We start from the raw sequence: 71,175 nt of genomic DNA on the forward strand, positions 1-71,175 counted from the left end.
CAATGGAAAGAAAACCTTTCTCTCTGTCTCTCTCTCTCTCACTGTCTATAACCCTACCTGTCTAATAAATAACAATAAAAAAATACTAGCTGCTATTAACAAATAAACCCCACCTGTCAGTGACTTCTCAGAGTACAAGTTCCTTACTCACACAGTGGTTCTGTGTGGGCATCCCTGTTCTCCAGGGGGCTGGCCTCTGGTTGGCTGATGTAAAGACCTGGGCACCTTTCACTTTGTACTGCCATCCGCAAGGCCTGGAGTCCTGTGTGCCAGCAGATGGAAGAGGAAGCAAAGAACCACCTTCATTTCTTTAACTCTGGATAGAAGTAACATATGACTTTCACCCACATTTCCTTAGCACAGGGACGTGGGAGGCAAGGCAAGCAGTGGCTGGCAGCCACCTCTAGCTACTTCTAGCTTCCTCTAGCTGCACTACAGAAGTGGGCACATGGATTTTTGGGCTACTGGCTGTCTCTGGTTCAGCAGTGTCTCCAAGTTCATAGGTGGCACAGTGAAGGCTCATATGTGAATGTACTGGCCCAGGGTCAAAAATAACAAGTGGTAGAACTGGGCCCAACTCTTTTTTTTTTTATTTTTATTTATCTATTTTTTTTGACAGGCAGAGTGGACAGTGAGAGAGAGAGACAGAGAGAAAGGTCTTCCTTTGCTGTTGGTTCACCCTCCAATGGCCACCGCGGCCGGCGCGCTGCGGCCAGCGCACCGCACTGATCCAATGGCAGGAGCCAGGTACTTATCCTGGTCTCCCATTGGGTGCAGGGCCCAAGGACTTGGGCCATCCTCCACTGCACTCCCTGGCCACAGCAGAGAGCTGGCCTGGAAGAGGGGCAACCGGGACAGAATCTGGCGCCCCGACCAGGACTAGAACCTGGTATGCCAGCACCGCAAGGTGGAAGATTAGCCTAGTGAGCTGCGGCGCCGGCCCAACTCTTTTCTGATGGATCCTAACTCTGCCTTGCCCTCCATCTTTCTGTCTCTACTACTTATGCTGTAAACTGTGCTGTCACATCTAATGTTTTAACTGTGCCAGAATCCCCTCATTGAGGAGACTACTGATGCCAAGCCGCAGCAGAAGCACTGGGTACATGGGCCCTAAGACACAGCCCCAGTCCTATGGGGGCCCATCAATTTCCAAGAACAGTGTATGTCAAGATCACAATCTACAGTACAATTTTGCTAGGGTTGCTGGAACAAAGTAGCATAGATGCGTGGCTTAAACAGCAATCACAATTCTGGAGGCTGGAGCTCTGAGCTCAGAAGTGCCAACAGGGCTGGTGCTCTGGTGTAATGGGTAAGGCCACCGTCTGCAGTGCTGGCATCCCATATGGGCACAGGTTCAAGTCTCAGCTGCCCCACTTCCATTCCAGCTCTCTGTTATGACCTGGGAAAGCAGCAGAAGATGGCCCAAGTCATTGGGCCCTTGCACCCATGTGGGAGACCCAGAGGAAGCTCCTGGCTTCAGATCAGCACAGCTCATCCATTGTGGCCATCTAAGGAGTGAACCTGTGAATGGAATGAAGATCTCTCTCTCTCTCTCTCTCTCTCCCTCCCTCCCTCTGCCTCCCTGTAGCTCTGCCTTTCAAATAAGCGAATAAATCTTAAAAAAAAAAAAAAAAGCTCCCAGAAGATCAGTTTTTTCTGAGGCATGTGAGAGAGAACCTGTTCCATGCCTTTCTCCTACCTCCTGATGGTTCACTCGCAGTCTTTGGCATTCCTTAACTTGCAGAAGCCCTCACCCAGTCACTGTCCCAGCTTTAATACTGAAGGATCCTGGATTAGTTTCCTGCTCCGACAGTGTGCCTGAGACTGGAAGCCAAGCATTCAGCTGTACTCCTACTGGCACTGTGGCCCATGAAGAGTGTTCACTGGTTGGTAAGTTATGTACCGGAGTCAGCTGTGTTGATGGGACCACCCAGGAAGGGCAATCAGAGCCAACCATTTAATAACAAATGTTGTAAATCCTTTTGCTGGAAGTCATTTTTCAGTACACATCAAAGAACTCACAGAAGAGGAAGCATGTGAATGTGGGAAGAGCAATCTACCATAATTCAGAGACACAGAGGAAAAACTTTATGAATAGAATAGAAGTGGGGAAACGTCTCACCACATGCAAATTTCAACAAACACTAGCTAAACTTCAGAGGCTGTACTCACGGGATGTTGGGAGACCCTGTCTAGAAGTCACCCCTCGGCAGGTGTTAGCAGAGACTGGGGGTGTGTTCTTCAAAATGTATTCTTGGACACAGTCTGCAATTATGGCCACCCCTTACTGAGGGTGGCATCATGTAACCAAGGTGTGCTTTCACAAATGAATTTTGTTAACAGATATTCAATCTACAAAACTCATTTGATCATTTAGTAAAAGCAAACCGTTTAAAATGGTATCATATGTCTTAAGGGCTAACACTCAAGTAGAAGGCAGAGTCTCAGAATACGATTTCCACTTTTTAATTTCCACAGGAAAGGCATTAATCATGTCCTGAGCTGGGTGTTTTCATATGGATTATTTTAATCCTCACAAAAGTCCTGTGAGATAGATGATATCAAACTCTGACAAATGTGGAAAGTGAACTTAGAAACAGGCAAGGTAGTGGACCTCCGAAGCTTCTGCTGCTATACTCTACTTGGGTGCTTAGAATTATGTCTTACAATTTCCCTAAATTTTGTTTTGAAAATAAAATATGGGGGAGGGGGCCAGTGCTGTGATGCAGTAGATTAATCCTCTGCCTGCAGTGCCGGCATCCCACATGGGCGCCAGTTCTAGTCCTGGCTGTTCCTCTTCTGATCCAGCTCTCTGCTATGGTCTGGGATAGCAGTAGAAGATGGCCCAAGTGCTTGGGCCCCTGCATCTGCATGGGAGACCGGGAAGAAGCTCCTGGCTCCTGGCTTCGGATTGGTGCAGTTCTAGCCATTGCGGCCATTTGGGGAGTGAACCAATGGAAGGAAGATCTTTCTCTCTTTCTCACTGTCTGTAACTCTACTTCTCAAATAAATAAAATAAATCTTTAAAAAAAGAAAGAAAATATGGAGACTGGCATGGGAGCCGGCGCAATGGCGTAGCAGGTAAAGTCACCACCTGAAGTGCCGGCATCCCTTATGGGCCCTGGTTCAAGTCCCGGCTGTTCCACTTCTGATCCAGCTCTCTGCCGTGGCCTGGGAAAGCAGTAAAATGTGTCCCAAGTCCTTGGGCCTCTACAACCATGTGGGTGATATGGAAGAAACTCCTGGCTCCTGGCTTCAGACTGACACAGCTCTGGCCATTGCAGCAATTTGAGGAGTGAGCCAGTGGATGGAAGACCTCTCTCTCTCTCTCTGCCTCTGCCTCTAACCGCCTTTCAAATAGATAAATCTTAAAAAAATAAAATAAAATAAAATATGTGCCACTGTCTTCAGTCCCTGCCACCCACATAGAAGACCTGGACTTCATTCCTAACTTGAGCCTGGACCTCTTGTAGGCATCTGGGAAGTGAACAGGCAGATAGGGGCTTTTGTGTGCCATTGCCCAGAAGGGAGAAATGCTGGTGACAGCAGTGTTCTACTTCATGACTTGCTTTCTCAATGTAAATTATGAAATTGGTACTGCGGGTTTCACCCTGCTTTGTTTAGTTCTCTTAGCACATTTAGCTCTCGTAGCTCTCACTACACCACAACGGAAGTGATTTCTTGACCGGCAAAGGATGGTATTCGGCGAGGAGGGCCCTCAGAACCACCTTGGGTCCTCACTGAAAAGCACCCACCCTGTCCCCAGTAACCATGTTCTTCTTTCTCTCCCTGATAGTTCTTCTTGGTCTTATTGTTGGCCACATTCTGGAATGATCCTTACCCACAACCCTGACACCCTTGCCCTCCATCTGACCCCATAATTCCTGTGCTTGGACCCAATGATTTTCTTTTAAAACTAGAGGAAAAACACTCACATGTACATTGAAAGGGCACCACCTCTGTGACATAGCTTGAACTTGATGTGATCAATAGTCTCAGTTTCTGTGAGATGTAAATGTTGCTCTGTGCTTCAGAAGAGGTTTCTGTTAGGGACACATAGTAACTGTCATAGGAATAGGTAAAAATGTCCTTATTATGAAATATGAGGAGGTCCAAAGAATTTGAAAAAGGATGAGATGATGATTTTATCTCTTAAGAGAAAACCATAGTATTATGTATAACATCAAAAATTAAAGTCCTTGTGAGAGCATTTCAGGCATGGAAAGCCAAGACTCTGTGGCAAAAAATACCCTACACGAAGGATCTCTGTGAGACCCCAATGGAAAGAAGGGGCCATCAAAGGATGTAATTTTCTCTGAATTTTGCTTATGGCCATGTCCAAATACTGATGGAGTCTATGGTCACAAAAGACTTCCATAGCCTTGGCAGCCCATATCAAGAGAGCCTCAGGTGATGACCGATATCATAAATTAGAGTGTTAATTGTTAAGGCCATAGCAGAGAGCTGGATCGGAAGTGGAGCCGGGACTCCAACAGGTGCCCATATGGGATGCCGGCACTGCAGGCAGCAGCCTTACCCACCACGCCACAGCACCAGCCCCAACATATATTTTCAATATTTGTACACATTCAAAAAGAACTCTATAAAATGCCTTATGCTCTTTTGATGCTGTGTATCCCTCAAGTAGTTCTCAACTCTCCCGTTAAACCACTTAAATAAACAAAAACTTAGAAACCACGGGGTGCCAAATACTGCTCTCCAAGTATCTGTCCCAGCCATCCCACCTTCCTTTTTGTATCAGTCCTCAATTCAGAATCCCCAAGGACTCATTCATTTTTGCACATGTTTATTCATTCAGTCAGGATAATTAACTGACCACTAGCAAATGCCAGGTTCTCTTTTCTGTTTTGCAGGCTATGTCCAGAGAATATATCAGTGGCAAAACAAAAATTACCTCCACCTTCTGATCGGGGTGAAGTAAAAATAAACGATGGAAAAGGCAAATTTGTAAATAAAAGTGCAAGTGCACTATATTCAGCTAGTAGCATATCACTCTAGGAGAGCTTCTGGAAAATACTGATCATTGGCAACAATACAGACAAAGGGGTGGTGAACCCGGGACCAGGCTTGTGCATGGTGGCACAGGTCAGTTGGGAAGAAGTCATGGGTGGTGAAGACCTCACCCTATGGAAGCCACCTCCTCCATGCTGGCTGCCGGCAATGCTCTGTGAGAGCTCATATCTGAGGCTTAGAGGTGAAGGGTACTCCTGGGAGGGTGACATTTTAAATGCCGATTCAGTTATACCTTATTGGCAGTCATACGGATAGTTCTTGGAAGCAGATATTAAGAGAATGATAGAGAAGAAATATCGAGATGCCCTTGCTAACAGTGGGAGGGAAAAGTTACTTTAGAGGTGACGGGAACCAAAAGAGGCTTTCCCTCACATATTTCAGCATTTGCTGGAAACAGTGGATATTAACTACATTTTAAGGGTTTATTTATTTGAAAGACAGAGCATCTGCACAGGGAGATAGAGATGGGGTCGGAGAAAGGGGAGAGAGAGAGAGAGAGAGAGAGATTTTCCATCTCCTGATTCAAAATCCAAATGCCAGCAAAAGCCCAAACTGAAGCCGGAAGATGGGAACTCCATCCCGGTCATCACTTGAGTGGTAAGGGCCCAAGTATTTAGGCCATCATTTTAGCAACTGCCCAGGCTGATTGGCCAGAAGCCGGATCAGAAGTTGGGTCTGAACCTACCACTGCGATATAGGATGTTGGCACAGCAGACAGAGCCTTAACCTACTGCCCCACAATGCTGGCCCCATTGCACAAGTGCTGTACATTTTCAGCCCAGGACATATAGATGTATTATGCAATGCTGATAATAATATGTAAACGGTGCCACTTAGTATCAGTGGTTATTACTATTGGTTCAAAAAAAGAGTTGTACTTTTAGCCTCTTGTCCTTTGAAATTTTGAAGAACTCTTACAGGATTATGAAATGGAATCTTACTAGTATTTGGGGAAAAGCCTTTTTTACTGAAATGTCTCGTGGGCTGTAACTCTAGGCACACCTATCTATGAAAGGATGTCTAGTCAGATTGTCATTTACAAAGAGAATAGCTGTTCTTTGACTGTCAGAGAATCATTATTAGTAAAAGAAAATCTAGGAGGGTAGACAAGCCAGGATGCCCAGCTCAGGAGCAGGTTGTGTTGGAGCCCTTAAAACCTACAGTCTCTGATCTAGTCCAGAGATGACTGGCAATTAACAAAGCTGAGGGGCAGGGAGCTCTCTACATTTAATTCATATGGATCTCAAGTTGTGTTGGATGTCCATCTATGACCACACCATTTGACCCAAAGGGCAGGCCACTGACTTAGAGATCCATGCCTCACCTAGTTGCCAGCAGTAACTATGTATTAAATACAAACTTAGCTGAGGATGCATATCAAAGAAAGGAGGTGACACCTCTTGGGCTCCCCTTCTCTTCCTGGGGGGGAAGTGACCTGTTCCTGCATAACTGAAAGGAGACTGCCAGACAGGGAGGCTGCTGTAGCCCTCTAAAGAGCTCAGATAATAGTGCTGCATCGCAGGCAACACACAAAGGCTCTCACAGTTCAAGAAAGTAGTGGGAAGATAGGCGACAGTTCAGAGGACAGCTGTCACAGCACTGTCGACAGTGACAAGTCAGAATAACAAGCATAAGCTCTGAGGGTAAAGGAAAGTCCAATCCACTGGCAGATGGGGATGACAGCGGACAGAAGATCTCCGCGGCTTTTGTCCTGCTCAGTGAGAGCACTGGGAGGCTTTTGAGAGTGGGAAAGGGAGGGTGGGTTGCTGAGGATGTGACGAGTGACACATGAGGAGGACACAGCCAGGAGCTGAAGCTGGTGCAGGTCTGATAACAGATGTCTCAGAGGTCGTGGGTGCAGTTCCTTGGGAAACCTGCTTGACCCCTTGATCTAATCATGGGGAGTGGCTACCAGGACGTTCTGCACAACCGAGTAGCTACAAAACATTATTTGAGTGAGGTCTGAAAAAAGCAAAATATTGTTTTAAGAGATCCTAGTGTTTCATTAATCAAGATGAAGCCTGCTCAATCTAGAACCCGGGTTCACTTTCCCTAGTTTTCCATACTCCTTTGTATTCTGTTACAATAAACACAGCCATCTGGTCATGCTGACAGGGGAGGGTCACAGGACTTTGCAACTTCAACTGGCTTTCTCCAGATCACCAGCAAGCATTACTGATCTGTCGAATTGCACAAACATTCTGGTTAGTCACTAGCTCCATAATGAAGTAGTGTTCATCAGAATATGGAAAAGAAACAATGTATTCAGTACAATTACATTTTGATGCATATCAAACTTTCTATTAAAATGTTTGTAAAGATTGAGGTTCACTAGCTTCAGAAAAATAAGTGCCATAAACCTTTCCCTGGGGCTAGCACTGTGGTGTAGTGGGTAAAGCTACCACCTGCACTTACGGGCGCTGGTTCGAGTCCTGGATGCTCCATTTCCGATTCAGCTTTCTGCTATGGTCTGAGAAACAGTGGAGGATGCCTAAATGCTTGGGCCCCTGCACCCATATAAGAGACCAGAAGAAGCTCCTGGCTCCTGGCTTTGGATCAGCCATTGCAGCCATCTGGGGAGTGAACCAGTGGATGGAAGACCTCTCTCTCTCTCTCTCTCTCTCTCTCTCTCTCTCTCTCCTTCTCTGAAATTCTACCTTTCAAATAAATAAAATAAATATTTTTTAAAAAAAACTTTACCTGATTCCTTGAGGTTTTATTCATATATATTTATCTTATTCTCATTTTAGTTTGCTAAGTGTTGAATAGGAATGAATAGTTTCAATGTTTTGAGTCAGCACCTCTGACTGAACACAGCAAATGCTGACTGAAAAGAAACTCACTGTTCAATGCCTTTAAAAATAAATACGCAGAAAAGAGTGTTAGGTTTATGTCTGGGTTAGCGTAAGGCACACACACTGTGTAGGTCAGACGGACTTGAGGATGTATGTGATCCTCTGAGTGTAGATGTGTGGCTGCTGGCAAAAACCCCTGGCAGTGTTTCAGACGTTCAAGGTCGTGGCATTGGTGGAGCCCAAGTCAAGGGCTGCAAGCCGGGAAGGGGGTCTAGTTCACATTTGGGTTGCAGAAGGAACAGACAAAAAATTTCACTGAAGTGGACGTATGGTGTGAAGGAAGCGTGCAGTTGGGCAACAGAGTGGCAGGGCTGGGCAGAGGGATCCGAAGCCTGTGGGTGGGGGAGGGACAGTGGCAGGGCCTCCTCGTGCTGTCCCCCTCCCCACCTTTCACAAGCCCTTTGTGACTCTCCCACACTCTGTGATGCAGGCCTGGGACTCAGGTGGAGCCTGCACACTCTCAGAACTCAGTTGCCACAGGCGGCCATGCGGTTCCCGCAATGGAGAAGGTTCTCTGGCTTCTGAAGAGCCACGCTGAGCCCTGGCTAAGCTTCTGCTCTGTGTACTTGGATACTGTCCCCAGCTGCATCTTTCTGATTGTGGTGGGGCTGCTGCTTCTCTACCTTTGCCACCTGCGGTTACCAACCAAGGTAGGGAACCATGGGGGAACCCCCAGGAGAGATGGCTTGTCATTGCTCCCTGCTTCTAGTCCCACGTGTCTACAGGACTGTGGTTGGGTCAGAGATGGCGCAGAAGGGAAGTGAGGAGAGGACGGGACCTCACTCTTGCAGGGGAAGAGACTGGGCAGGGACAGGGGTCTAGGGAGGACTGCGCTTTCCACCTGAAGCTCTCAGAGAGCCAGGTGGAGGCTGCCCAGGACACAATCCCAGACACGGTGACGCTGCAGTCCTGCCTTGGCTTCACCTGAGAGCTGGGTTCTCTGGAGGAGCAGAGGCTCTGTCTCCGTCCCATTCCCATGTCAGGGGTCCCTCCATCAAGGCTTCTTCCTGTCGGGCTGAGCCTGGCAGAGCCTCCGAGCAGGGGCTGGAGCCTGAGCTCTGTCCCCAAGACACAGCGACCTCTGAGGAGCACAGGGGGGACTGCTGGCCACGGATCCTGTGCCCTCCTTGACCAGGGGTCGTCAGACTGTGAGGACACCCGAGGTGGACCCCAGAGACACCATCCTTCTTTCAGTTTTACAAAGAAAGAGTAGTTGAAAAATCTTTGATTACCTTGAACAATGGAAAAAACAAAGGAATAAATATTCATTTGGTAAAGTAGAGCGTGTAGGATTGCTAAATAATGTTGGATCAGCCCTAGAGGGAGAAGTGAGAGAAGCGAGTCCCAGCCTCTCACTGTTTCCTTTGTTCTCAGGATCGGGGCGGAGCCACGAGGAGGAGGAAAGGTGGAACGTTTAGAGGTATGGTTCTCCCCATTCAACCTGAGCTCTCTGAGGTTGACCCTTCCTGGCCTGTCCATGAAGGCCAGGTCCATGATCTCTGATCCTGATCTCTGAGGATGTCACATCAGACACTAAACACTGTGCCTCAGCAAACAAGACATCTCAGTGGCACAAGGGAAGGCATTGAGAACTGAGACTGCTCTCAGAGTCCCTACCCTGTGCATGCATGGGTACGAGGCGGAGATGGACCGGGCAATGAGTGCGACCCAGTGCACTTTGATATGACAAGTTGAGGAAGAACTACTGGTTGCTTGCAGTCAGAACTTCCACCTATTCTTACATCCTGAGTGGTCACATTCCACTTTGAGGTCACCAGTGACATCTGCATCTGCACTTTGTGTAGCACTTTCAAGATTTCTTTACTCACTTATTTGAAAGGTGGAGTGGCAGAGACAGGAGGACAGAGAGAGAAAGAGGTCTTCCATCTGGTGTTTCATTCCCCTAATCGTTGCAAGAGACGAGGCTGTCCAAGGCTGAGACTAGGATCCAGGAACTTCCTCCAGGTCTCCCACGTGAGCAGGAGGGAATCAAGTACTTGAGCCATTATCTGCTGCCTCCTGGGAACATTAGCAGGAAGGTGGTTTGGCAGAATAGTAGCCAATATTTGAACTGTCATTCTGATAATGAGATGTGGCCATTCTAAGCAACAGCTTAAACCACTGCACAGGGCCCACCCAGTATGTTTTTTTTTTTTAAGAAGTTTATTTATTTGAGAGGTAGAGTTACAAAAAGTGAGAGAGAGAGAGACAGAGAGAAAGGTCTTCCCTTCGTTGGTTCACTCCCCAGATGGCCGTAATGGTCAGAGCTGCGCCTAACTAAAGCCAGGAGCCAGGAGCTTCTTCCTGGTCTCCCATGTGGGCACAGGGGCCCAAGCATTTGGGCCATCTTCTGCTCTCCCAGGCCACAGCAGAGAGCCGGATTGGAAGAGGGAAAGCCTGGACTAGAACCGGCATCCACATGGAATGTCGGCGCCACAGGCAGAGGATTAACCCTCTGTGCCATGGAGCTGGCCCCGTGGCTGGTGGTTTTCACCATCACAAAGGATAAAATAGGTGGAAAGACTTTTGTTAATGGGTCCACATACACATGTGACTTTTGTCAGTATTATTTTTGACCACTTGATCTTGCTGCCTACTTTGGGAATTTCAGAGATTTGTGACTCACAGGGCTCCCATAAAGGAACATCTATAGGAACTCTGTGCACATGCATACTACATATAACCCACTCTCCTGGCTTCCCAGGTTGGAGACCTCACAGGAGAGAAGCAGAGGAGAGAAGGAAGAGAGAGAAGGAGAGAAGGAAGCTGTCTTACATTCTGAAAAGGTGATGAGCCTTTCCCTTTCCTGGTTCCTTTCATAGCTTGCTCAATGCATTCCAGGCTATCAGTGCAAAGCCTTCCCTAGTTGTATGGAGGGGTATGTGACTAAGGTTTGGGGAGAGGTTATCAAGTGTATTCCGAAGTCAAGGATGTGGGACAGTGTGCAGGGCTAGCAGGATCTGGATCTCCTCAACCCCCAGCAGGCCCTCCTTCCTCTTTGTGGTCCGGGCTACAGCTTTGTGTCTCCTGTCTCCTGCAGCTCCCTGGGCCACCACCATGGCAGCACACCTTTCCGTCACATGTTGTGTCCAGACCTCTCCTGTGAGGTGTGTAACAGAACAACAGCCGAGATCCAGCAGCTGCTGCTCCAGGGGTCCCTGCAAGATGCTGCTTCCTTGGAGTGTTTTTCACCCTCCTCTGATTCTATGATCGAGTCCTCAGTGAGTCTCTCCTCTAACCTCTCTGCAATTGCTCTGGGAGACCCAGTACTATCACTTGTGCCTGAGTCCTCGCCACCTCCTTGTTCAGCTGTCTCATCTAACGAGGCCACCTCCTTTGAAGACTTAATTTCCCCCTCAAAGCTGGGTGATTTCCTGCCCCCAGAGCCTACTCTACACCCAGATTTCTCATTCCCAGAGGGGTATTTCCCTCTGCAACCACTTGGCATTCCCTCATCTCCACCACCTCATAGCTCGGGAACAGTGACTCAGGGGGATAGCCTTAGTGGACCGTCCACTCACGTGCCAAAAAACAAAGATACTCACTCTCCTAACCTGGCAGCATTGGAAATCTGGCATCAGGCTCATACCAAGGACTTGTCCACCCCAAACTTGGCACAAGGGGATGCCAAGCAAAGTATTCTTGCCCTCCATTCACCCAAGGAATCCACTGGGGTTGACTCTGCAGCCAACATTTTAGGTACTGGTAATTTATTATTTATCAGCCCAGATGCCCTGGCACTCCTAGAGAGACAAGTCAAAAAGAGGGGTGATTCCCTGATACACAGCAAACAGAAAAACAAAACAGGATCTTTTCCAAAACAAGCGAGGCCAGACTTTCTGCTTCAATCCTCAGGGAAAATGTTACAGTCTATTCCTGATAAAAATGACTCAGCAATCCCTCTTCCTTTCTGGAGCAGAAAAGATAAACCACAGGAGCTGCATATGCACCGGCAGCCTCCATATCCTAAGACTTTTGAGGACCATCTACAGGAAAAACGTATCCAGCTCTCCTGGGACCACCCAGCCTTGCAACATAACTTCCTGTGCCCTGCTGGCCTTGTCTCAGATGGTTGTTCATCAACCTTCATCATCTTCAGTAGTGTGTATGATACCTCCACAGCCCAGGGGTCCTCAGCACTTCCTGCTCCCCAGGCCCAGGAGTCCACAGCACTTCCTACTATCCAAGCTCAGGAGTCCACAGCACTTCCTACTATCCAAGCTCAGGAGTCCACAGCACTTCCTACCATCCAAGCTCAGGAGTCCACAGCACTTCCTGCTCCCCAAGCTCAGGAGTCCACAGCACTTCCTGCTCCCCAAGCTCAGGAGTCCACAGCACTTCCTGTGCCCCAAGCTCAGGAATCCTCAGCACTTCCTGTTCCCCAAGCTCAGGAATCCACAGCACTTCCTACTATCCAAGCTCAGGAACCCCCAGCACTTCCTGCTCCCCAAGCTCAGGAGTCCACAGCACTTCCTACCATCCAAGCTCAGGAGTCCACAGCACTTCCTACTATCCAAGCTCAGGAGTCCACAGCACTTCCTACCATCCAAGCTCAGGAGTCCACAGCACTTCCTACTATCCAAGCTCAGGAGTCCACAGCACTTCCTGTGCCCCAAGCTCAGGAATCCTCAGCACTTCCTACCATCCAAGCTCAGGAATCCTCAGCACTTCCTGTGCCCCAAGCTCAGGAACCCCCAGCACTTCCTGTTCCCCAAGCTCAGGAATCCTCAGCACTTCCTGTTCCCCAAGCTCAGGAACCCCAAGCACTTCCTGTTCCCCAAGCTCAGGAGTCCACAGCACTTCCTACTATCCAAGCTCAGGAGTCCACAGTACTTCCTGCTCCCCAAGCTCAGGAGTCCACAGTACTTCCTGCTCCCCAAGCTCAGGAGTCCACAGCACTTCCTACCATCCAAGCTCAGGAGTCCACAGCACTTCCTACCATCCAAGCTCAGGAGTCCACAGCACTTCCTACTATCCAAGCTCAGGAGTCTACAGCACTTCCTACTATCCAAGCTCAGGAGTCCACAGCACTTCCTACCATCCAAGCTCAGGAGTCCACAGCACTTCCTACTATCCAAGCTCAGGAGTCCACAGCACTTCCTACTATCCAAGCTCAGGAGTCCACAGCACTTCCTACTATCCAAGCTCAGGAGTCCACAGCACTTCCTACTATCCAAGCTCAGGAGTCCACAGCACTTCCTGTGCCCCAAGCTCAGGAACCCCCAGCACTTCCTGTTCCCCAAGCCCAGGAATCCTCAGCACTTCCTGTTCCCCAAGCCCAGGAATCCTCAGCACTTCCTGTGCCCCAAGCTCTGGAACCCCCAGCACTTCCTGCTCCCCAAGCCCAGAAATTTCTAGTATTTCCTGCTCCTCAAGCTCAGAGATATCTAGTATTTCCTGCTCCCCAAGCCCAGGAATCCCCAGCATTTCCCAAACCCCAACCTCTGTTGGAGCCTGAGATCCAAACTCAACTGCTGTCTCAAGCTGTGCCCCAACCTCAATCCCAACTTCTCAGGGAGGACCAACCTCAGTCCTTTCTCCCAATCCTGCTGCCTTTGCCTCCACCTCAGAAAAATACCTGTGGAGTGCATTTCCTTGGACTGCAGAATGAGGCAGAGTCTCTCACACCATCTGAAATTCAATACCTGGAACATCACTTGTTGAAGAAAAAGCATGAAAATTTGTGGGGTATACCCTCCGTGGTCCTTATGTCTCAAGGAGCTTTTTGTCCTCCGGCTCCAAACCTGGCCTTGGCGAGCCAGCGCTTCAAGGCCCATGTTCCGATCTCCATCCTTCCTGGAGATTTTCGCCTGAGCAGTGAGGTTCAGGAGAAGCTAGAACACCACCTTCAAAACAGGATCATGCAAAACCAGTGTGGCTTGCCCCGCAGGGTCTGTGAGTCTCTGTCACGCGTTAACATTCGGAGTGACATTTCGAGGACACCCAAGTCAAAGAGCCATCGGGGACCCTCAGGGGCCTATTTGTTTAAGGATCACAGCATCAGATACGCAAAGGATTTGAGACTGAGCCAACCTGGAAGCTTCAGTAAGAAGACCTTGGAAATGCTTCCTCTGGGAAATGATGTAAGGAAGTCCCAGGGACATTTTCGGGACAGCGGTTCACGCAGTCATCTGATGAGCGACTCAGAGAGGTGCTCAGGAGAGGGTCTATGGTATGATTCTGAGGAAGACCCAGCAGGTCACCTCATGTGTCTGTCGGGGGATAATTCAAGGGCCTCAGGAATAAGCCGAAATCAGAAAAAACTTACCAATGCCCTGGAAGCCCATTTTAACAAGAAAGTTGTGGAAATCCATGAGAGTCACATTCCTAGGACCGTATATAACTCATTGTATTCTACTAGGCAGCCATGGCCTCTTCCTGAGAAATCCTGTAGTCAAGTGGATAGCAAAGATTTGGCCCCAGTGGCGAGTGTAGACAGCAACATCAACACCTCCTGTGAGCTTTCTTTCCTTGGTTCCAGCCAGCAGAAGATGCTGGAAGACCATATACAAAATTATCTTGAGAGGATAATGTGGGGCCTTCCTGAAAAAGTCCTTGAAACCATAGAATTCTTCAAAATGAAAGAGGAGCCATCCCAGAGCGTTTGCCCACCCAACCTTCCCTCCTCAACCAGCTTTATTCCCATGGCTAATTCCCAAGTGGGTGTCTCCAGACCCGTTAGAGGAAGCTCCATGTTTTTGCATGGAGACAAAGTGAGAAGAAAAACATCTGTCCCTAGTCGAGATCATCATTTTCGTGTCACCTCGCCTGTGTGCAAGCCCTATAGAAGAGGCTCTCTAGCTTTGCATGGAGACAAGGTGAGAACAAGAATCTCTTTCCCCTGTCTGGAACGGCAACCTCCTGCCAGCTCACCTGTGTGCAGGCCCAGTGGAGGAGGCGCCAGAGTTTTTCATGGAGACAATGTGAGAGCAAGAATCTCTTTCCCCTGTTTAGAACAGCAGTCCCCTGCCAGCTCACCTGTGTGCAGGCCCTGTGGAGGAAGCCCCATAGCTTTGCACGGAGACAATGTGAGAGCAAGAATCTCTTTCCCCTGTTTAGAACAGCAGTCCCCTGCCAGCTCACCTGTGTGCAGGCCCTGTGGAGGAAGCCCCATAGCTTTGCACGGAGAAAATGTGAGAGCAAGAATCTCTTTCCCCTGTCTGGAGCAGCAGTCCCCTTCCAGCTCACCTGTGTGCAAGCCCTGTGGAGGAAGCCCCATAGCTTTGCACGGAGACAATGTGAGAGCAAGAATCTCTTTCCCCTGTCTGGAGCAGCAGTCCCCTTCCAGCTCACCTGTGTGCAGGCCCTGTGGAGGAAGCCCCATAGCTTTGCACGGAGACAATGTGAGAGCAAGAATCTCTTTCCCCTGTCTGGAGCAGCAGTCCCCTGCCAGCTCACCTGTGTGCAGGCCCTGTGGAGGAAGCCCCATAGCTTTGCACAGAGACAATGTGAGAGCAAGAATCTCTTTCCCCTGTCTGGAGCAGCAGTCCCCTGCCAGCTCACCTGTGTGCAAGCCCTGTGGAGGAAGCCCCATAGCTTTGCACGGAGACAATGTGAGAGCAAGAATCTCTTTCCCCTGTCTGGAGCAGCAGTCCCCTGCCAGCTCACCTGTGTGCAGGCCCTGTGGAGGAAGCCCCATAGCTTTGCATGAAGACAAGGTGAGAACAAGAATCTCTGTTCCTAGTCTGGATCAGCATTTCCCTTCCACCTCACCTGTCCCTCAGGGGACACTGAGGCAAACCCCCTGTGATAGCCCCCATGGGCGAATAGATAACATTCAGAGATTCAAGGATTGTAGACAGCCTTGTGTGGATAACATCACAGACAAAGCAAGACAGAAACAGGCTGCACTAGGCAATAGATGCAGCCCAGTGGTGTTCACAAGGGAAGATAGAGCTGGATCAAAACCAAGCTGTAAGCAATGGAACTCTAGAAAAAGAATAAAAAGGCTTCAGGGCAAAAAGATGAATTTGGAACATTTTCCCATGCGTAAGAAATCCAGGGGAATACTCATATCAAGGGAGCTCTGTGTTCTCCCATCTCCATGTAGTTACATCTTGGCCAGCAACAAGTCAGAAATCTCCCCAATGACAGGTGTGACTTCGGGTAAGGTAGGAGCTACCCTGCCCACTGAACATTCCCCACCAATATCAGAATCCCTAGATCCTAAACTCTCTCTGCTCTGTGACTTAGAGAGCAGGGAGCATCGCCAGGCTTGCAGCCATCCCACTGACCCGTCCGTTGCATCAGAGGACCTGAAATCTAAGCCTGTCCTGACTCACGCCCGGGGCATCTGCACTTGGCACACAGCACCTTCCCAGGTGTTGCATGTTCATGTTGACGATGCAGCGATCCACAGGGAGCAGATGCAGGAGCCCTGTGTCCCTGTGTGTGCCTTATGGAAGGACCAGGATAAGAATCTCACACCAGGTTCAAAGACAGTAAGCCTTCCAGAACCCCAAACAGAAGAGCTTGGTGGAGGAGATGCAGGACCAGGGTCATCCCAACCCAGAAGGAGGATCCACGGCGCTCCAGATGGTACCTTAAAGGCAAATCTTGGGAGTAAATCTTCCCCAACCCTGTCGGTGGAGGGGCAACCTCCTACTGAAAGCCATTTCAGAAAACAAATAAAGCACTTTCTACAATGGATTTGGCCTAGCAGAAAGCGTGAAGAGCCAGAGAGTTTTCTGGGAAAGGGCAGTACCCTATCATCTGTGCAGAGGATGGGCCTAGCTAAAAATCTAGCTGCCTTCACTTGGAATTCTGAGCCTCAGCAAGTCAAGACGGCCAGTGGGAATGTCCCAGGGGAGAAGCTGGGGCTTGATCCCAGAACAGGTAAGACCAACCACCAAGAGCCCCTTTCCACCCAGGTGAAGTTTGGCAAAACTCAGCACCAGGCAAAATTGCAGACTAGGGTAGTGCCTGTCCAGGGCCATCAGTCCAACCAGAGGACAACATCTTGTAAAGGGACAAGTATCAAGTCCTGCAGCCAAGAAGCTGCGTTTGCTGGCCAGAGTTATCCTGCAAGGAATGCACACAGGAAACACAGAGAGTCCCAGAAATCTGTGCCAGTTAAGGACCAGCCATGGTATCAGAGGCCTCCCTTGGCTGTGTCCCAGAGGAAGCCTGTGCCACGCCCAAGCCCCACCTAGAGGTGTCAAGTTGGCCAGGTGCCTTGGGTTGCCCCTGCCACTGCAAAAGTTGTTGAGAGATTTGTCTCTACCTTTTAAACAGAAAAATTCATCTCCAGTGTTTTCAAGGAGGAAATCTGCCTCCCTAAAATCTTTAATACCTTGTTGAAAATATTGATTCTTCCTAATAAATATTCTCAAGTGAGAGTGATATCTTTTCTGTGTACTTCTGTTGGGGGTGTGGACTTCCGGGATCACAGGGTTTCTGCTTAGGGAAAGGAAGAAGCCAGCTAAGCCCTTACTGTTCACCTCTGGGAGTGTCTGAAAGGTGACCAAGTACCAAGGATGTGTTTTAAAAAAGCCTCTTTCCTCACTGATGAAATTGGAGATGACCTTTTTTCTCAACTTCAAGCTCTTTAATACACATTATATGGCTGCCTGCATCTCTGTCCTCACGGGCTGTTTTTATCCTTTAGCACAATAAACAAGACAGGTTTTCCATATCCAAAGAGAGCCAATGGCAGATGTATTTTTCCAGAACACAGTGGTTCAGTAATATTTGAGAGACTTGTCACCAGAGGTCACGCCAGTGAGTGAACCTCCAGTTGGGAGTATCGGGGGGGGTGGGGTATTGCTGCACTGAACACAGGGCTACTTGTGTATGGGTTCTAGGATCAGAGGAGATGATCCTTACGCTTCTGTAATACAGGGCATGATAATGTGTTTGGGAAGCATACTTTGACCTTATCATTGAGGTTAGGAAAATTGTATTTGGGATGTGATTCCCTACCCTTGGCTTCTTTCTTCGTGCTGCTAGGATGAATGGGATTTGTCTCATCATAAAAGGGTCATCGGCTATCAGTGTTAGGAATGTGGATCAGGTGGACACCTACCTCCCAAGACGAAGCTGAGTGTGAGGAAGAGATGAGTAGAACAAGGGGGCAAATAATCCAAAAACAAGGAAGGTAAAGGACAAACCTGCTGGAGGAACTAAAGATTATGCTCCTCCACCTCCGCCTCCTGATCTTTCCTACCCCGCTCTCCCATTTTCAATTTGACTCAGACACCATTTCCTTGATGCTGAGCTGGGCACTGCAGAGCTTACCAAGGCCAAAACAGTAGAATTGTGCATGAGGCTGTTATTTAGCCACTAAAATTATCTGCAGGGCTGTTGTCAGGCACGGCTTTTTAAAGGAAGGTAATCTGGTTTCATCCTTCCACTGATGCTAGATGGCAAGATTTCACCCTTAATACATCCAGTTCATCTGTTAGGGCACAGCTGACACCTTGGATCTTCATGGGCTTGCTGGAGCCTTGGCAGATCTACCCCAGAACACCTGCAGCTCAGGATCCAGAGGTGAGTTCAGGACTGCATGCCAGGGTTACAGACCTTTGGGAGTTCACAATGGGCCTTCACAGAGGTCATTTCTGGCCAAAACTGTGGGCATAATCACTGTGAAAATAGAGACCACGAGTGACAGTAACTATGCTCGTACTATTGGGACTAAAAATGGGGTGAGTCTCCTTATCTAGCAGTTGAGATTCTGGAACAATGTTTTTCCCAGGAAAACACACACACTCTGTCACAAGAAACACAGAAAATGTCCACTCCAACCCCCTCACTCTATCATACTTCTGCCATCCTGTCCACAGTTGCACCTTTGATCTTGCAGTGCAGAAATAACGCAGTTTCTAGAGAGGTTGTGGGGTGATCAAATGGTGGGGAATGAGTGGAGGACCCCTGGGTCCAAGTGGAAAGTGCAGTCAGTAACCCGGCCTCCCAGTTCCTCCCTTGTCCCATCCTAAGGTACTGTACTTCTACTGCAGGTGGGTTACTGCCGTGACCTAGAACTTCCCACCTCTGCCATGTGAACAGCACAGCACAGCCTCCCACACTTTGACCTCGCCCCCATCCTTCCAGCATGTGCACTCACTGTGTTAATTTCTTTACCCTGGGTCAGTAGTTTTCCCACTTAGTTGTCTGTTCACCAAGCTCTGGTCTTCATTTTCTCCACTTCCAGGAAGACATCATCGTATCTCAGGTAACCAATATTTAAGAAGTTTCATTTGAAATGAGCCAACCCCCTTTCTTTCTCCTGTCCGGCCAAACATCTTATCTCTGTCTTTTAAAGAAGAGCCTTCCTATAAGTCAGAAATCACTACTGGATGAAATCTCACAGTCAAGGGTACTGGTACCGCAGTAAATTCCTGGTGAGCTCCACGACTATGTGAAAATAACTCACACATTCCACAAACGACTAACTACCCTACGCTTTCCCACAGTGAACAAAATACATTACATTCCTTAGTCTATTGTCTTTCCCATGCTGCTCCAATACGTTTTAAACTTTCTGCACTTCTCAGTCTGAGTCCATCTCCATTCCCTCCGCAGATGTGTTTGAGTCATTGTGAACAGAGGAACTGGGAACCACGAGATGGGAACTTCTCATCAGAGCCTTCAAAACACTGTAGCCCTCCCTTCTTTCTTCCTGTTAAGTGTAGGGTTCCTTCCGGGCCCCAACCTCAGAGTAACTGCCTTCCTTGAAATGTCTCTGTTAGGAGACAAGCAAGCACTAGTCCTGATGGACTGAGCCACCCTGTCTCGTCATCCTCCTAGCTCCTTCTGTCCTCTAGGAACCACTCACCACCTCAGCCTCTACATCAGAGCTTCTTAGGGAGTTACGGCTTAAACTGGGGAGTGGGGATCCTTTCCAGAGTCAAGGCTGTCCACACACACATCCCATCCCTTCAGACACCCTGATCCTGACTCCTCATGGTCCGACTCCCTCAAGGTCTCCAGAGGGGATGTGGCAGCTTCCCAGGCGCTGCACATCCATGGGGAGGGAAGGTAGAGCTCACTCAGAAGCAGCGGCAGGGGCTCCAGACCATAATCACATCCTCTAGGAGTGCCAGCCTAAGAACTCCCTCCCACCCCCAGCTGAGGGGAGAGCAAATCCTCTGGACCCACAGCACGAGAGTGTGGATGCAAAGACTCAGGATCCGGGACATCCAGAGCCATCCAGAGGAGCCACCTGGCATAGAACAGGAAGTCAAAAGGGACTTCTGCAACCCTGCCACTCTTACTAACCATGCCCTCCTGAAAGTTACTTCAGAAAACAGATGAAGCGATTTTTAAAAGAATTTTATGTTATTTTTTAGAGAGAGAGGGAGATAGGGAGAGAGAGAGAGAGAGAGAGAGAGAGAGGTCTTCCATCCACTGGTTCACAAAGGGCCACAATGACTGGGAGTGAGCCAGTCTGAAGCCAGGAGCCAGGAACTCCTTCCAGGTCTCCCACGTGGGTGCAGGGGCCTAAGGGTTCGGACTGTCTTCTACTGCTTTCCCAGGTGCATTAGCAGGGAGCTGGATCAGAAGTGGAGCAGCTGGGACTCAAACCAATGCCCATATGGGATGCCAGTGCTGAAGGTGGTGGCTTTACCCACTATATCACAATGGTGGCCCCCTGAGGCAATTTTTTCAGTGCATCAGTTCCAAGGGAAATAGTAGGAATTTCCTGTGAAAGAGCTCTCTTTGTGAGCTGTGGGCCTCCTCAAGCCCATGAGCTCATGGGAGCCCCTGGGAAAATTCTAGAGGAGACTCTCCGGTAGGCAGGAACGTGAGGCCTTGCAGTGAAGTCAGAAGGAGGAACTGCAAACCCAGGCAGAACCCCATAGGAGACAACCTTCCCACGGTGGGGTGCCCTCTGACCTGCAGCGAAGGGGAGAGTCATGACCCTACTCTTGCATGCAGAAAGACGTTTATCCTGGCTCCAGGCATCCTACAAGAGTTAGACGCACATCAGACAGGATCAGGCATCCCCAGAACATGTGACTTTGGAGGACCAAGAGTTATTCCACAGTCACCACCCTCACTGCCCAGCCTGCAGGAGCTGGGGACCTCTTCAAGGCTCACGGGCATGCAAGGATGGACGCCAAGAGCCTCCTGCTGCCGATGCTCTTGGCTTAGAGCTTTCCCTCTTCTGTGCAAAGAGAAGACAGTCAGCCATGGAAGGACCACGGGTCCTTCTCTGGGGCTCAGCACTCGGCAAAGCTCTTGTGTGATCACAGCAGGCACAGTGCGGATCCCATTCCATTCCACCAGCTCCTGCTATGTGAACTCAAGAACTCAAGTCAGTCACTTCCATGTTTTGTTTCTATGTACAAATCTGGAAAGTGAGAATGGCTACATGGTGTGGTGCCCCAATCTGTGGTGAGTATCTCCTAATACGCCCAGTGGATGCCTGAAGCTATGGGTTGTACTGAGCCATATGTGTATGTATTCCGTTTTCTCCTCTCCATGCTCACCTATGAGAAGCGTTAGCTAATTAGGCACAAAGATGAACAACAACAACCAATAATAACATAAAACAATTATTAACAATACACTGTAATCAAAGTTACTTAAAATTTACATATTTGGTTCTGGAACTTTCCACATAATATTTTCAGACTGCAGTTGCAACAATGAGAAGTAAAATCAGGGATGAGAGAGGACAATTGTACTTGCTGGGTTGCTGCAAGGCTCACACCGGAAAACAGAATTATGAGAGGCAGGATAGAGCACACAGACCCTTTGCTCAAAATGCCTGCGTTCTTTCTTTGCCACTTGATGGCTGTGTGGCTCCTGGCACGTTATTCTCAGCGTGCCTCAGTGTTCTGGTCTCTAAAATGGGAATCATAATAGTCCCTGTATCACAGGTGCTATGAGTTAATATGTGAAAACCACTGAAAGAGGTGCCTGACATGTTGTTGTTGTTACATGTACAATACCTGCCCTGACATCTGGAACGAAGCACCAAAGTCTTAATCTCTATTTGCATCTCAGTTAATTGCCCTTGACAATTCTCATCATGATTGGAATTCATCAGGCTCCATAAGGAGTCAAGAGGCAAAATGGTGGTTAATTATCTGTTTTTCTCCATCAAGTGTAAACTCCCATGGGAAAGGACCGTGTCCTTGCTCCCCACAGTATTGTCGCTCCCCCTCTTCATGGAGGAACGACACTAAACCCTGCCTAGGCTTCATATCCGAGTCACGGCACCATTATGTCGCTCCCAGTTGCTCCCCACAGATCCCCCTTTCTTTTTATTTTTTTTGGCGTTGATACGCGCCTGTCTTTGGTGCCTCGCGGCACACATTCTGCTCTGCTTGCTAGAGTTGCCCACAGGTGCTTACAAGCCCTACCAATCAGGCAAACCGAATCCGGGTCCTCTCTTCGCCATGTTGTGAGGAGGTTTTTAGGCGCTGATGCGTGCCTGTCTTCGGTGCCCTGCAGCGCATGCTCTGCTCTGCTAGAACTGCCTGCAGGTGCTTACAAGCCCTACCAATCAGGCAAACCGAATCCAAGCCCTCTCATTGCCGTCTTGTGGGGAGACTTATTGGTGTTGATAACGTGCCTGTCTTCGGTGACCTGCAGCTGCCCACAGGTGCTTATTGTCTTACTAATCAGGCAGACCGAATCCAAGCTCTCTCATTGCCGTGTTGTGGGGAGGCCTTATTTTTCTCTATTTCTCTATCTCCGGGCATTCCTATTTCTCCCATTTTACTTCTATCTGCCAGCATTCCTATTTCTCTCATTTTACTTCTAAACTTGTTTCTCTTATCCCCGCGGCTTCCCGGCACCCGCCCCGAGGCTGCTTCTCGGCGCCTCGCCCCGAGGCGGCTTCCCGGCTCTGAGCCGCTTCCCGGCTTCGCGTGCTCTCCGCGGTCTCCACGCCCCTTCGCGCCCGCACCACGGCCTTCACACTATCCCCACGTTAACTATCTACTTGCGCCCCATGTGCTCGCCCCACTTGTGCCCCACGCGCTCTCTCTGCGCGCGGCAGCTTCCGCGAATCACACAGCCTAGCTCACGTTTCTGCCACTGGTATTCAGTCTAAGTTCTCCGGGCTAACCTGGCGAATTCAACCTAGCTTACGTCTGCGCCTTTCGGTTTGGCTTCCCGTCTTTTGCTCCCCGGGCTAATCTGACGGATTCCAAACTAGCTGACGCGTCTCTGCCTCTGGTTTCAGTTTTTCGCCTTTTGCTCCCCGGGCTGACTTGAAGAATTCCAACCTGGCTTACGTCTCCGCCTCAGCCTGCCCCCGCAGCTTCATTTTCCCTAACATTTTTCTCTACCCGGTATGTTTCCTAACTTTTCTTCCAACAATATTCCCCTCTCATTTCTCCTGGCCTCTCCCCACAGTCCGTATCCAAGTCTAAGTTTCTTCTAGGTTTCACTTTCACTTTTGACCTTAGAGATTTCTCCCAGCTTCCCCCCTTGGTCCGTATCCGAGTCTATGCCTAGGCTTTCGATAGCTTCTTCCGGCACCTTTTCTGTCCGGCTTTTCCCTAGGCTCTTTGCTAGTCTCTCTCTCAGGTATTTTCCCACTTCTTCCCGCTTCTTCCCTCCTAGGTTTCCTATCCGAGTCACGGCACCATTATGTCGCTCCCCGTCTTCGTGGAGGAACGACACAGGACCCTGCGCTGTTCTTTTGTCTGCTCGGCCCTCCCCGGGTTTGCTGCTGGTTCTTCCCGGGTTGGCTACCGTCCCTTCCACCTCCGTGGAAGGGCGGTTCCCCCTGCCACTTTCCCCACTTCTGCGGGGGAGCAGCACACCGCCGGCCGGCTCTCTCGGGGGCTGCACAGGTGTTCCTTCAGATAGATGTTCCCTGGTGCATGTTGTCTCTCTCCTCCTTTATAGTCCTCTTCCACCAATCCCAACTCTGCTACCCACACGCCGAGTACGCTGCCCTCCTCCAATCAGGAGCAGGATCAGCTCCTGCAGCTCAGTCAATCAAGTTGGCGAGAGGCAGCTGTGTAGAAGCTGTTTCCTCCTCTCCCAGTGCCATATTGTGGGAGAGCAGATGCATAGAATAAGTCTTAATTCCAGTAACTTAGTCTAGTCCGAGTTGCTCCCAGTTGCTCCCCACAAGTATCTTTGTCCTGAGTACAGCATCTGGCATTCTGCAAGTGAATTAACAGTTATACTCGTGTTATACTCAGTTTGCTTTTTAAACAGAAAAACCAAGACACCAGAGAAGGGAATGGGCTTACTCTTGGCAACGTCATGGGTCTGACAACAAACGCAAGGTCCACACCTCTTCCCTCTGGGGCTCTTTCTTCCCTCTGGGGCTCTTCCGCCCATAGGAGAACATGGTTGCTTTCCCGGTGCTTCCTGTGCGACCACAGCATCTATTAAGATTGCTTCACTGTTGCTCCACTGCCCACCGTTAGGAGGCTTACAAAAGATACGTGGTTCTGGGCTGGAATGCAGGGCAGTGTTCATCCCCTTGGCAGACTTCAGAAGATGTCCTTGTTGGACACGAGACGGCCGGGCTTGGTTGTCTTGGTGGCCACCATGTTGCCTCAGGTTTCAGCACTAGGCCTCCCCTGGGGTGCAGAGATGTTCAAGAGTTAGCCTTGGGCTGGCGTTGTGGTGTGGTGTGTTGAGCCGCTGCCTATGACACTGGCATCCTTTATGAGTGCCGGTTCATGTTCCAGCGGCTCTCCTTCCAATCCAGCATTCTGTTAATGACTTGGAAGGAGGAGGAGGAAGGTTCAAGTGCTTGGGCCCCCTGCCACCCATTTGGGAAATCCCCCCTGCCCTGGCCATCGCGGCCATTTGGGGAGTGAACCAGTGAATGGAAGATACATCCCCCCCTTCTCTCCAACTCTGCCTTTCAAATAAATAAATATTTAAAAAATAAAAGGATTTAGGCCGGCGCCATGACTCTCTAGGCTAATCCTCAGCCTGCGGCGCCAGCTCCCCGGGTTCTAGTCCCGGTTGGGGCACCAGATTCTGTCCCAGTTGCCCCTCTTCCAGTCCCGCTCTTATGTGGCCTGGGAAGGCAGTGGAGGATGGTCCAAGTGTTTGGGCCCTGCACCCGCATGGGAGACCAGGAGGAAGCACCTGGCTCCTGGCTTCAGATCAATGCAACACCAGCCGTAGCAGCCATTTGGGGAGTGAACCAACGGAAGGAAGACCTTTCTCTCTGTCTCTGTCTCTCTCTCTCTCACTGTCTAACTCTGCCTGTCAAAAAATAAATAAATAAAAAATAAAAAAAATTTTGACCTTCACTTATTGTTGATTAAGGAGCTCATCCGAAAAGCTGAGCAGAGGGCTTGCTTCACACACTTTCCTATGCCTGGGAACTGGCACTCTGTTGAGACCATGGTGTTCATTTGAAAATCAATTTAAGTTTGAAATGTATGAAATGAATCCTCAGCTTTATGAGTTTTAATAAGCTAAAGAATTCACCTGAACACCTATAAAGCTTAATGTAGGTTGTTCCTCCCTCTAACCCATATTAGTCCAGGCTACAGGTCTAAACCCCAGAGAAAACCAAGGTTTGGAAGCAGATTGAGAAAGTGTCTGGAGACAGAAGGTAGCATCATGGTAGGATTTCCCAACCATTATCCTAGGCTGGCTCAGCCACAAACTTGCTGTGTGATCTAGGGTAAGTCACCTTCCCTCTCTGATTATCCACTTTTCTCTCTGTATAATGAGGGAAGTGAACTAGAAGATTTTGGGAGTGGCCCTTCCAGCTGCAATGTTTACACTCTTCTCCACGAACTTATGCATGCTTACCAGGTGGAAGACGCTGCTAGGATCCAAGGGTACAATGGTGAGAAACACTCAGATTCAGCCTCATGGAGTGCAAAACGCGTCATCCCCTTAATCCCATACGAATGGAATTACAATCTGAAACAAGTGCTGTCAAGGAAAGTACAGGGACCCATGGGTGCTTATAGCCAGAGTCTATTTCTTCCTGAGAGGAGACCCCTGGAGATGGTGTGTGCAAGATGGGTGGGTGAACGCAGAGTGCAGCTGTGCGTCAGGGGGAAGGAAGCATGCGCAGGGACCCCGGGTGCCTGAGGAAAGTGGGAGGAGCCAGCATGGCAGCAGCAGTGAACGGTGGGAAGTGACTGAGCCAACTGGGAGGGAGGGGCCGGTTGGTCAAGGGCATAGGAGGAGGCATTCAGCGTGTTGGTCTGAATTTCAAGGGCACTGGAAAGCTGCCAAAGCTTTTAAGCTGGGATATGCCGCCATCGAGTTCACATTCTCTGGTTGTAACGTGGGAAACGTACAGGAGTCAAAACAAGGCAGGGAGGCCAGAGGAGAGGTACTTGGGAGAGTACAGGTAAGTGAAGTTGGTGATCAAAAGGCAGAGGGGTTATTGCCCTCTTCATCGTCAGTAATAAGGAACATCAGCAGTGGCTTGGAAACACCTAATCCACGGTGGAGCCACATTCTCCCTCCATCTGTCCACACCAGTGTCCTCCAAACCAGCAGCAGGCCCGTTACAAGCTCTCAGCACCATATCCCTTGCTCCCAGAGCCCTTCCAAAATTGCCATATGTCATCTTGTGCCTGGAGCACATCCAAATTCTCCCTAGACCGTAAATTCCAGGAGCACAGGGCTGCAGCTGCCTTTTTTTTTTTTCTTCCCCTAATATTCTTTTTTGTGCTTAAGAGAGTGCCTGGCACACAGCTGGTGCTCAGCAAAGACTGGGTAAGTGCATGCATGAATGGTAACAAACTCAGCTTCTCTGGCAGAGACCCCAGTGGGTAAGACCATTTGTATAGGGGGAGGAAAGGGAAACCAGCAGGCACAACACACTCGAAGCAAATGACTGAGACTAAATTTTCCATGGGACCTGAAAATAAGGGATAAGGAATACCCTTATGAGGGTGTTTGCATTCTGGTCCCAGCTGAAATTTTTATACCTGGCAGGTGACTCCTGAATCCTGCGCACACCACCTGCTTCACATAGTCACTTCCTTTGCAACTCGATGCATATTTGATGAACCAGTAGTGGGAAATCTTAGCCAATTCACTTAACTTCCACAGACTTCACTCTCCTTCACCCTCACACAGGATCAGCCCAGTCTTCTTCCTTTGATAAGGATCAAGCAGAGAAGACTTTGGAAAGTGGCTAGATTGGCCCAGAGGTAAGCTAGGACTTTCAAGCCCCAGGAGGGGGCGTGTGTGTGTGGGGGGATTAGTGTAATGTCAAAGAGTATGGAATACAGGAGGCTGAAGCTCGAGGAAAAAGAAGGAGGCAAGACATCCAAGCAGAGAGAAGGAGGCAGCAGGAAACGGGTGGTCCAGGTACATCACTTGTCTTGAGGTCTCACTTGTCAGAAAGGAGTGGAGACCTGGGGCAGCCTCACCCTGTTCTAAGGACAGAAATGATGTGTCTCTGAAGCAACCATCAACACTTGTCTGGGCTGGGAGCTCCTGCCTGATTTTGCTTGGTTTTGTCGTCTAGTGTCTGTCCCAAAAGACTGCAACCCCAGACACACTTCCATGTGGGCTCACCGATAAATCCCCCCTCCTCCTTTACCAGCTTGTAGCCAGCTCATGATGAGAGATGTGAAGGACAATCAACTCAGCGCATTGCCCTCATCCATCACGCCTCCCCTCCGTCACCACAGCCAAGCAACCTCAGGACTTTTACAGAAATGCGTGAACACTGTTCCCCAACCAGCGAGACAAGGGCTGGTAAAGATCACCGCATCTCAGAACAGCGTTTTACTTTCTTCATACTATTTGTTGAACTCTTTACTCAGTGTAAGGTTAAACTTGTGAGTATAAAGTTAACTGAAAATAGATCTTTGTAAAAAGCAAGAGCGGGAATAGGAGAGGGAGGAGGAAAGAGGGTGGGAGTGTGGGCAGGAAGAAGGGTAGAGTGGGAAGTATCACTATGTGCCTGAATCTCTATATAGGAAATACATGAAACTTGCATACCTTAAATAAAATCAGAATTTTTTAATAGAAGAGTTGCATAAACACATCAGTACATAGTGGCTTGTCAGCTTTGTCACCTGAACAACCTCATCTTCCTGAACTTCAGTTTCTTCCCCTTTAAAGAAGGGATCATAACAACCTGAGCTTGTAGGATTTGGGTAAAGATTTAATGAGATTATGTATGTCATCCTATTATTGTCTGTTACAGGATATGGAAATAATTAAAAATTAGCTGCTATTTTTTAATAGGATATCATGTAGCCATAAGAAGATATGCATTTGGTGCAGTGGGTTAAGCTGCCACTTGGACACCTGCATCACGTAGTGGAGTACTTGCATTTGAACCTCCACTCCACTTCCTATCCAGCGTGCACCCTGGGAGTCAGTGGGTGATGGGTACTTGGATCTCTGCCATCCACGTGGGAGACCTGGATTAAGTTTCAGTTTCCTGTCGTGGGGGTTTGAAAAAGCACTCAGATAAAGTGCCCCAAGTGGCACCTTTCCCTTTACAATGCCTTCCCAGGTGTGTGACGTTTGCAGAGGTAGTAGCAATTTTCTGCCATAATGCAGAAATTCAGTTGCTATATTTACTAAAAATATCTAGAAGTATATATACCAAATTTGAACAGTGATGGTCTGGGATGATTGCATTACTTGTATTTTTTAACCATTTAAACTTAGATATTTTCCTGCATTTATTGTTATAATGATATGTTTTACTTTCATAATCCTTTGCAGCACCTCTTTTAATCTGAAAAAAATATATACAAACTTTACCTTGGAGGTAAAGTGCATGTTAATTTCTGAAATAAATGCACTTTTGGATCTTATAGATACTCCTTAGGAAAATTTCAGATCTGGGGCCATGAACTTGTGGTACCAGGTTACCAGCAAAAGAAGTTCCTTTCTCCCTTCTATGCCCTTTCCACCTGCCTCCCTCTCCCTTGACCTGTGCCCAGGACTCCACAGAAGGGAGTGGATTGATTCTATCACCTTCATTTTTCTCTTCTATGATCTCTGTAGAACACACAGGCATGATCTATCACACGGAAAGTCCATTATTAATATGATGAGTATTAATATAATGTATACATGTATACATGCATATACACACATACATGTATATTATATGATCTCAGAAAGTTCATGGAATATGCATATTATGAAAAATAATGCACAGATTTCAAATTTTTTCACACCAAAATAAATATATATTTTCTTTTAAATTTGACAGAGAGAAAGAGACATCTCCCATCTGCCATTTCATTCTCCAAATGCCTACAATAGCTCCCGACTGGACCCAAAGTCAGGAGATGGGAACTGAATCCAGGTTTCTCACATGAGTGGCAGGAACCCAAATATTTGAGGCATCACTGTTGCCTCCCAGGGTCTGCTTTAGCAGGAAGCTGGAATCAGGAGCTGGAGCCAGGAAGCAAACCCAGGCACTCCAATGAGGCATACAGGTATTTTAGCCACTAGGCCAAATGCCCACCCCTAAACTTATATTTTAATTCCATTCTCCATGAACGTCTGGGAGTGCTCTAATATATACACATTCATCTAATTCTGCAAAGGAAGTCCATTACAGATGAAGGAAGTGGAGCAACTGGGACAGGACCGGCTCCTGCATGGGATGCCAGCACTGGGTGCAGAGCTTATGCTGGCCCCGAGGAATTTCCACACGGGAGGTTGACATCTTCACGAATCAGTCAGGGCTGGAGTAGATTCGGATCAGTGATGGGACGTCCATTATGTTGTCCATTTTAGGGCTACCTGGATTGAAGCTGCCTTGATTCCTGTACTTTCTGAAGCTTGGTTATTTCTTGTAATTACAGCAGCAAAAGCAACCACAGCGGTTTCTCTTGGTCTGGTGCTATTATTATTAGCACTTAATTTAACCACAGTCAATTTCTGTTGCTAACAACTAAAGAATTCCATCTGAAACAACACTCAAAGCTGGTTTGTCAAAAACCAAACAAGCCAGAGGAGATGACCTGACAAACAACAACAAAAAATGCACAGCGGCTTCCAAGGCTGAAGCCCAGGCTTCAGGATAATGCTCAAAATAGGTTCTTATATATCTGCTGCCACATTCCACACTCCCTGCTGCCCTCCAAATCCCTCATGTCTCCCTCAGGATCTGAGTTTTATAAAAATTTTTTCTTGCACACCTTTTCTCTGATGCCAGCACCAGTGTGGAAGGAACTAAAATTAAGCATAGAGGAGGCCGGTGCCGTGGCTCAATAGGCTAATCCTCCGCCTTGCAGCACCGGCACACCAGGTTCTAGTCCCAGTCGGGGCACCGGATTCTGTCCCGGCTGCCCCTCTTCCAGGCCAGCACTCTGCTGTGGTCCGGAAAGGCAGTGGAGGATGTCCCAAGTGCTTGGGCCCTGCACCGCATGGGAGACCAGGAGAAGCACCTGGCTCCTGCCTTCGGATCAGCGCGGTGCGCCGGCCGCAGTGCGCCAGCCTTGGCAGCCATTGGAGGGTGAACCAACGGCAAAGGAAGACCTTTCTCTCTGTCTCTCTCTCTCACTGTCCACTCTGCCTGTCCAAAAAAAAAAAAAAATTAAGCATAGAGGAAGCGAGAGTAAGCATGGAAGGTGGGGGGAATAGTTAGGATCCCATTATACCTACTTGTCTTTCAATCAAAGCCCAATGCCTATTCCTTCATGTCTACCACTGTGTTTTTAAAACTTACACAACGTGGACCTTGCAAAAGCTGGGCTAAGAACCAGACTCCAGGAGGCACCTCATGTCCACATCTGAGAGGTGTGCATATGTGTGCCCGTGTGGTGGAGGCAGCTAACTGCATCAGAGAATGCATAATGATATATTTTCAATCTCTCCTTAGTTAGCAATGTAAGCCACATGTACCCTCTGCAAACACAAAACCATCTACTTCTAACTGCAATTGTACTCAATACAGCAAGCACTAATTCTCCCAGAAGTTTTCCCCACCCACACCCTGGCAACTATACATTTATATAAAAATGTAAGCAATTTTCTGTGCATTTCATCAATTGACTGCTTTAAACACTACATTCAACTTAAATTCTGTCAGTTTGAGGACTCATTAGTATTTTAGGACCATTTACTTATCTGGAAGGCAGGGTTACAGAGAAAGTGGAAGAAAGAAAGGGAGAGAAAGAGAAATAGGTCTTCCACCTGGGTTCACTCCCCCAAATGGCCAGGAGCCAAATATCCAAGATCTGCTCTCCCCCATCTCAAACTCAAATTCTACGCATTATGCCACTGGGTTGATTAAATCCCCAAAGGCTGGGGAATGCAAATGTATTTGCAGAAAAACAGAAATGTCATCTCCCAATATCCCAAAGATTCTCTCCTCCACCTCAAAATCAAGTCTCATGTGTTACGCCACTGGGTTGTTTAACGCTCAGAGGCTGGCCAGTGTTTTTAGTAGATTATTTCTAGTTTTCATGATGTGATGGGGAAAAAAGTTTGAAGCTTTAATTTGAAAATACATCTTTATTCATTATTAGTTTCAGGGAAGAATCAAGCTGGTATTGGTCTTTTCCCTGGAAAGAGAAGAAAAAATCCTTAAAATTATACCCCAAGCTCTGATGAAAAGATGCCACCACTGGAGTTTCAGATGCTATAAGGTGACCTCCGGCTCTGTTTAAAGTGGACGGGGTCCACTTTTCTTTAAAGCTAGTCCTCTGGCCCCTCTGAGGTAAAACTAAATGCATTATTGCATATGGAAAAGACAAGTTCAACAGACTGCATGGAAAGCTATGATGAAGACTTCAGCGAGAAAGTTGGCTTGTTGGTGACAATAGCTGGCAATAAAAGTAAGCAACTGGGGCAGACATTTGGCCTAGTGATTATTACACCACTTAAGACAGCTTCATCCCACATGAGAGTACTGGCTTCAACTCCCTGCCCCGGTTTCTGACTCCAGCTTCCTGCTCACACATACCCTGGAAGGCAACAGTGATGGTTCAAGTAACTGAGTTCCTGCCAACCTTGTGGAAGACCCGACTGAGTTCCCAACTGCTGTCATTGCAGACGATGGTGGAGTGAACAAGTTGATGGGAGTGTGTTCTCTGCATTCCTTTCTATTTCTCTCAAAGAAAGAAAGAAAAAGAAAGAAAGAAAGAAAGAGAGAGAGAGAGAGAGAGAAAGAGAGAGAGAGAGAGGGAGGGAGGGAGGGAGGGAGGGAAGGAGGAAAAAAACGCAGCAAGTAGTTACACGCATGGGGCTTGGTATCAGCTAGACCTAAATGTTTCCCACAGTGTTGCCGTTCACATACATGGATCAACTGCATAACCTCACTTGGTTTTCATATCTGTGTCCTTGGAATAAAACACCCTTAATGTTTTGGGCTGTTAGGACAATTACACAAGGTAAAGCACATGAGGGACATAGTAAGCACTCAATAAATGCAGTTAATTTTAAAATAAATATCAATAATCACATTATCTCTTTTTAAGATTTATTTATTTATTTGAAAGTCAGAGTTACACAGAGGAGATGCAGAGAAAGAGAGAGAGGTCTTCCATCCGATGATTTACTACCCAATTGGCTGCAATGGCCGGAGCTGCACCGATCCAAAGCCAGGAGCCAGGAGCTTCCTCTGGGTCTCCTGCATGGGTGCAGGGGCCCAAGAGTTTGGGCCATCTTCTACTGCTTTCCCAGGCCATAGCAGAGAGCTGGATTACAAGAGCACCTGGGACTCGAACCGGCACCCATATGGGATGCTGGCGCTTCAGGCCAGGGCATTAACCCACTGTGCCACAACACCGGCCCCCACATTATCTCTTTATTTTTTATGTGATAAGATGTATATCTATGGCTTTTCAGTTTCTTCTAGTTTACAGGTGTCTTCCCCGAATTGTAATTGGAGGGGCCAGTGTTATGGCACACACCTGCAATGCTGGCAGCCTGCTGGCATCTCATATGGGCAATGGTTCAAGATCCAGCCAGTTCCCCAATAATGAACCTACAAAAGATGCATTAGTCCTTGGGCCCCCTACACCCAGGTAGGAGACCCAGAAGAAGCTCCTGGCTCCTGGCTTTGGCCTCACCCAACTTGGGCCATCATTGCTGCCAACTGGGGACTAAACCAGTAGATGGAAGACCTCCCTCTCTCTCTCTCCCTCTCCATCTCTCTCTCTCTCTCTCTTCTCCCCTTCCTCCTCTCTCTGTAACTCCACCTTTCAAATAAACAAACAATAATCTTTAAAAACTTACAACTGGAACTTTCTACAGTTGATTTTTTTCCTCACTTTTTTAGTCAAACAGAATTTTGGAAAAAAGTCATTAGTCTGGTTTCTATCATTCTGGGGAGGTTTAGGTCTAAATTTCTTTTCAAGGACAATCTGGGCAGGGCAACCACCTTTTCAGGTGCATCTACAGGGGAAGAATTCATTCAAGAGTGGACAACGTGTTTCAGTTCTGAAAGGAACTTTAAGAATCATCTGGTAGGACTACCTCTGGAGGAAGCAGAGCCAGAGATATGAAAGGTACAATTCTCCTGAGGTCCTGCCTCTTGTGCGTAGCAATGCAAGACAGCTGTGGCAAGAGGTGCACGTGAAAACCTGATTCAACAGAACAACCTCATGTGAAAGTTCAAGTTGCCTTTCTCTGCAGGGGAGCAGCTGCTATGTAATTTGGCTCAAAGAACAAAGCAAAGCACTTTACAAATGTGTTTATCTATATCTTCTTCTTTTGTGCAATACAGAATTTGCTAATTTCTTAAACTGAAAATTCAATGATTTGTATTAAATCACTCATTTCCAAGAGCTAAGAAAAAAGAGAAATGTGAATACATACATATATGGTAAATAATTTCCACATAGACTTTCAGTTCTCATAATAACCTGATGGACTGCAATATTATCTTTATATTGAAGATAAGGAAATTAAGGCATTATTTGATATTATAATCCATTTGTTCATTTACTACTTCCAATCTAGCTCTCTGCTATGACCTGGGAAAGCAGTAGAAGATGGCCCAAGTCCTTGGGCCCCTGCACCCACGTGGGAGACCCGGAGGAAGCTCCTGGCTCCTGGCTTCAGATCAGTCCAACTCAAGCCATTGTGGCCATTTGGGGAGTGAACCAGAGGATGGAAGACTTCTCTCCCTCTCTCTCTCTCTGTCTCTGTCTCTGTCTCTGCTTCTGCCTCTGCCTCTGCCTCTCTGTAACTCTGCAAAATAAATAAATAAATCTTTTTTTAAAAAATTTAGTTCCATGTCAGAAAAGTTATTTATTTATTTGAAAGCCAGACTGATAGGAAAAGAGAGACACATATAACACACACAAAGAGAGAGAGAAAGAGAGAGAGAGATCTTTCATCTACTGGTTCACTCCTCAAATGGCCACAACAACCAGGGCTAGACCAAGCCAAAACCAGGAGCCAAGAAAATCCATCTCAGTCTCCCACATGGGTGGCACGGGCCCAAATAGTCATTTACTACCTTCCTAGGCACATTAGCAGAAAGTTGTATCAGAAGCCGAGCAGCTGGGATTTGAACCATCACCCCAGTATGGGATGCCAGCATTGTAAGTGGAGGTAGAACCTACTATACCACAACACTGGCCAAGACAGTAAGTTCTCTCTGTATCCCCAAGTCCTGTCACATAGTAAGTGCTCATAAGTGTTTTATAATGGATCAATAACATAATTAATAAGGGAATTTAATATAAACTTCAGTGAAAGTAGTACGTGACTGGCAATAAAAACAAAATTGTGAAGAATAAATTAATAGTTTCTTTTAGGTACACTATCTGTACTCCCTTATAGATTCACTTACCTAATTTACTGTCTTTAAGAAAATACACATTTAATTGCCTAATGAGGACTCTCTTATAGGTTCTTTTTTACAGATGGAAATGGTGGTAATTCACATGAAGGTGGCCTCAAACAGGAGCAAGATTACCCAGGAAAACATTCATTTGGCCACCAGGGAACTTGGCAATTAATAATATTTTTCTAAATGAAATATACCTTTGGGCTCCCTGACTCAATTATAATAATGATTTCAGTTCCGTCTTTTGAGATTGACTTGTTCTCAAAGGCACCAATAAAGATGGAGCTTACCAGTTTGCACTTATTTGAACACAAACTACCTTTCAATAGCTTTCCCCAAGAACTGATGCAAAGTTGAGAGATGCTCTAATATTCAACACTTCTTTAAACTTCATTTTAAGACAGATACTACACAAAACCTTCCATAGGACAACTTGGGAGCCATATATGTCAATGGAGACTTCTGAGCCTGTGGTTCCATTTCCAGCCCTGACTTTGAGGAATCATGAAAGATGCAAACAGAGATGTGTTCCTAAATTTACCCAGTGATGCTCTGTCTCTAGTGGGAAATAACTGGAAATCAATTTAATTCAGCAGAGAATTAGTTAAATTATGCCCTATACAATGAAGTGCCACGTGTTCATGTAACACAAAGCTATTTAATGACATGAAAAGTTGTTCATGATATATTTCCAAGAAAAACATGTTATAGGGCCAGCGCCACAGCTCAATAGGCTAAACCTCCACCTAGCGGCGCCGGCACACGGGGTTCTAGTCCCGGTCAGGGCGCCAGATTCTGTCCCGGTTGCCCCTCTTCCAGTCCAGCTCTCTGCTGTGGCCCGGGAGGGCAGTGGAGGATGGCCCAAGTGCTTGGGCCCTGCACCTGCATGGAAGACCAGGAGAAGCACCTGGCTCCTGGCTTCGGATCAGTGCAGTGTGCTGGCTGCAGCGGCCATTGGAGGGTGAACCAACCGTAAAGGAAGACCTTCCTCTCTGTCTCTCTCTCACTGTCCACTCTGCCTGTCAAAAAAAAAAAAAAAAGAAAAAGAAAAAACATATTATAAAAGTATTTGTATGCAAGATTCAAATTTTTAGAGAATACACATACATGGGTGCATTTGACAAAATATATACAAAGCTGTTAAGAGTCATTAACTTTAGGTTTAAGAATTAAAAATAATTTTTAATTTTAATTTAAATTTTTGCTTATCTACATGGTGGCTTTTTCTATAATGAACATAAAAACATTTCGTAATAAGAAGCCATTGTTTATGTTTGAAAATAGGAAAAATGTAGGTCTCCAATCTATAATTACAGTGCTATTCTTCTAAAAATTGTGTTTGCTTATTTGAGAGATACAGAGAGCTCCATTGGTTTGTTCTGCAAATATCCATAAAGGCAAGGAGCTAAAGCGGGGTGAAGTCAAGAGCTGGGAACTTAATCCAAGTCTTCTACATGGATGGCAGAAACTCAATTACTTGAGCCTCCACACTGCTTCCCAAGATCTGCATCAGCAGAAAGCTCAAGTCAGCAGCCAGAGCCGGGCATTAAACAGGCACTCCTATATGAGACACAGATTCCTAACCCAAGTCTCAAGAGCTAGGCCAAACACCCATCCCTCAGTTCTGTTCTTTAGGCTCAACTGCTGCTTTTCAATGGTTCTTAGGGTTTTTTTCCCCCATCTTTCATCTCATTTAAACACTTGTGATGATCACTTCATGGGCATTACTTACGTAGCTCTATTAAATTTTCTTTGTCATCTTTCATATCTGTTAGGATTTCCCATCAAAGCTAGCTTTTGGAAAGGCAATAGTGTCACACCTATCATCTCTTCCAGTACTCAGAAAAGGTGAGGTCCTGGTGAAACTTAAGATCCAAAGTTCCCCTTCACCTTTAAATCTCTTTTCTTACAAGCTTAGCATTAAGTGTGTGCTCTGTGTGTGTGTGTGTGTGTGTGTGTGTGTGAGTGACGGGTAAAGGCTTTTGACAATTCTGAATATAAGCCCTACGATTGTAAATGAGTTAGAACACTACTTCATGTTGTTCTGCTGTCTGTCATTCTAACATTTCTCCATCTTTCATGTTCAATTTATTTTTCTTTTTTGGCACCTTCGAAGTGTGAGACCTCATGACAGGTATACTACATGTTGCCTTCACTCACAGAACCCTGATATTTTTCTGCATTTTACAGTTGTTTCATCAGTTTGTGTTTAGTAGTCTTTGTCTTGTGCAGCACTTTCATATTTATTAATTCATCGATCTTCTGACTTTGTGTTGCCAATATTTGTATTTTACAGATGAGAAAACCAAGACTCAAGAACATTAAAGAACTTGTGACAGATCCTCCCACCAAGGATGGGTGGAGCTGGGACGGGAATCTGACTTGTGTGCCACCCAAAACTCTGACTCAAGTATCTACACAGCTCTCTACAGTGAGGCCTCTGTGAGTGGTCATTATTATTTCTGTACCTGCAAACATCAATAAGGAAGACTGATTTCACAGATTAGCAAATGACTAAGAGGCAAATAAACCAAGAGGCATCAACAAACCCAAAGTGAGCCAGTGCCTCAGCTTCTTGTCTAAATTCCCCTCTCACAGACAGCTTGGACTGGACACAGTTACCCCCCTGCCCCAGGCGGGAGTGAACATTTGAGAATGCTGCTGTTTCTTGGAGCAGAAAACTCTTGTTTCCTCTCACATACAATATTGATTCTAAACTAATCAAAAGAAGCTGTTTAAAAATATCTCAATCTTCTAGCTTTTCCTAAAATATGTTACATCGGTCATTTTAATTTAAAAAATGGTCAAGCAATCTTGTTCCTTATCAATTTATAGAATTTCCAGAAAAAGTTCAATTGCACGTGATACTTCTGGTATCCTTAACTGCAACAGGATTTTAAATTTTTTTTTCTCCTACCACCTGCTTTCCTTTCTTATATTTCAATTATAACTTGTACAAGGGGTCGTCAAAAAGTTCATGGATAACATATATTAGGAAAAAACAATGCATGGATTTCAAGATGCATTTGCTACAAAAGTTACCTTTTAATTCCATCTTTCCACAAACTTTTTGGAGTGCTCTTGCATTCCTACTGTACCTAAAATCTCAGGTGCTGTGGCTAGACTCTTATCTTCTGCTTCCCTCACAGCTTCTACGCCCATACCTGGTGACTCGGACCAACAACAAGTCAAACCACGCCTACACATACTTAGGAATGCACTGGAATCCTGTTGGTGGCCAGCAACAAAAGGTGACTGGCCTCCTGACCCAGACAGGTAGCTGACTGTTCCCTTGTCACCATGAAACATCACGGCTGGAAAGTGGCTCCAGATAAGAACTGTACGCCTCCGGCCCTCCTTGCTCATCATGGATCCTGTGGGTCATCCCCACCAGTGGAAAGTGAGTGAAAAACCATGTGCACTACATCTGAGTTGAGGAGTTTAGCAACTGGCTATATGGTCCCTCACTCTTTTTTCTTTCTGGCCACCGTTTGGCTGGATGACACCAGAATAACCTGAAAGTCTCAAGGTGGTAGAACCATGAGGCAGAAGCAGGTGTGGTGCTGGCTCCCAAGGTGGGCATTTGGCACTGTAATGAACTCGCTACGTGGAATACCTGCATCCCGAATTGGAGTGCGTGGGTTTGAGTTTCAGCTCTGCGCCCGATTCCAGTTTCTGGCTAATAGACATCCTGGGAGGCAGCAGGTGATGACTCAAGTGCTTGGGGCCCTGCAAGTACTCATGGGAGAGCCACACTGAGTCCACAACAGCCAGAGCTGGGCCAGGCAGAAGCCAGGAGCCAGGAACTCAATCTGGGTGTCCCACATGGGTGGCAGAGACTCTTACTAGTTGAGCCATTATCTGCTGCCTACCGAGGTGTACATCATCAGGAAGCTGTAATCAGGGAGCGGTGGCAGGTCTCAAACCCAGGCACTCTGGATATCAGGTAGGGTGTTGCAGAGAGAGTCCTAACCACTACGTCAAGCATTCGCCCCAGTTGTCAGAAGTTTCAATGCCAGCACAAAACATTACAAACTTTGTTCTACATCACACAGCATCACGTATCCCAAACAACTTTAAATGCACGTAAGAGAAATTGTGTGGGAAGAAAACACTCCTTGTTCAACACTGTATGCTAAATCAGTGGAAAAATCACAACCATGAAGAGCCACCGGTTACTGCTGTCCCTTTCTCTTCTTTTAAAGAAATGGTCTCCATCAGCTTCCTGCCTCCCCTGCCTGGACTCCCCCTGTAACCCCAGGAAAGCCGACTTCCTTCCCCACAACTCCACCAAAACCACTGCAGCAGAAATTCTCAGGACTCATTTTCAAGGGAGATCCTAAGGCTCTTTTCTCTCATAACATGGCATCTGACCCCTGTAGCTTCCCTGCTGGCTGCTTCTGCTAGTACTACGCCTGTCTGCCACATCTTGGTTGAATACTTCCTCCTGTTTTTGTAGCTCTTCCCTCTTGTACCGTGACCCTTGGCAGTGACTTTTCTCCTAGGCCACGCCTCTCCTTTTCCCACTACACTGTCCTCCTTAGAAAATGTGTCCATTCGGGCCTGGCGCAGTGGCGCAGTGGGCTAAGCCTCTGCCTGCAGTGCTGGCATCCCGTATGGGCACCAGTTCTAGTCTCGGCTGTTCCTTTTCTGATCTAGCTCTCTGCTGTAGCCTGGGAAAGCAGTAGAAAATGGTCCAGGTCCTTGGGCCCCTGCACTCACATGGGAGACCTGGAAGAAGCTTCTGGCTCCTGGCTTCGGATTGGCTCAGCTCCAGCTATTGCGGCCATCTGGGGAGTGAACCAGCAGATGGAAGACTTTTTTCTCTGTCTCTCCCTCTCTCTGTAACTCTACTTCTCAAATAAATTTTAAAAAGAAAGAAGGAAAGAAAATGTGTCCATTTTTCAGTTCCCAAACCCACCCCCAAATTGTCTGTGCTGACTCGCTGTGCAATCCCAAGCATGCATCTCAAGATGTTCACAGAAATGTCTCGTATTTCATATCCCCCATATCAGTCAGGGGTAGGCTAGGTTACACTGTGATCACAAGCAGCCCCCAGCCCTCAGTTTATAAAAACAAAGGCTCGGTTCTCTCATCTTTTCTCCAGATCACAGGCTGACAGAAGAATGGGGACATCGCTGATTGTACACGAGAGGAAGAGTAATGCGGCTGCCTCTTGCTGCTTCTCTTTCAAGGGACCACAATACCTTCTACAAGGCGACAAGTAAAATCCTGCCCCGAATCGAGAGAAGCAAATATGTGCAACTGTATGGTCTACTGGGTCCTCTTAAACAAAAACTCTACACAGGAAGTGCAAAACCATCCTCCCAAAGTCAACTTGAATATCCAGTTTTCATAATTCTTCATGGGTAGTATCTCTAACCTATTTTTCCAGGAGGGAAATCTTGCTGTTATTATTTCTACTTTTTCCTAATCACAAAAGTACACTTGGAAGATACACATACATGCACACTCCACATACAAGTAAACAAAAGTCTCCAGCAGTGGCTGGCATTGTGGCCCAGCAGGTAAAGGCACTGCCTGTGGCCCCGGCACCCCACATAGGCACTGCTCTGAGTCCTGGCTGCTCCACTTTGGATTCAGCTCCCTTTTAGTGGCCTGGGAAAAGCAGCAAAGATGGCCCAAGTGTGTAAGCCCCTGCCATCCACCTGAGAGACCATGAAGAAGCTCCAGGCTCCTGAATTTGGCCTGGCCCAGCACTGGCCATTGCAGCCACCTGAGGACTGAACCAATAGATGAAAGCTCTCAATCTCTCTCTCCCTCTCTCCCTCTCTCTCTCTCTCTCTGTCTCTCTCTCTCTCTTGCTCTCGCTCTCTCTCTCTGCCTCTTCTTCTCTCTCTGTGTAACTGTGACTTTCAAGTAAAAAATAAATAAATCTTAAAAAAATAAAAATAAATGAAACAATTTAAAAATAATCTACCAACTATAAGACTTATTTCAGGTCAAATGTCAATCTTTGATACATTCATCTGTGGGAGGAAAAAAATTTCTGGAAAAAATCCCCAGCCACCCCAGGAAATGAGTTAAGGGGCCTATAATGTTAAGGAGTGTTTTGAAAGCATGATCAGAATGCACACATCTGAACAATTTATTCCTTATCATTTCATGTGAGTAGTGCCATTAAATTTATTCTAATAAAGTTGTCTTTCTAACATCACTTTGGAACTCCTCTTTGCAACTGCCTTCAGTTATCTGATGAAGTATCTAAAAAAAAGTTCCAGTACCTTACTGTTATAATTTATTTTTTTATTATTTCTTTGAAAGACAGAGCTACAGAAAGAGGTAGAAAGAGAGAGAGAGAGATCTTCCATCCACTGGTTCTAGGCCCCAAATGACTGCAATGGCCGAAACTAGACTGATCCGAAGCCAGGAGCCAGGAGCTTCTTCTGGGTCTCCCATGTGGGTGCAGGGGCCCAAGTATTTGGGCCACCCTCTGCTGCTTTCCCAGGCACATTAGCAGGGGGCTGGATCGGAAGTGGGGCAGCCAGGACTGGAAATGGCGCCCATATGTAATGCCCGTGCTGTAGGCTGGGGCATTAGCAAGCTGAGCCACAGCACCAGCACCTACTGTTACAATTTAACTCAAAATAATATTACGTTAACTTAATAGGCTACTTGAATGCTAACGACTGGCTTTTTCCAGAAACGTTACAATATATTGTTCATGGGTATATGTGCATGCACACACATGCAACAAAAGCACAATTCCGTGATTCAGCTCACTTCTAAGGAATCAAAAAAGAGAATGGGTGACCAATTTGAAGACACAACACTGCTCAGCATGGAGGGGTAGGAGGCAGGGGAAGTCTCCCTCCTTTTCCAGTGCATAACTTTGAGTTAATCTCCTTGCATGCAAGGCCCATGATTGTGCTTGTCTTTGTATTTCTAGGGCCATGCAGAGCACTCAGAATAAAATAACCCTCATTAGCTTGAGTGAGCAGATAAATCAACGAATGCATAAGTGAACTAGCAAACCAACCAGGCCAGGGTTTACAAGCCTAACTTATCCTGAGATGCGAAAAAGAGGGTGGGGTCGATTATAGTGTGCATTTCTTTATCTATTTTCGGTGTAGTTATTCATATATATATATGTGTATATATATTTATATATAATAGGGTTATAGTATTACAGGTAAATAGAATTATAGTATCACTGGTATCTATAATAGAAGAACAATGAAATTTCTCCTTTGAACAATAAGTCACGAGGCTTTTTGAGGTTCCTGAGCTGGGTGAGCCTAACATGCTAGATTAGTCCCAAATCTAATCCCAAAAGAAAAGGAACAGGAGAAAGTGTGAAAGAAATTCATATTCACTATACTCTCACCCTAGAGCAAAAACATTCAATGGCTTATGTAGTCTGGAACCTCGCTTTGTCGTAGAAAGGGGTTCTAGTTTTCTATGGGTCGTTGGTACTGCACACTCAGAGGAAATCCACACAAATGCGGGCAAGCAGAAGCTGCTTATTCAGAGCCTGCCAAGGAAGGGAGGCAGCTGCCGTCCCCTGATTTTGGCAGAGACTCAAAAGCAGGCAGGAGCAGATTTAAAGAGAGGGAAAGCGCAAAGTGCTGTATGTCATTTTGTTCTGTTGTAATGGAGACTTGAGAGTGGGTAATTCTATAAAGAGCACAAACTTTGGGGGTCAGCATTGTGGAACAGCAGTTTACACTGCCACCTTCAGTGCTGGCATCCTACACGGACACCAGTTTGTGTCCTTGATGATGTGCCTGGGAAAGCGGTAGGAGGAGGCCCGAGTGCTTGGGCACCTGACACCCATGTAGGAGACCCAGATGGAGTTCCAGGCTCCTGGCTTCAGCCTGGCTCAGCTCTGGCCATTGTTGTGGCCATCTGGGGAGTGGAACAGCAGAAGGAAGATCTCTCCCTCTCCCTAAGCCTTTCTTAAAAAATCAAAATTAAAAAAAAACTAACTTATTCTACCACAGTTCTGGAGGCTGCAAAGTGCAGATGAAGGCATCAGTAGGTTCAGTGTCTGCTGAGGGCCCAGTCTCTGCTTCCAAGATGGTGCTGAGAAAGGAATTTGAAATTAGATAAGACTGGGGACCACTAAAACCATTAGCCCAGCTGGACAATAGCTATGAGAGCCCAGACACACACATCAGGACTTAATCTCAACCACATCATTCTTGCTGGCCATGCGACAATATTCTAGTAATAAATAACTCAGGTGAGGCTTGTTCTCATTTATGAGAATTTTATTTCCAAACTAAAGGCATGAAATAGGCAGTAATCAATCAACAGTCTGAACTATTTTTTTTTTAAGATTTATTTATTTTATTTTAAAGTCAGTGTTACACAGAGAGAAGGAAGGGCAGAGAGAGAGAGAGAGAGAGAGAGAGGTTTTCCATCCGCTGGTTCATTCCCCAATTGGCCTCAATGGTCAGAGCTGTGTGGCTCCGAAACCAGGAGCCAGGAGCTTCCTCTGGGTCTCCAAACGCGGGTGCAGGGGCCCAAGGGCTTGGACCGTCTTCTACTGCTTTCCCAGGCCATAGCAGAGAGCTAGATCGGAAGTGGAACAGTCGGGACTCGAACCAGTGCCTGTACGGGATGCCCGCGCTGTAGGTGGCGGCTTCACCTGCTACACCACAGAGCCGGCCCCTGAACTATTCTTATTAATCATGCAGCTATAGCAACCACTTGCTGAAAACCTCATATCCCTTTTTCTGGTCCATAAAATAAATCTCCCTGAATGTCATTTTAGAGAAATTATTCTGGGTAAGCAGGACACATTATTTTTAATCACCTATAAAATTCAGGAAATTTTAAATGAGGGTGGTAAACAGAATTTTATAATCATATTGTTTTAATCTTGAGTTGTACTTAATAATAATATCAGTAGAAGGTTTTTCTTTATATAAGAATTTATAATTATAGATCATTCTACTGTTACTTAATATTGAGGATACTTCAGAAAGTTCATTGAAAATGTATAGTATGAAAAAATTAATGTATGGATTCCAAAAATTTTTGGAACTAAAATAAACTTACCATTTAATTCCAATGTTCCACTACCTTTCTGAAGTATCCTCATATTCTCAGTAATCCATGATCCATGTTATAATAATTCCCATTTTATAGATAAACTAATTTTCCACAATGCTAAATAATGGTTTATCAGTTTGTCAAGAAAAAAGATAAATCTTTATTTATTTATTTTTATTTTTATTTTTTTGACAGGCAGAGTGGACAGTGAGAGAGAGAGGCAGAGAGAAAGGTCTTCCTTTGCCGTTGGTTCACCCTCCAATGGCCGCCACGGCCGGTGCGCTGTGGCCGGCGCACCGCGCTGATCTGATGGCAGGAGCCAGGTACTTATCCTGGTCTCCCATGGGGTGCAGGGCCCAAGCACTTGGGCCAGCCTCCACTGTACTCCCTGGCCACAGCAGAGAGCTGACCTGGAAAAGGGGCAACCAGGAAAGAATCCGGTGCCCTGACCGGGACTAGAACCCGGTGTGCTGGCGCCACAAGGCGGAGGATTAGCCTAGTGAGCCACGGCGCCGGCCTGATAAATCTTATAACTCATTTTTTCTGCCTTTTTCTCAAAGTCTATGATCTTTTTTTCAATTATTCAAAAAGTAGAAAAACACAAGCAATCATATTCAACAAGCTGACTGAGATAAAGAAATATGAGCTCATGTAAATATTCTAAGGGCACAAAATTAAAACATAGAAGTATAGAACATAAAGACAATTGAGGGAAAATAAAATATTTTTGATAAAAATATATCACTGTAAAATGGAGGAGTTATTGTCCCCTGTAAGTTATTATTGCCATTTTTCAGCTTATATTCTTCTACTTTTGTAATAATTTTGAAAAAACAGCAGAAATACTCATTTACTATTTGTTGTTATTTCTATAATTTATTTTTATTGCCGATGATTTATTTATATTAGTCTGGACTCAAGGACATTTATTTAGTTTTTAATCCACTACCAGGTGGCTTATTTTGTTGTTCAATTTGTTAAAACTTTCTAGATTGATCTTTGTTTGGACTATAAGTTATTCAGTTCACATGTGTCCTAAGTGAAAAATGCTGAGATCCTATTTTCCCTGTAGCTGCCTTTTGCTCTCTCTATTCCACATTGGCTGGTTGTCCTGAGGCTTCATTTGCCTGGTGTGTTACAGAAAAGTCATTCAATTCCAGAAAAGTTTTTTCCAACATTCTACATCTCTGAAGTCAAGTGTAAAACCTAGCCGTCAGAAGTACTTTCCCATGCATCCATTAAAAATCTCAGAAAAACACATGGTAAAAATGATCCAAGAGATCATATAAGAATAATAGACATTTAATTACTATAGAATGTCTGATTCATTGGTTCTACCTACTTTGATGTCTTTTGAGCCACACTGGTGTCATTAAAGAAGCTAAAAATCAACAATTTCTGGGTGTTGTTTCCATTCTATTGCTTTGCACCACTTTCATGTGACAGAACAATGTTACACACAAGGACCACCTTCTCAATAATGTTTGGTGTGGGTTTTTTTGTTTTTGTTTTGTTTTGTTTTGTTTTTTGCTTTACAGAAACATGTTCACCCCATGCCTTGTCCTCAGTTGTCGAACACAGTAAGTTTTCTAAAAATGGAACACTCACATTACTTCCACAAAACAGCACACATACAAGCAAAGAGAATGTTTATGTAATCTCCTAGAGCTCAGGCTGAGGGATAATGGTAAATATCAACAGCAAGGAAAAAATTAAAATTTTAGAAATGACCACGCATCCCAGGTTCTAAGACAAAAATGCGGCATGCAATCAGGACTGGAAAGATGTAAGGATTGCAACAGGTGAGAGATACCTGGTTAGCATGACATAACACGTGCTGTAGATTTAGATTTAAGGAACTACCTGTTTAAAAAAAATCAATGGCCTAATGCACCTGATATATGCTGAAGAAGAAATATGGAAATGTACACCATGTTGTCTGATAAAACACCATTAAAATGTGTTCTCAGAGGAGCCCAATGATGTTTAAGCTGTAAAAAACTTTGGGGAGTTCAAGCCAAAATTTTCTAGGTAAAGGGAACCATATAGTATCTCGGTTCAAGGTGAAAAGAATAGAAAATTGAGTAAGATCTCCATAAGTTAAGGAGGCGGAATTGGACAGAGATTCCTAGAAGGCCCAGCTGGTGGGGGAGAGGCTGCCACCAGCCTCTTATCACCCCTCCCCCACTCGCAGGAGTCCTTTGTGATGAGGAGGCCACAGTTCCGTGATGCAGACCTGGGCCTGCTCCCCTCTGCCAAGCGGAACTCCAAGGACTCAGCTGCCTGAGTGATTCAGAGGATGGAAAATCAGAAAAGCATTCGTGCAATGTGGCAGAGCCTCAGCTGCACCTCCTGGGGAACAAACATCATCCTGGTCTTCCTGTGCGGCCTGGGCCTCTTCCTCCTGACATTCGTCCACAGCACTCCACCCTCACCACCTCCCAAGAGAAAGGGGACCATCAGGAAGGTAAGGAGCCCTTGGCCAGAACCCAGCAGACAAGGGTTTTCTCTGTCTTCTACTGTTATTTTCACTGTTTAGCAGCATCCAGAGACTTCTGAGATGGGAAACGTGGGAACGAACATCACCCTTCATGGCAGGGCTTCAGGTGCTTCCGGGATTTCTGTGTGACGCTCTCGGGCCATCCCTGTGGGTGTGCTGGAGGGCACTGGGGTAAAAATCAAACACTAAGCCTTGGAACAGGCAAGGCCTGCCGCCTACAGTGTGATGTCTGGGGGACAACGGCCCTGAGCCTTCTCTCCTCAGGGGCCTTCCTGGGTCAGGTGTCGTGAAGCCGAGCCTTTGTTCTGTGTTGGCAGACCGGAGGGCTGTGCTGGGGAGTGAGAGCCTCAGTTCAGAGCCTGGAGTCACAGCTGGCCTCGGGCAGCAGGCTCCTCCCTGGGAGCTCACACGCATTGCAGGCCAAATCGGTTCCCTCAAGCAGAGGAACAGCGAACCAAGGCCCCCCTAGCAGATATCACATAGAACACTCCTTTGTGCTTTTCAAAGAAGAAAACCAGGAAATATTTCCTCTGTTTTAAAGATGAGTATGGGGAGAGCACTTGGCATAGTGGTTAAGCCTCTAGCTGGGACAACATCATCTCACACCAAAGTGCCTGGGTTCAAGCCCGAGCTCCATTTCTGATTCCTACCCATGTGTATCATAGGAAGGCACCGGTCACAGCTCAAGTAGTTGGGACCCTGCAGTCCACACAGGAGCACTAGAGTCAGTTCCTGGCTGCCAGCTTTGTCCCAGACTGGCTCACTACAATCACTTGGGGAGTGAACAAGTGACTGGGGGCTCTGTCTATTTCTCTCAAATTAATCTTCTCTACAATGAGTAAAAGGAAAGAACATGGAGATCCTTTAGCGAAAAGCGGCAGACATGATATTCATGAGCACTGAACGTCTGCAGCTTGTCTAAGGGGAAGAAGAGAGGACTGGGACTCAGCCCCCTCTTTCTTCCTTGTCTCTCAGTGTCAAGGGCACACAAGGAGGAGAATCAAGAGCAGAAAGAAGAGCAGAGCTCTGAAAGGTAAGGCCCTGACCGTCCACCTGAAGCCCCACAGGTGACCAGACCATGCCAGTCCTTGAGGGACCAGCACCACATCTTATGGATGTCAGTGGGAGGGGCCCACGGGGGAGGGAGGGTTCTAGGAAGGAAATCAGCACCAGGAATCCTCAGGGTTCTGCTGGTAAGGAAGCCATGGTGAGCCAGGAAATGAGTGTTGCCCAGTAGGGGGCACTGTGGGCTGCAGTGGACCAACACTGCCTGCAGCTCATTCCCATAAGGCTAATCCCTCTTTGAGAGGAGCCTTTCCCTTCTCCCCCACAGTGCAGTGGTGAGGACCCCAGGGGGTGATGGATGTGGAAGCACTTTCTAAATGCTAGAGCACCGCCACCTGTGTGCACTGCTCACACTGCCAGGGACCTGGGGGTTGGACACTGACACGCGGGCTCCAGAGTCTGATCTCCCAGGGTCCCCCTATAAAAGAACACTCCACTCGGCCTCCTGGAAGAATCCCAGACCCCTCCCTTCTGCACCCTAACCCAGTCTCCTGGCTTCCAGCCTGCAGAGACTGCTTGGAGAAACTGAAGGAGGCTCGAGGGCTCGTTTCCATTCTGCAAAGGTGAGGAGGTTTCTGCTGTGGTCCATGTCCTTATCCTGCCAGAACGCATTACGTGACTCCAGGGCCTGGAGCATCCCACCCAGGGAGGGGGAGACCACAGGCAGACATGGGATGTGAGTGTACCCCGGGGGTGAGGGAGAGCCAGAGCTCCATGAAGTCAGGGCGTGGGGCAGTGCAGGGGCCCCGGGCTGCAGGCATCCATCCCCGCCAGGCAGGTCAGGGCTCCCGGTCCCATCTGAACCCGGCTGCATCATGTGCCTCCTGTCTCCTGCAGCCACCTGGGAAAGCTCCCTGACGACAGCGCTTCTCACCTTCTGTGTCGGGACCTCCAGGGAGATGAACGCAATCCAGCCCCTGCTGGGGGCCACCAGCCTCATGGGGAGCCCGAGGAAGATGCTTCTCCTGTCACCTCGTCCCCACTGCCTTCCCCGGCTCTGCTGACCCAGCACCCTCCTCCCCCGGCCTCCTGCCCGTCAGAAGGACCTCAACAAGTCCAGTCCGACGTGAAGAGCACCCCGGCAGGCCCTGCCCCAGACAGCGCCCCTCCAGGTAACTCCTGCTTGGCCTCTCTCAGCACGGCCGCCTCGGGCTTGGACCGCATAAGCAGCTCCATTGCATTCTTCTCCTGGTGGTGGCCGACCGCCAAGGCCTTGCTCCTGTTCACCTCACCACATGGCAGAGGCCGGCAAGAGCCTCTTTCCCAGCACCCACCAGAGGCCTCGGCCTGGGGAGACGCCGCACGCGGGCAGGCAGAGGCTGGCGGCCCTCCTTTCATCAGCCCTGATGGCCAGAGGCTGCTAGAAATCCTCATCTCCAGGAGAGCAGGCCTGATGCTGAAGGCAGAAGAGAAGACGGGGTCCCTGCTGGGCCAGATGCGCCCAGGCTGCCTCCTGAGTTCTCTGGGGGCTCTCTTGAGGTCCCTGAGCAGCAAGCAGGCCAGCAGCGCCCCACAGCTCTTCTGGAGACCACGGCACCAATGCACACAGCTGCAGGGGCCTCCGCGGCTCTCTGCCCCCCAGGTCTTTGGGGACCACTTAGAGAAGAAATGCAGCCAGCTCTTCTGGGGCCTCCCCTCTCTGCACAGCGAGTCACTAGTGGCTACGGCCTGGGTCTCTAAGGGGCCCACCCTTTCAAGAGCTCCCACGGTTAGGTTCAATATCAACTCTCGTTCTTCTCCAGTTCAAACTCGGTCCACAGAGCCTCCACTGCTTTCCCAGCCCCAACCCTTGCCTCCTAACCATTTGAATCAACCCCAACCTTTGACTGAAAAGTTGCCTTCACATCCGCGTCAGGTGCCAACCCCAGTCCAGCTCCCTTGCTCTTTCCCAAGCCTACCAAGCCCCTCCCTACACAAGGGTAGGACCTGTAGATCGTCCTGCCCCACCTCCCAGGATAAGGCTCGCTCTATCATCCCAACTGACAATCAAGAAATGGATTGGCCTTTGCAGATGCCACTACAACGGAAGTGGGCTGCTCGCTCTTTTCTCCAAAACCCTCAAGAAGGTGCTGGCCAACCCACACCCAGCCTCCCCCAGGGTAGCTGGGCCTCCCAAACCAGGAAGTCCACCTCTGCCTTTCCTGGGGAAACCATCAGCCCTGAGCGCCACAGGCAGTCTGAACAACAAAGTCAAGCAAGGCTTCTCAAGGATAAACCCCAGGATGGCTTCCTTTACAGAATCCAACCATGTCAGAAACTGATGCACCCTCGGGGCAAATTCTCAAGGACCTGCCCATTCCAGGGAATGGAAAAGCATGGCCGCTCCCAGCCGTCCCTGCCCTCTGCAGTTGCAGGTAAAAGCATCAAGGATGTGAAGACAATGGAGCCCATGCAATGCAGAAGACTCCACAGAAAGGGTGCAGTAGGGCTCAAACTAGGCAAACAAAGCAAGGATCCAGGGCAGCATGAAGATGACAAAAAAGACCTACCCTGGATTCCAGAAAGCACCTCAGTGGAGGTTCTGGAAGATGACAAGGAGGAAGCAGAACGTAACTTTTTCAAGCCCAGGAAGCATGAGTATAGGAGCTATCAACCCAGGGTCCCAGAAAAGGAAGATCTCAAAAAAGACCTGAAAGCCCATTTGGAAAAGAAGTCGGGGCAGATCAATAAGGGCCGAATCCCTGTGAGGGTGCGTCGATCCTGGCTTACTGCTAACTATGCATTTCCCAATTACAACACCCACATAAAACCTAGAAATCCAGCAGACCCGAAAGGTCACAACTCCTCGGTGAACACCTCCCAGAAGACTTACTTTGTCAATCCTTTCACTCGAAACTTGCTAGAAACACACATTAAAAGTTTTCCAGTGAGGCGAGGGTGGAATCTATACCACCAGACCCTCAAGCACACAAATCTCAACTCAGGTGCAGTCCAAGCTTCACAGCACCCGCAGCCCAAATTTCCCTCTTCAGCTTCCCAGGAGTCAGGGGCCAATGTGAAAGTCAAGGCTGCCAATGCCCTAGGAGACCCTCACAAAGGTCTAGGAGAGAAGATGATGGCAAAAAAGTCAGTTCCACCCCCAGAGAGACCCGTCATTGCCCCCTCATCTGTGTATAAGGAAGCCAAGAAGACCCTGGCAGTGGCCCCATCTGGTGGCACCCGGAGGCTCTCGGAGGCCCCTGGGACCAGACAGGAGGCCAAACTTCCTATTGAGTCTCTCAAAGATAGCCTTCGGGACAGATTCCAGCAGAGCAAGACTGCTCAGGGAGCTAGGAGAGGCAGCCTAGCACGGAGGAAAAGTACAACAGCCGCCAAGAATGAACCTCAAGAGATTGGGCACCTGGCCCCCCCAGACCATTACAAACCCAAAACGCAGATCAGTAGAATATCCCCGGCTACAGGGGCAAAAGAAATCAGGGATGCATTGGAGGCTGAGGAGAAGCCTCTCATGTGGGAAGCCACCAGGGAAGCCAACATGACAATCTCCCAAACCATCAATGTGAATCTGAATTTAGAACCTTGTGGGGATGGTCAACGTCCCCAAACCTCACGAATGCCTATTGGCTACCGCACAGGACAGCCAGGCCTGGAAAGAGAGGTTGTCAATGAAGTGGAGGTCCAAGTGGAGGTGGAGTCAGAGAATCAGCCTCAAGGCCAGGACACTGATATTGTCTATCAAGACTACACTGTTGAGGTGCACCCCATCACAGACATCTTGGCTTCTCAGGCCTCTTCAGACACTCCAAAGAACATGTCCAGTAGCAACATATCAGCTTCCCAGGGGCTTCACGACCACCTATTGAAGGCAGGTTGGAGCCAGAGGCAGCAAGAGCCCAGGAGCCCAAAAGTGAGATCCCCATGGAAGAGTGAGAACAAGATGTTCAGTCCTTCTGACAAGAGAGAGGACTGCAGGAGACTCAGACCAGGAGATCACGAAGAAAGAGCTGCAGCACAAAGGGCCACACATGCCCGTGGGATGAGCCACCCTGCCCGGAACAGGGAAACAGGAGACACCCTGGTTAAAAAGTCTTCACAATTCCTGCCAAAGAGGAGACAAGAACCACTGGAAAGCCACAACAAAAAGAGAATAAGGCCCTTTATGCAGCATTCTACCCCTACCAAAAGAGGCGCAGGATGGGAAGATACCCTGCCCAGAGACAGGCCTGTATCAGCAACTGCTGGGAGCCAAGGATCGCACTTAGGCAGATTGTTCACAGAAAAGAGAGAGGCTCAGGCACAGGCCCTCACCACAGTTGTGGGAAAGATTGTGGTGGACCAGCTGGGGCTTCCGTATACACAAGTTCCCTCAGAGTTCAGTTGGTACACAGAGGAAACCCAGGTCCCACTGGGTGAGTGTCCCTGCTACCACAGGGGTCCCTCCTACCCAGAGCCAAGGAGAGTGGGGATGGATACAGCATTTTGTCACCAAGCAACCCCCCAGAGTTTCAGCCATCCTATCAACAGCATGTCAGTCAGGGACAGGGACAGTCACCAGTTCTCCCCACCCAGGGAGCCTGTGTCCCGAGCTAGCCAAAGCCAACACAGGTCAGAAGTGGCAGGTACCTTGGGCCACTCTATCTCTTGCCCCAGGAACTGCCTTCTTCAGAGAAGTGTTTCATCTGGTCCAGCATATCAGGTCCCTCGTGTATTTTCCACTGGGAAAAGTTTTCTCCCAGAACAACGTCAATTCCTGCCACAGAAACCTATTCAGTCTTATGTCGGCACATCCTTTATGTGCTAATGGCTTCCACCTACAAATATACTTATGCTTCTCTATTAAATGTGTATTTCCTCATCAGATTTAGTGGCGTCAGTCTGTGCTGTGCACTGGGGTGTGGGAAAGGTTCAGTGTCTGTGTTTCTGAATGCGGCTTCTAGAAGGGACAGGGTGACAGTGTCACTGCAGTGCCACCCTCACTCCAGATGCCACAGGACTGTCTCCTAGGTTTTCACTGACAAGTGCAGAAACAAGCAAAAGAAAGCCTTCAGTACTTGTCAGGATGAGTACATCCACCTTTGCAGGTACATGTGGCACCAGGACTTCTCCTGGAGCAGAGGTGGGGACATAAAAGTGCCCAGGGCCAGCCTGAGGTCACAAAGGAAGTCTTACCTGGCTTTCAGTTCTCGCTTGCCCCAGAGACAGGCAGGGAAGAGGTAATCAGACAGGATCTGTACAAACAGGGGGTTGGGTGACTTATCCAAAATGTAGAGCCTGGGTATAGGGACAGCCCAGGAGTAGTCTCAGCTTGGTCCTCACTCTGCTCCTTACACAGGTTTCCTCTGCCCAGGGCCCAACCACATGGGAAAGTGGGAAGGTCCCAAAATGGGGAGAGAAAGGACCATTTCTCCACTTTTCCATGCCGTGCCACACATGGGATGAGCCCTGGCATAAATCCAAAAGGCTAATCCTTGTTGGAAGGTCTTGAAGCAGGAGAGGTCAGTGGGATAGACGGTAACAGAACAGCTCCTGCTCCCCTGAAAGGAGGGGGAGCAGGCACATGCCTTGCAGGTCACTCCTGGGCGGTCCTGCCTGGTTCCCATGATTGGGGTGGCAGCCTCCAGGGTGTGCCCAGCAGTCACAGTGGATGACCCAAGAGGGGCTGGGACCTGGAACAGGGCTAGTCTGTCCCTCAGGAGTGGGATGCATGGGATTGGGGCCCTGAGTCTGCTGGCTTCTCAAGACCAAAGAGGTATGTTCCGGGATGTGCTGGAACTGGATGAGGATCCCAGGACTTGTTCAGCAAAAACACAGGAAACGGAGGGGCCTGTAAGAAACAAGAGGCAGCAAGTCCCTGACCCCCAAGACATGCAGCAAGGGCAGGGTCGGGGAGGCAGATGCTCGCTCAGGCAGCCTTGAGAGAGGCCCCATGGAGACTTCTGACAAAGACCCTCCACAAAGACCTCTACCGAGAGACCCCTCAGAGACCTCCAGAGGTCTTCCCAAGACTTGTGACAACAGCCCACAGAGACTGGGACCTCTGTGAGAGACCACAGAGGGAGAGAGACAGAGAGAGATCATCTCTCAGAGAGATTCACAGACACCACCACGGCTTCTAACAGAGAACTCCAGAGACATCTCCTCAGAGACCCCCCCAGAGTCATCTACAGAGACCACCCCAAGACCTGTGCCAGAGATCCCCACAGAGCCAGGGAATTCACTCAGTAATCCCTGTCCGGTCCGGTTATGTCTGCGGTTTTCAGAGTGACCCAATCCCACCACAGAACTGTAGTGAACGCCATCCATGCTGTTCCTTGATACTGAGACATGTTGGCAAGTGGGAAGTGGCTTCTCAGTTTGATTTTTTATGCCAAAAAAGACAGAAAATACTGTGATTTTAGTGAATAATTGGCATGTCAAGAATGTAAAATAAAATAAAATGTAAAGTAAAATAAAACAGGCAGAGGTGATTAAGGTGCAGGGGACACAATGTGCAAGTCCCTGTTAGTTGAGATGTAACAGCAGAGGGTGTGGTCTCTGGCTCTATAATTTCCTTGCAAATGATTTTCTTTCAATGCTTGAACTAAGTGCAGGTGCTCCTGACTTACAATGGGCCTCATCGCAATAAAACTATGTGAAGTTGAAAATACGAGGCTACTTCATGGAAAGTGCAATTGATAAATAATTCTACTTTGACTTAAAGTATTTTGAAATTCATACACAGAAGAGGTATTCAAAAAGTTCATGAAAATGTATATTAAGAAAAACTATGCATAGATATCCAAAGTTTTTGGCACCCAAATTTTAATTTCATTTTTTCATGAAATTTTTGAATTATCCTAATATCATTTGATGAAAATGAATTTAATACAACTAACCTACCAACATCATAGCTTACCCACGCCTACCTTCAACATGGTCAGAAACTTATATCAGCCTACACTCAGGCAAAATCATCTAACACAAAGACTATTTTATGATAAAGTGTTGACTGCCTCATGTTAGTTCTTGACTACGGGACTGGAAGTGACACGCAGAATGGTGTCACTTGTTAGATCAAAATGTTGTAAATAAGAGAAGTCTGTATTCTCAACTGAGTAGGAGGACAAGAAAGACCCTCAAAGCGGGTGGCTCAGACAAGCAGCCCTGGGAGAGGGAACGCTGCTGTGGGGTGAAAAGTGCTCCTACCATGTATGTGTTGGGGAAAGCTGAACTAATTTCAATTATATGAAGAGGATTATCACATTTTACAAAAAAACTACTACCCCAGGACAGAAGGAAACATAAACCAATCTGAGAAGGATGAACTTACACAGATTTTTTTTATTTAAGTTATGTAAGTTTCATGCATTTCAAATATACAGATTTAGGAACATAGTGACACTCCCCCCCAACCTCCCTCCTACCCATGCTCCAACCCTCCCTCCTCCTACCTCTCCTATTCCCACTCTTAATTTTTACAAAGGTCTATTTTCAGTTTACTTAATGATCATGTAGTTAATCCTACACTAAGCAAAAGAGTTCAACAAATAGTATGAAGAGAAAATAAAAAAAAAAAAAAAAACACTGTCCTTCAATGGAAGAAACAAGGGCTGTAAACAATCATCAAATCTCAGAACGCCTATTTCACTCCAATACATTACATTTCAGGTACTCTATTACTAGTTACTACAGATTGGGGAAAACATATGATATCTGTCTTTTTGGGACTGGCTAATTTCACTACATATAATGGTTTCCACTTGTGTCCATCTTGTTGCAAAAGATAGGATTTCATTTTTTTTTAAAGCTGAGTAGCACTCCATAGTGTATATATACCATAATTTCCTTATCCGTCAACAGCTGATGGACATCTGGGTTGATTCCATATCTTAGCTATTGTGAATTGTGCAAGGATTTTTCATTTATTTGCTTTCAAATTTTTTAATCATTTTCATACTTATAAAAGTAATCACTTTATAGTTCTGGCTAAATCACTCTGCTTCAGTGAAGTGACAATTATTTTCCAAGAATCTGTGATCCTATTTTGATGAAGTGTTCTAACACTTTATTTTTTTTAATTTATTTATTTATTTGAAAGTCAGAGTTACACAGAGAGGAGAGGCAGAGAGAGAGAGAGAGAGGTCTTCCATCTGCTGGTGCACTCCCCAGTTGGCTGCAACAGCCAGAGCTGCACCAATCCGAAGCCAGGAGCCAGGAGCCTCTTTCCGGTCTCCCATGCTGGTGCAGGGGCCCAAGGATTTGGGCCATCTTCTACTGCTATCTGGGCCATGGCAGAGAGATGGACAGGAAGTGGAGCAGTCAGGTCTCAAACCGGTGCCCATATAGGATGCTGGTGCTTCAGGCCAGGGCATTAACCCACTGTGCCACAGCGCTGGCCCTGCATTGTTGGTTTTAAACTCAAATGTTTATGGTAGATAAAATACACATTTTAAATAAAGGATGAAGCATTTACATCTTCCCCACTCTTGATTCATCCAAAATTCAAAAAATATTCATGAGAGTTATTATTTTTATGGTAGTGCTGCTTTTTTTTTTTTGCATAAGTTCAATATAAATCTGTTTTATAACAGTCCACCATTGCAAATGTTTGCATAACTGAAAATACAAACAGAATGCCTGGCTTCAAGGATCCCAATTTTACAAGGGTGAATTAAATGTTCATTTCTTTGTATTTCATTTATTTGTATTTCCAGGAACATTGAGAGAATAAGTACTACTGATAGAATCCAATGTGGGGGCCTGCACTGTGGCATAGAGGGTGAAGTTCCCATATGGGTGCTGGTTTGAGTTGCAGCTCCTCCACTTCCAATCCAGCTCTCTGCTATGACCTGGGAAAGCAGTGGAAGATGGCCCAAGTCCTTGGGCCCCTGCACCCACGTGGGTGGCTCCTGGCTTTGAATTGGCCCAGCTCTGGATGTTGTGGTCATCTGGGGAGTGAACCAGTGGATGGAAGACCCACCTCACTCCTTGCATCTGCCTCTCTGTAACTCTGCCTTTTTTTTTTTTTTTTTTTTTTTTTTTTTTTTTTTTTTTTTTTGACAGGCAGAGTGGACAGTGAGAGAGAGAGACAGAGAAGGGTCTTCCTTTGCCATTGGTTCACCCTCCAATGGCCGCCGCGGGCAGTGCGCTGCGGCCGGCGCACCGCGCTGATCCAATGGCAGGAGCCAGGTACTTTATCCTGGTCTCCCATGCGGTGCAGGGCCCAAGTACTTGGGCCATCCTCCACTGCACTCCCTGGCCACAGCAGAGAGCTGGCCTGGAAGAGGGGCAACCGGGACAGAATCCGGTGCCCCGACCGGGACTAGAACCCGGTGTGCCAGCGCCGCTAGGCAGAGGATTAGCCTAGTGAGCCGCGGCAACGGCCGTCTGCTTTTCAAATAAATAAATAAATCTTAAAAAAAAAAAAATCCAAATGTTCTTTGGCTGGGTTTCCTAGCCCGGAGAAGTTTTCTAAATCTATGATTACGAAGTGAAGTGGTAAATTCCTTTCTTCAGTTTTTTTTTTAACTTATTTATTTTGAAAGTCATAGTTACAGAGAAGGGGGGAGAGAGAGAGGAAGAGAGAGAGAGAGAGAGAGGTCTTTCATCTGCTGGTTCACTCCCCACATGGCTGCAACAACCAGGGCTGAATCAGGAGCCAGGAGCTTCTTCTGGGTCTCCCACAATGGTTGGCAGAGCATCAAAGTAGGAAAGAAGGAATTATATGTTTTTATGTATGGAAAAATTAAAACTCCATAAAATATATAGTTTTTTTAAACTTTTATTTAGTAAATATAATTTTCCAAAGTACAGTTTATGGATTACAATGGCTTTCCCCCCCATAACTTCCCTCCCACCCGGACCCCTCCCATCTCCTGCTCCCTCTCCCATTCCATTCACATCAAGATTCATTTCCAATTATCTTTATATATAGAAGATCAATTTAGTATATATTAAGTAAAGATTTCATCAGTTTGCACCCACACAGAACATAAAGTGTAAAATACTGTTTCAGTACTAGTTACAGCATTACTTCACATTGGACAACACATTAAGGACAGAGATCCCACATGAGGAGTAAGTACACAGTGACTCCTGTTGCTGACTTAACAATTTGACACTCTTGTTTATGGCGTCAGAAATCTCCCTAGGCTCTAGTCATGAGTTTCCAAGGCTATGGAAGCCTCTTGAGTTCACTGACTTCGATCTTATTTAGGCAAGGTCATAGTCAAAGTGGAAGTTCTCTCCTCCCTTCAGAGAAAGGTACCTCCTTCTTTGATGGCCCCGTTCTTTCTACTGGGATCTCACTCGCAGGGATCTTTCATTTAGGCTTGTTTTTTTTTTTTTTTTTTTTTTTTTTTTTTTTTTTTTGCCAGAGTGTCTTGGCTTTCCATGCCTAAAATACTCTCATGGGCTCTTCAGCCAGATCCGAATGCCTTAAGGGCTGATTCTGAGGCCAGAGTGCTGTTTAGGACATCTGCCATTCTATGAGTCTGCTGTGTATCCCGCTTCCCATGTTGGATCGTTCTCTCCCTTTTTGATTCTATCAGTTAGTATTAGCAGACACTAGTCTTGTTTGTGTGATCCCTTTGACTCTTAGACCTATCAGTGTGATCAATTGTGAACTGAAATTGATCACTTGGACTAGTGAGATGGCATTGGTACATGCAATCTTGATGGGATTGTATTGGAATCCCCTGGCACATTTCTTATTTTATTTTATTTTATTTTATTTTTTTATTTTTTGACAGGCAGAGTGGACAGTGAGAGAGAGAGACAGAGAGAAAGGTCTTCCTTTGCCGTTGGTTCACCCTCCAATGGCCGCCGCGGCTGGCGCACCGCGGCCGGCGCACCACGCTGATCCGATGGCAGGAGCCAGGAGCCAGGTGCTTTTCCTGGTCTCCCATGGGGTGCAGGGCCCAAGCACCTGGGCCATCCTCCACTGCACTCCCTGGCCACAGCAGAGAGCTGGACTGGAAGAGGGGCAACCGGGACAGAATCCGGCGCCCCAACTGGGACTAGAACTCGGTGTGCTGGCGCCGCTAGGCGGAGGATTAGCCTAGTGAGCCGCGGCGCCGGCCCCCCTGGCACATTTCTAGCTCCACCATTTGGGGCAAGTCTGATTGAGCATGTCCCAAATTGTACATCTCCTCCCTCTCTTATTCCCACTCTTATATTTAACAGGGATCACTTTTCAGTTAAATTTCAATACCTAAGAATAAATGTGTGTTAATTACAGAGTTTAACCAATAGTATATATTATATATGATTTTTAAAAATGATGTGTTATTTATTTGAAAGGGAGAATTGCAAGAGAGAGGGAGGCAGAGGCAGAGAGAGAGAGAGAGAGAGAGCAAGAAAGGTCTTCCATCCGCTGGTTCACTACCCAGTTGGCCGCAACAGCCAGAGCTGCGCTGATCCAAAGCCAGGAACCTGGAGCTTCCTCTGGGTCTCCCACTGGGTGCAGGGGCCCAAGCACTTGGGCCATCTTCTACTGCTTTCCCAGGCCATAGCACAGAGCTGAGTCAGAAGTGGAACAACCAGGATTCAAACTGGTGCCCATACGGGTTGCCAGCATTGCAGGCAGTGGCTTTACCCTTTATGCCACAGTGCTAGCCCCTTAGATATGATTTATAAAATTGGTAATATTGCAGTAAAAACAACATTAAGAATAAGTAGCTTTTTAAACACCAACAATGATATTTAGAAAAAAATCAGGACAGCAATCTCATTCATAATAGCTCCAAAAAATAATTCATCAAATAAATAACTAAACTCATCAAATAATTAAATAAGTTCAACCAAAAAAGTAAATGACCTCTAGAATGGAAATTACAAAACACTAACAAAAGAAATTTAAGTGGACACACACACAAAATGGGAAGACTTTCCATATTCATGGATTGGAAGAATGTGGTTTCCATGTCCACACTAATCAAAGCAATTCACAGATGCAACACCAATGAGATTCACAGAGATCTTTAAAACGCCTAAATTTTGTGTAGACCTACAAAAGATCCTGGGTAGCCAAAGCAATTCTAACCAAAAAAGAACACCACCAGGGCTATTTTAATACCTGACATCAAAAAATATTAAAAACATATAGCAACCAAAATAGCATGATATTGGCATAAAAATAGACCCAAAGATTGATGGAACAGATTAGACAACCCAGAGATAAACCTATGTATTTATAGACAAATCTTTTTTTATATAAATAACCAACAACAACATGCATAGGAGATAAGGTCTCATCAATAAATGGTGCTGAGAAAACTGAATATCTGTACAAAGGAGAAATAAAGTCAACTTCTTTCACTCCCCATATGCACATTCAATTAAAAATGGATCAAAGACTTATACATAAGACAGGAAGTATTGAAAGAACTAAAAGAAATAATAGGGAAAATGCTTCAGGACATTGGTCTGGGCAAATATTATTTGTATTAGTCCCTAAAAGCACAGGCAATAGTCAACAGAGTAAAGACATTAAACCTACAGAATTGGAGGAATATTTGCAAGCTATCTATCTAACAAGGAATTGATGTTCAGAATATATAAGGAACACAAAGAACTCAGCAGAAAAAAAAATGTTCTGTTTTAAAAATGGATGCATGACCTGAATTGATATTACCCAAAATAGGATATACAAATGTCCAACAACCCTTTGAAAATGGTTAACATTACTAATCATCACAGTTCTACAAATCAAATCTACAAAGAGAGATATCACCACATCTCAGTCAGAATGGCTCTTATCACACAAGAAAAGCTGAATGCTGACAAAGAAGGGAAGAGAAGGCAACACTCACTGCTAGTGGCAATGCAAATTAGCACAGCTATTAGGGACATAGTATAGAACTGGCTTTAAAAACTAATTAAGGACAGGCGTTGTGGCAGAGTGCGTAGAGGCATTGCCTATGATGCCAACATCTTTATGGACACCAGATGGTGCCCCAGCTGCTCTACTTCCAATCCTGCTCCCTGCAAATGTCCTTGGAAAAGCAGCAGAAGATGGCCTAATTGTTTTGGCCCCTGCACCCACTTGCTGTTCTAACAGGTAAGATATAGAATCCACGTTGGTGCTCATCAGTGAGAGGATAAAGAAAACACATGAGTTAAAAACACCTATAGTGAATGCAAATGTCTGGTCTGTGGTTAAGCTGTTGCTACTATGGCTTCTGGCTTCCAGCTAGTGCACAGCCAGATAAGAAGCAGGTAATAGCTCAAGTGCATGGATCCCTGCCACCCACATGGGAATCCAGCGCTCAGTGCCTGGCTCCCAGCTTCAATCTGGTTCAGCCCAAGTACGAGGATTTGAGGACAGCCAATAGATGGGCATTCTGTGTGTCCATGTGTCTGCCTGCCTATCTCTGTCCCCTCTACCTGTCAAAAAATCAACACACTCCCAAAAAACAAAAACAAAACACAGCACTCACAGTCAGAAACATAGAATGGAAAATCTAATATATTTTAAATTGAATAAGATAAAGACAGAACATCAAAACTTTTGAGATGTAACTAAATCTCATAAAGTGAAGTTTGTCCTTTTAATGAACGAGCAAAACAGGCAAGGATTTGAAAACCAATGATCTCTGAATCTTCCGTAAGTTAGGAAAAAGGAGTGATGAACTAGATGAAGAAGGATGAAAAGGGTAAGAATAAACAAATAAAACAAAAATTTACAAAGTATGAAAGAAGGAAAGCGAGACAACAGCAACCATGGACACAAAACATGGACTCATCAGAGATTGTCAAAGGCAGTGGGAAAGTACTGGCCTCTGTTCTTTGAGGGTTTCTGTGTTCATAGGGATTTCATAGTGGATAGAATTCAAGTAAGATCTGGATCTGAGTTAACAGTGTAGAAACAATGTCAATTTCCTACTTTTGACAATGCACTATGATTATGCACAAAATTGTCATGGGGTTAAAACGGGTGTTGGTGACACAAGAACTCTTCAAAAACTACGCCCGTGACTCCTGTGATTCATAAACTATTTACAAATACAAGTTATTTATTAAAATCACAATAGTTGAATGTGAGTGAATATTATGGACACGTATTACGTAGGTCAGAAAGTTGGATCTTAGGGCTGGCGCTGTGTCTTAGCAGGCTAAGCCTCTGCCTGCAGTGCTGGCGTCCCATATGTGTGCTAGTTCGTGTCCTGCCTGCTCCTCTTCTGATCCAGGGGAAGATGAAATGAGATCAGCAGTGAGGCAGCAGAACTATGCACATTTCTTCTTCTTTTAGGAAGGTTCTTTGTCTTTTGCATGATCCAGCTCCTCAGTGAATTGCATGATGCCCATCTGCGTTGGGAAGGGCTACCTGCTTTACTGAATCCACCAGTGAAAATGCTAATCTCATCTGAAAACACATTCTCAAACATGCCTAGAAGTAATGTTTAATCTCATGGACCAATCAGGTTGACACACGTTATTACCATCACAGAAACAGCGTTTTGTCACTGGTACACAGAGGCAGGGGGGTTCAGTCTCAAGTGAGGAGGACCAATGGAGACCTTTGCTGAACTGAACCTCACTGATGTGAACATGTGTTTTCCAGTTTCAAGCTCCCTCCTAAACTGGGAGTGTGCTGATAAGCATTGGCTTGCTGTGTCAACCACACACCCTATGGTGATGGCTTCAAAATGGTCATTTACATGCCTTCTCTAGTCTACATCACAGCAAAATATCGCTTGGTTTGATTCCTGGCTGCTCTACTTTTTTAAAAAATTATTTATTTACTTGAAAGTCACAGTTACATACACACACAGAGAGAAACACAGAGAGAGAGAGAGAGATCTTCCATCTGCTGGCTCACTCCCCAATTGGCCGCAAGAGCTGGAGTTTCACCCATCCGAAACTAGGAGCCAGGAGTCTCCCCCGGGGTCTCCCATGTGGGTGCAGGGGCCCAAGAACCTGGGTCATCCTCTACTGCCTTCCTAGGCCACAGCAGAGAGCTGGATTGGAAGTGGAGCAGCCAGGACTTGAACCCGCATCCATATGGGATGCCAGCACTGCAGGTGGCAGCTTAACCCACTATGCCACAGCGCCAACCCCATGCTCCACTTCTGATCCAGCTCCCTGTTAATGTGCCTGGGAAAGCAGAGGAAGATGGCTCAAGTGCTTGTGCCCCTGCACTCACGTGGGAGACCCGAAAGAGGCTCCCGGTTCTTGGCTTCTGTCTGGTCCAGCCCTGGCTGTTGTGGCCATTTGGGGAGTGAATCAGCAGGTGGAAGATCTCTCTCTATCTCTCTATCTCTCCCCCTCTCTCTCTAACTCTGCCTTTCAAATCAAATAAATGAAATCTTAAAAAAAAAAGATAACCATAGTTCCCTACTTTCCTCCCTCACTCAAAAACCCTGTTTCCTTTTTTCTTTCCTTTAATGTTTGCAATATCATGTTTTCAACTTACTCTATGATCACAGGCTTAATGCACAATTAACCATAATGTTCAACAACTAAAAAGTAGAAAGATCACTGTTCCACAGGAATATAGACAGGGCTATAAACAGCAACCAATTCATAAGATGTCAATTTCACTCCTACATTGTTTTTTGATTCTATGTTGGAGAAAATATATGATATTTGTCTATCTGGAACTGGCTTATTTCCCTAAGCTTGATGGTCTCCAATTGCATGCATTTTGTTGCAAAAGAAAGATTTCAACCTTTTTTGTGACTGAGTAGTATTCCATGGTGTATATATACCACATTTTCTTTATCCAGTCCTTAGTTATTATGGACATGTGGGTTTATTCCCCATCTTAGCTAATGTGAATTCAGCTGCTATAAACATATAGGTGCAAATAACCTTTCATATGTTGATTTCCTCTCCTTTGGGTAAATTCCCAGGAGTGGGATGGCTGGGTCATATGTTAGATGTATTTGCAGATTTCTGAAGAATCTCCATACTGAATTCCATAAAAGTTGTACTTGTTTACCCGTTGGCCTTGAATTAGTCCCTCCTCACTGTCTTCTCTGTAATGCAGTGGACAACTAGAAGCCTGTGTAATCCTGAGAGATGGTGGAACAAACACATATCCAAAAGTCATTTTTGGAGGACCAGCTTCCCTCTGACTTTCAACAGTACACAAAATGTGCCAGTGTTACTAACTGTTTTCCCATATGTTGAAAACCTCTTTCACATTCAGAAACTAGATGTCGCAGAACTAATACTCATTTTCCATCCTACACCCTATTACATACACAGTAAACCAGGGTACGTGTGGGAAAGCGGTGTCCCCAAGCGCCCCAGTAGGAAGCCAGCAGCCTTTTGCAGCTCCTTCCCTCTCCCCTTCTCACCAAGAAACACTGCAGACAGGACTCAGCCTCTCACAGCGCGGCCTGACAAGTTCACTCCCAGAAGACGAGAGGACACAGAACTTGCAGCAAAAAGATATTCACAAAGGGATGGTTCCTTACCCCGCATTTAACACCCGCGGGGCACTTCATAGAGAGATGACTCAAAGACTCACTGTGTCCTACACTTAGCAGCAGCGTCCCAGGACCAGCACTCAGGAACAACAGCTGGAGGTTGAAAGTGTCTTTGGCAGGGGAACGGGCTGACCTGCCTACAACCTTCTCTCAGTCCACACAGTGGGCCCTGCTGCTCAACCTTGCAGAACACAATCTCTCGTAGGAACTAGAACACAGCATGTGCAAAACGCGTCTCACACTAACAGTACACTCGTCACGCATCACCAACCTCCGGAACACCCAGAGAGAGAGGGATGATGCCTACCCGGATTCCTCTGTCCCCTTAAACACAAAGTAAAAAAGAAAAGGCACAGCACGAGGGCGCTGTCAACCCCGCCTCAGATCAGCGCCTGGGCGTGGAGCTCGCGGCCTCTCCTTACCGCATCCACTCGAGAGGGGCCAAACAGCGTCACTGCTCACGCGGACCTGACGGAGAGGGATTTACACAAGGTGTCATGTGACCACGTGCACTTTCAGCCCGCATCCCACACTGCAACACCTCAGGGGAGAGCAGGCCCTGCACACAGGTCCTCGGCGCCCGCAGCACCCGCACACGAGTGAGGCACACAGCGCACACGCAGGGCGGCGCCATCATCACAGGACAACGTGACTGACCTGGGAGTCCGGGGCAGGAGGACTCGGCTGCCTGAGGGCCGGTACCGCCCGGCGTCGCGGGGCTCCGCTTACCTTAGAGGCCTCGGTGCACTCCCGGACAGCCGGGAGAGGCTGTCCAACAAGGCCGAGGCGGGCACCCAGGACCCGGGTCGGGGGCCGATCTCGCATTCGGAGCCCTGGGCTCCTTGGGGCGCTCCAAGATCCTCTCAGCCCGGCTGGACTCCAGCAGCCGCCACTGGGCCTGCACGGTCGCGCCCTGGCGGCTCAGGGGCTTCGCGTGGGCCGCGCAGGCCTGGACGCCGGTCGGCGGGAAAGCGGGAGGTTTGCGCTGCCTCCAGCCCTGGCCGCGCGGCGGGCAGCCGAGTGGGGCTCTGGGTGTCCGAGGAGCACAAGCTGTTGCTGTCCCCGTCACTCAGGGCAGCCCCTCCTGTGTGAGGAGCGAGCGGGAGCGTCTCCTGGCGCCCTCTGCCGCGGCCTCTGAAGGGGTCTCTGGGGGTGGGGGGTTTCCGTGGAGGTGTGCAAGGAGGTCTCTGTGGAGATCTGAGCGGGAATCTCAGAGTTCCCGAGGGTGGGGGCTCTAAGAAGTCGCTGGGGGAGGCCGGCTGCAGCTCACTAGGCTAATCCTCCGCCCTCGGCGCCGGCACACCGGGTTCTAGTCCCGGTCGGGGCGCCGGATTCTGTCCCGGTTGCCCCTCTTCCAGGCCAGCTCTCTGCTGTGGCCAGGGAGTGCAGTGGAGGATGGCCCAGGTGCTTGGCCCTGCACCCCATGGGAGACCAGGAGAAGCACCGGCTCCTGCGCCGGCCGTGGCGGCCATTGGAGGGTGAACCAACGGCAAAGGAAGACCTTTCTCTCTGTCTCTCTCACTGTCCACTCTGCCTGTCAAAAAAAAAAAAAAAAAAGTCACTGGGGGCAGGGCCCGGGGCATGGCGGGTACCCGATCCAGCTCCCTGCCAATATGCCAGGGAAAGCAGCAAATGACGGCCCAAGCACTTGCCTCCAGCACCCATGTGGGAGATGGGGAAGAAGCCCCTGGCTCTTGGCTTCAGTTGTGCCCAGCTTTGGCCATTGCAGAGGTTTAGGGAGTAAACCTGTTGATGAAGATCCCTCTCTCTCTCTCTGCCTCTCTGTAACTCTACTTTTCACATAAATTAATTAATTAAAAACAAAAAGAGTTCTCGCTACGGTTCCTAGGGTTTCCTGGGGAGTTCTCTCTGGGGATCTCAAAAGCAGTGTCTGTCCACTGGTCTCCCTACACCTCGTGGAGGACAGGGCATGTGCAGTCAGAGGGCATGGAGCTGGTTGCATCTGGTTCTCTTCTAGTCTGTAGGATTTGTCCCCTCACTACCTCTCCCCCTACCACACCTCCTGGAACCTGACTCCCCAGGCTCTGAAGGGATGCAGCAGCCACCAGGCTCCGGAGGGGCCTAGGGCCTCTCCTCCAGGTCCTGGATCCACTCTTCCTGCTTGGGCCCACCCTGAGAGCTTCTTTGGTTTAGTGCCCAGGCAGGACCTGGCTCAGCCAGGTCCCACATGCAGGATCGTGAGAGACACGGGCAGGCCTGCCTATCGTCATCTGCCTCAGAGCCCTGTCCCTGCCCAAGGCTCCCTACTATGGGAAGACACCTTGGGTGTGGGACAGGGGCTGTAAGGACTGCCAGTCCTGCATGCTGCAGAGAACGGAAAACATGGAAGCAATCCCATCCCTTTTTCCTACTTTGAAGGCTCTCTGCTTTCCCATATCAATGAACCCAGGGAAGAGGAACATCACACTGCAAGCAGAGCCAGTCTAAGTGTGTGTAAATATGTATGTGCGTGTGTTACACATTTGTGTGTTGTACGTTGTGTCCACATGGGAAAATCTTTCAAGGAATTTTACTCAAATTGACTCCCAGATAAATGACCGTTCACATCAATTAAAACTATTAACATTATAGTAATTAACTCAGATCCCTTTGAGTTCATGTGACTTAAGTACATCTTTGATGAACATGCTGGTTTTAAATCTTTTGGTAAAAAAATTCACAACTCTTAGCATATACTTTTGCCTGGGTTTGCCAGCCATGCAGGGTTATATTCATCTCTGTTATATGTTGAAGGCTGTAAAAGTATAAATGTTACCTAACAACAAATATAGGATGGGGGGTACATGGAAGTGTCCATTGCCTCCTGTGCCAAGTGCAGCAATTTAAAGTTAAAGGTGGCTGGTGCTGCGGCTCATTAGGCTAATCCTCCGCCTGCAGTGCCAGTACCCCGGGTTCTAGTCCTGGTCAGGGTGCCAGATTCTGTCCCGGCTGCTCCTCTTCCCATCCAGCTCTCTGCTGTGGCCCGGGAAGGCAGTGGAGGATGGCCCAAGTGCTTGGGCACCTGTACCTGCATGGGAGACCAGGAGGAAGCACCTGGCTCCTGGCTTCAGATCAGCGCAGCGCGCCGGCCATAGCAGCCATTTGGGGGATGAACCAATGGAAGGAAGACCTTTCTCTCTGTCTCTCTCTCTCACTGTCTAACTCTGCCTGTCAATAAATAAATAAATAAATAAATAAATAAAGTTAAAGGTTTTTCCTTGACAAAGAAAAAGCTTGAAATGATGACTATCCTAATATTTTGGTTTTCAAAAGAAACCTAGGTTCAGTGGTCAAAAATAAATAAATGGGGTGAATGTTTATGGAACAAATGTCTCTGAATTGACTTCTCATGTAACTTAAAGTCATAAAAGTATACCCTGATGGCTACTTGTGAGTGACTTCTAAGTAAGCAAAGATATTGACAGCACCAAATGCTAAACATAAAGGACTCTTGGTTTCTTACAGTGTATAGGAAAGACAATGTATTTGATTCTATTAATAAATACATCCTGTTTTGGCAATAAATTCTTGGTATATAGCAAAGTGTTCAAAATTGTTCTGTTCCTGAATCCTCAGGAGAAATTAAGGTTATTAACAATTTAAAAATCTAATATTTGTAATTCTAAATGAAAACAAGAAAATCAACATGTGGTTTTGATGAGAAAAACAATAAAGAAGGCAAATACATTCTTTCAATTTTGTCTAAATTCAGAGCTTTCTTAAGTGAACGTTTCAAAGTATACACTTACAGAATTAAATAAAACCAAAACAGAAAGAAACCAGCAAATTGTGCAGAGAGATGCAAGGGAAGTTACTGTAAAAGGATGTATTTTGGATGAGGAGATTTATTGAGACAATGATTATTTATTATATGTGAAAGAATTTTGGATATATAATAATTTTTGTGCTAAACTAGAATGACATTGATTGTTTCAGAATGGAAGCAATAAAGAGGGCAGAAGAAATAAACAGGGCAGAAGTAAAGGCTTTAGTAGGTAAAAAGCCTATCATGTACAGTCTGTAGAGGACAAATTTTATGAAAAAAGCTTTAGGTGTGGTCAAGTTGACTGTAATTAGAAGAAAACTGCATATATGTTTTTGAAAAACTGAGCATTAACTTGTGAATATAAAACCAGAATATAATTCTCTGTTCTTTTTCATTGTTATTTTTTCAGTAGCAGAGACAGGTGGAGCTGTCAACACCAGCTCTACTCCCTTAATGACTAAAATGGCTGGGGGTTCCAAGCCAAGAGTGGAAAACTAAATCCAAATCTTCCAAAGAGGTGGCAGCAGCCAAACCATTTGAGCTATCACCACCACCTCCTAGGTCCATACTAGGAGAAAGCTGGGATCAGGAGCAGCAGGTGGGATTTAAACCCAGGTGCTCCAACAGGGCAGACACCTCCACCAACACCTGCACCACTAACTCAAATGTTTAAAGCAAAAAGTTTTTTTTTGAAATTTTGACATAGTTTTAGGAAATTGTGACAGACTTTGATTTCTAATTCTGAAATGGTTTTGAATATTGTAACCATCTTCTGTACTACATATTTTCTGTTTCACAGTTGCCATTAGTTGATGAACCTCTCCCTCAACTTTTTAGTCATCTCCCTTTCTAACCTGTCTTTAAAACCTATCTCTTACCCTGACATTGCAACCTGATTATATAAATGTTGGTCATAAAGTCCTGGGATAATTCAATTCTTTACTCTTGGTTTCTTTTGAGCCTTTTGAGTTCTGTGTAACCAACTTCAGATGTTTTTACTTTCTTCAAGAGTTGTGCTTTGTCCTGCACAAGGCATTGGTTTTCTTGTTTATATTCTAATATAATAAGATGTACACTCATAACCTTCCACACACACTCTTCCAGTGTCTACCAAAAGTACCTTTCTTCATCAGTTTTGACTTCCAAGTTATCTAAGCAGACTTCATATAAGGAGAATCAATCTCACTGCATGTGATTTTAACTTACCTTGCTAACTGGCCTAGGGAAAATATTTTTTCAAGATAATTTCTCTTGGGTTGTTTTGATCACTTAGGAAAATTCAAATTCCTCCTTAAAATGGCTAAGTTGGGGCAAATGCTGGACACAGCAGTTGGACCCTGCACCCCATACCAGCGTGCCTGAGATGGAGTACTGCCTCCACTTTCCACTCCAGACTTCTGTTAATGGGCACCCTGGTGTACAGCAGGTGATGGTGCAGGTTGCTGAGGTTCTGCCTCTCATAAGGGAGTCCATATGAAAGTTTCTAGCTTCTGTCAAGCACTGTCTTTTGTTGTGGACACTTGGGGAGTGAATCAATGGATGAGAAATCTGTTCTCTCTATATCGTTGCTTTTCAAATAAGTCAAATAAACATTGGGGTTTTTTTTACACTTGATCTTAGCCAAAAGGCCAAGAAGCAAATATTGTTTTTTTTAAAAGAGATAAGGATTTTTCATTTATTTGCTTCTAAATCTTTTAATCATGCTCATACTTATAAAAGTAATCACTTCACAATTATTAAATCACTCTGATTCAGTGAGTGACCATTATTTCAAAGTGATCTGTGGTCCTATTTTGAAAATGTGTTCTAACACTTTTTGATATTTATGTTATGTCTCCCCGAGATAGAGGTTCTAAGATAAGAATTTTTGACATTGAGATTCTCCAGTTGGGCCCCTGGAGAACTTCCAGAGGGTACCTCTCATCTATAGAGGTCATAAACTAATCAGGTTTATTTGCTATGTTGGGTTGCATTGGAATTGCTGTTTGAGTTTTACATATTTATACACACACACACATACATATGGACATGTTAATATAAATGTTCTCAATTTATAGGAAATTTGTATAAATCTGATGGTCCTTTCAGTCATGATTACTGTCTTGAAATGTTGTTCCCAATGGAAATGACTGAATTTCCTTGTCAATTTCTGAAATGTCACCACCATCATCTACAGATATGACACTTTTCTAAAAGCACTTGCAATTAGATTCATGGGAAAGCCTCTAACAAGTACTCTGGAATACAGGTTTCTGATAACTTCAAGATCAATGAACAAAACAAAAATTCCAGAATGCTAATGAATAAACTAGTGGGTTCATGAAACTTCCAATGATAGTAAGAATAGAAATAATTAATTCTGTGAAGTTAAGGGAACTGAACAATTGTATAGCTGTTTATGCATGTATGTATATATATATATATAAAATACATATATTTCAAGCACTGTTGGTTTTAAACTTAAGTGTTTTCAGTGCCTAAAATAAGGAAATTTCTTAAGCCATCTATAGTTTATGGTAGATAGATAAAATACACTTCGTAAAATAAAGGTGGAAGCATTTACTTTTTCTCCCCATACTTGATTCATCCACAATTCAAAAACTATTCTTGAGAATTATTATTTTCATAGTAGTATGGTAACAAAGTAAACACAACAGACAACATGTGCACACATAGAACACATACATAACAAGACAGAATAAAGCAGTTTCTGTCACAATCTCTAGCTGCTTTTAAAAATTACCATCAATTGATTAGAATTACTTCTTGCTCTTAGTAACCAGAATTAAGCATACTTTTTCTCAGCTAGAAACTGAAGGGGGAAAAAAAACTTTATTTGAGCATTTAATTTGGAAAATAACTCTAGTACCAGTAAAACAGTTGGACATTTTCATATGTAAAAAAAATTATATCTTCCCTTCAGATTCAGTTGGCACTCCAATAGATAAATGCTTTTTTGTTGTATTATTCCTATGACTTCTTGTTCCCCACTGTCAACTGCATCGGGGCATCTGTGGGAGTTTACAACAGGTTTTAAGAGATCAGGGTGTCCCTGGGCCTCTGCACTACGTCGGGATTGAGGTGGAGCTGTAGCTTCAGCATTTTCTAAATTAGGAGATACTCCTATCATGTTTCCTTGGGCATTGATTCCCAAAGACACAGTTGTCAGAATGTTTAGGTATTTAAAAGGTTACTTTCTGCATCATCTATTTCTTCCTGGGTTTTACTGTCTGAAACAGAACAAATTTTGCTTCCTTTCTTTTGAACTCCTTACCAGATTCCTTATTATGTGACAACAAAAAAGCTTGTACAAAAGGTATTTCATCCCATTTGCCTAATCTCTGACAGAACCTCAATAGGATAGCATAATAGTTCAGAGATCCACTTGATGGCCACCTTTCTTTAAAATCTAGCACATACATGGGCCATGCGGTATCACAACAAAACACCATTTTCTTCTTAGTCATAGGATCATAACTAGGCTGCCCAATCGGCCAAGATGTGACCAATGGGGCTTTTGGATGGAACACAACTGCCCATATTTCACAAGAGAAAGAAATTCTCACACAAACAGCCAAACGAGTACTCTCCCAAACCAAATCCAGTTCGTAGAGGCACTGAGGTAAAAATATTAGAATTTTATCTCCATCCAACCGGAACAGGAACAAGCTAAAAAGACCTAAGCTGGGTGCAAATGGCACGAGGCCCAAATGGCAGAAACAGGATTCCCGGTGTGCACGGGGCTCGACTTACCCAGTCTTAGGCTCCTTACTCAAGTAGGAGCCCATCACCACTTTCTCATTTATCCCTAGCTGATGCCACAGCACGGAGAGAAGGGAGATTCCCCGACAGAGCGCTGTGGGCAGCAGCTGGGATGTCCCTGGAGTCCCTGTCGCAGCTTTGGGGTGGGGTTTAAGTGGCCATTGCCCTTCCCTGCTAACAGA

At 46.6% G+C, this 71,175-nt stretch overlaps 2 protein-coding genes and 1 long non-coding RNA gene across 3 annotated transcripts; all 3 read left to right on the forward strand.

Annotated features, from left to right (window-relative positions):
* Window positions 1-8,327: 8,327 nt before the first annotated feature.
* LOC100349887 (spermatogenesis-associated protein 31D1) lies at window positions 8,328-17,233 on the forward strand. The gene is made up of 4 exons (XM_008257900.3): window positions 8,328-8,539; window positions 9,264-9,309; window positions 10,594-10,675; window positions 10,930-17,233. Exons 1-4 carry the CDS (start codon window positions 8,390-8,392, stop codon window positions 17,039-17,041), a joined length of 6,390 nt encoding a protein of 2,129 aa, XP_008256122.3. The 5' UTR covers window positions 8,328-8,389; the 3' UTR covers window positions 17,042-17,233.
* Window positions 17,234-26,806: 9,573 nt separating this feature from the next.
* Window positions 26,807-37,918, forward strand: LOC138843885 (uncharacterized). Its single transcript, XR_011379031.1, has 3 exons — window positions 26,807-26,950; window positions 36,821-36,966; window positions 37,674-37,918. It is a non-coding gene; the product is annotated as an uncharacterized lncRNA (long non-coding RNA).
* A 7,846-nt stretch (window positions 37,919-45,764) lies between these two features.
* On the forward strand, window positions 45,765-51,927 carry LOC100349629 (spermatogenesis-associated protein 31E1). The gene is made up of 4 exons (XM_008257891.4): window positions 45,765-46,012; window positions 47,021-47,078; window positions 47,613-47,673; window positions 47,948-51,927. The coding sequence occupies exons 1-4, from the start codon at window positions 45,845-45,847 to the stop codon at window positions 51,849-51,851; spliced, it is 4,191 nt and encodes a 1,396-aa protein (XP_008256113.3). The 5' UTR covers window positions 45,765-45,844; the 3' UTR covers window positions 51,852-51,927.
* Window positions 51,928-71,175: the final 19,248 nt, after the last annotated feature.

Source organism: Oryctolagus cuniculus, chromosome 1 (genome assembly GCF_964237555.1).
Source record: "Oryctolagus cuniculus chromosome 1, mOryCun1.1, whole genome shotgun sequence".
NCBI lineage: Eukaryota > Metazoa > Chordata > Mammalia > Lagomorpha > Leporidae > Oryctolagus > Oryctolagus cuniculus.

Coding starts and splice junctions, on each gene's coding strand:
- LOC100349887 (XM_008257900.3), top strand. CDS start 8,390: ATGGAGAAGGTTCTCTGGCTTCTGAAGAGCCACGCTGAGCCCTGGCTA. Junction 8,540..9,263: donor ACCTGCGGTTACCAACCAAG/GTAGGGAACCAT, acceptor CTTTGTTCTCAG/GATCGGGGCGGAGCCACGAG. Junction 9,310..10,593: donor GAAAGGTGGAACGTTTAGAG/GTATGGTTCTCC, acceptor CTGGCTTCCCAG/GTTGGAGACCTCACAGGAGA.
- LOC100349629 (XM_008257891.4), top strand. CDS start 45,845: ATGGAAAATCAGAAAAGCATTCGTGCAATGTGGCAGAGCCTCAGCTGC. Junction 46,013..47,020: donor GAAAGGGGACCATCAGGAAG/GTAAGGAGCCCT, acceptor CTTGTCTCTCAG/TGTCAAGGGCACACAAGGAG. Junction 47,674..47,947: donor CTCGTTTCCATTCTGCAAAG/GTGAGGAGGTTT, acceptor TGTCTCCTGCAG/CCACCTGGGAAAGCTCCCTG.